This window comes from Rattus norvegicus, chromosome 4, assembly GCF_036323735.1.
Source record: "Rattus norvegicus strain BN/NHsdMcwi chromosome 4, GRCr8, whole genome shotgun sequence".
Lineage (NCBI taxonomy): Eukaryota > Metazoa > Chordata > Mammalia > Rodentia > Muridae > Rattus > Rattus norvegicus.
Genome location: NC_086022.1, coordinates 165,966,913 through 166,039,001, shown reverse-complemented (window position 1 = coordinate 166,039,001; position 72,089 = coordinate 165,966,913). Strand labels below are relative to the sequence as shown.

The following is a 72,089-nucleotide window of genomic DNA, read 5'->3' as shown; positions in this document are numbered from 1 at the left end:
GGTAGGGACACAAATGAAAACAATCATGAGCTGCATTTTTCAATGCCAATAGTTTCTAAGCATGTGCTAATGACCCATGTAACTTTTCCCTGTAGAATACTAAGTGTTGACAGTGTGAAACTTGTTCAGTTTAAGTACTGACAATTATAGGTGAATAGTGGAACTTTTTGATGGTTGATAATGACTGTCCAAGAAGCAAAAAGCCATAATAAAAAGTGCCAGAGCCAGATGTTGGTCATAAAGATCCCAGAAGTAACCAAAGCCACATGGGATATTGTTTTGGTTTTAGTTTCTCACCAGATATATTGCTTTTGCTTTTAGTTTCTCACCAGATCTATATTATAAGACTGTATTGCTGAACACTTGGTTACTACATATATAGAAATAAATTTGGTCAATTTGGAACACACCCAGAAGCTTTCTTGTTGATTGTTTTTACAGAGGGAATGAAAGTGACCCATATGATAAGAAGGAAAAAAATCTACCAACATTCTTATGGAGCTATGAGCCAAGATAGTCACCAGCCTCCCAGCCAAGATTTATTTTGGGAAAATATAAATATTTCTATCTCTTAATTTGGCTAAATTTGCCCTTTAATGTTGGGAGCGATTCCCTTGAAACCCTCCATTATTGATGTTATTATTATGTTTAGCATTAAGTATGACTGCATTCATGGAACATCCCCAGCCAGATGCAGTGGAGTAATACAAATCTGATGGTCAGGATGAATAATGATATGATAAAACTCTGACCTTGCTGAAAAATACATTTGACACAACGTGATGACCTGTAAAATTTCTGAAAAGCCAACATCCTGCTGATAATAGATATGACAAACTGTGACCTTTCTAACATCCTGTCAACATCAGCCAATTCCCTGACCACATGAATACTTTGTCCTTGGCCCATATAAATGTTTCATACTTCCCCCCTCCCTCTGTTACCCATGCTATGGTATAAATTCAGCCTTGGGAAAAAATAAAATTGATGCCATCATCAGACTCTTGTCTTGGCTTCCTTCTTCATATCTCTTGTGCCCCATTCTCTTCCAGGTACCCTCAGGACCCTCATTGACACTTTAGTATATTGTGCCTTTTCTTACATTGTTAGACTTCTGCTATTTTTTAAACATGTATCAGTTTCTTATGGTTATTCTAATGAAGAGCATGTACTTTTTCTATGAAAGAAAAACAGTCCTTATTTGCTTATTATATGGGGTTTACATTTGCTTCGTTTGTTTGCTTTTTTCTTTTGTGAGATCTTGATTCCTTAGGCCAAATCAGTTTCAAACTTACTCTATAGAAGGAGATGAATTTGACTTGCTAATACCTCTTCAATGATTTTCTGAGCGCCAAGATTGCAAATGTGCATCCATAGTCCACCTGGAAATCAGATGTGTACCTGTCAGTTATGATTTCATTTGATCATTGCCATTACTTGAAACAGTGAAACTGCTCACCCACAGAAGATTCTTATGACATGTTTCTCACTTACTTTCTTTGAGGAAAGAGAGAAGGAATGGTCCAGAACACTCATAATGAATAATGGGCCTTGAAGAAACCTATTGTAGACTACAATCCAATAATAAGAAACATCAGGGTTTAAGGAAAAAAAATTGCACCATATTTATATATACCTTGCCAGTGGCTCATCATTTTCTGGACTGGACTGGAAATAATTTTTCTAGGTCATGCATTTTCCTTCATCAATTAAGAAGATGTGTAATATACCTTTAATCAAATGGCAGCCACAAATGAGAATTTTGAATTTCTAAAGTCTAAAGAGTAATTCCCAACTTCATATGAACAAAAAAATCCATAAAGTACAGGACACCTAAAATTATTCTGTATAATAAAATAATATCTGAAGATGTCACCTACGAGAATTCAACCTTCAATATATGGCAATAGAAATAAAAATTGCATAGTATTGATATAGAAACACATAGGCTGATCAATGGAATCGTATCAAAGACACAAAAGTAAACCCATAAATTTACACACCCTTGATTTTTTCAAAAATTTTTGCTAAATAATACAAGGAAAATTGTAGAGCATTTTGAACAAATTTTGCTGATTTAGGTGGACATCTGCATATAGAAGAGAGCTAATAGAACCAGCTTTAATATCCTGCACAAACTCACATCTTAGTGGATCATATTAAAACCAGACACACAAATTATAAAAGAAAGGAAGTTGGAAATAGCCTTAAGTTAATTACTGTAATAGACAATATGATGAAGAGAACACCCATAGCTGAGGCACTCAGATCAACAATTAATAAGAAGGACCTAATGAAACTATATTCTCTTGAAGGAAAACATAGGCCAAAACATACATTACCAACTTGACAGCTCACCCAAAAGCACTATAAGAAAAAGAAGCAAACACAAAAAAGAGGAGTAGACTTTAGGAAATAATCAAACTCATGCCTGAAATCAAGCAAGTAGAAACAAAAAGAACTATACAAAGGAGCAACGAAACCAGGAGCAAATTCTTTGAGAAAATCAGCAAGATAGGTAGACCTTAGCCAGACTAACCAGAGGGCACAGAGAGTATATTCAAATGAACAACATCAGAAAGGAAAAGGGAGAGATAAAAACAGAATCTGAGGAAATTCAAAGATCATCAGATCCCACCACAAAAGTCTATATTCAACAAAAGTAGAAAATCTGGAGGATATGGAAAAATTTCAAGACAGACACCAGGTACTAAAGTTAAAAAAATCAGATAAACCATCTAATCAGTCCCATACCTCCTAAAGAAATATGTGCAATTATTAAGAATATCCAAGCATAAAAAAGCACAGGACAAGATGACATTAGTGAAGAATTCTATCAGAACTTCATAGAAGACCACATACCATCACTGTCCAAACTATTCCATGGGATAGAAACAGAAGGAGTGCTACCTAATTCCTTCAATAAAGCCACAATTATGCTCATACCTTAACCACACAAAGACCCCACAGAAAAGACAACATCAGGACAATTTCCTTATGAATATCAACACAAAATTACTCAATAAAATTCTTGCAAACAGGATCCAACAACTCATCAAAACAATCATACAATATGATCAAGGAGGATCATTCCAGGGATGCAGGCATCGATCAATATATGGAAATCCATCAACATAATCCACTATGTAAACAAATTCAAAGGAAAAAACACACATGATCATCTCATTAGATGCTGAGAAAATATTTGGCAAAATCCAACACCCCTTCATGTGCAAAATCTTGGAAACATCAGGAATTCAAGGCCCATATCTGAACATAATAAAAGCAATATATAGCAAATGGTAGGGAGCATTAAAATAAATGAAGAGAAATTTGAAGCAAACCCACTAAAATCAGGGACTAGACAAGGCTGCCCACTCTCTCCCTACTTATTCAATGCAGTACTTGAGGTCCTAGGCAGAGCAATCAGATATCAAAAGGAGGCCAAAGTGATAAAAATTGGACAGGAAGAAATCAAAATATCACTATTTGCAGATAATATCATAGTATACTTATGTGACCCCTAATATCCACCAGAAAATTACTATGCTTGACAAACAACTTCAGTGAAGTAGCTGGGTATCAAATAAACTCAAATGCATCAGTAGCCTTCCTCTACTTAAGGACAAACAGGCTGAGAAAAAATTAGGGAAATGAAACCCTTCATAATAGCAACAAATAACAGAAAACACTTTGTTCTGACTCTAACCAAGCAAGTGAAATATCTGTATGAATCTAATTTAAAGTTCCTGATGAAAAGTCTCCAATGTTCCTGGATTGGCTGGATTAATATTATAAAAATGTCCATTTGGCCAAAAAACAATCTACATATTCAATGTGATCCCCGTCAAAATTCCAACTCGTTTCTTCGTATAATTAGAAAGAGCAATTTGCAATATGATTTGGAATAACATAAAATCCAGGATTGCAAAATCTGTATTCAAGAATAAAAGAACATCTGTGTAATAGTGATAAAAACTGTATTATATTGGTACAGAGAGTGGCAAGTATATCAATAGAATAGAAAAAAAGACCCAGAAATGAACCCACACACCCTTGGTCACTTGATCTTTGACAGATGTGCTAAAACCGTACAATGGTAAAAAGATATCATTTTCAACAAGTGGTGCTGGTTCAACTGGAGGTCAGATGGTAGAATAATGCAAATATACCCATTTTTATTGCTCTATCAAAAGCTTAAGTCCAAGTGGATCAAGGATCTCCTCGCAAACCAGATACATTCAACGTAATAGGAGAAAAAGTGGGGAAGACCCTCAAACACATGGTCATTGAGGAAAATTTTCTGAACAAAACATCAATGTGTTATGCTCAAAATCAAGAATCAACAATTGGTACCTCAGAAAACTACAGGCTTCTGTAAATCAAACGAAACTGTCATTAGGACAAAATGGCAACCAACAAATTGGAAAACATTTCACCAATTCTACATCTGATAGAGGGTTAGTATCCAAAATATACAAAGAAATCAAGAAGTAAGTCTCCAGAGAGCCAAACAATCCAATTAAAAAGTGGGGTACAGAGCTAAACCAAGAATGTTCAGCTGAGAAATATCAAATAGCACAGAAGTTCCTAAAGAAATATTCTTCATCCTTAGTAAATCAGGGAAAGGCAAATCAAAACAAACTTGAGATTCCACCTGACAGCAGTCACAATGACTAAGATCAAAACTCAGGTGACAACTGATGCTGGCAAGGCTGTGGAAAAAAGGAACTGTCCTCCATTGTTTGGGAGGTTGCACGATGTTATACACACTTTGGAAATCAGTCTGGAAGTTCCCTAGAGAATTCAACACCTGAGGACCAAGCTACACAATTTCTGGGCATATACCCAAATGATGCTCCAACACAAAACAAAGACACATGTCCCACTATGTTTATAACAGCCATATTTATAATAGTCAGAAGCAGGAAAGAACCTAGTTACCCTTCAACAGAGGAGTGGATACATAGTTACCCTTCAACAGAGGAGTGGATACAGAAACTGTGGTACATCTACACATTGTATTACTACTCAGCTATCAAAAACAATATCTTCATGAAATTCATAGGCAAAAGTATGGAATTAAAAAATATCAACCTGAGTTAGGTAACCAAACTACAAAAAGAAAACCGCACATTGTATGCACTCACTGATAAGTGGATATTAGCCCAAAAGCCCAAAAGCTTGAATTACCCAAGATTCAATTCACAGACCACATGAAACTCAGGAAGATGGATGACCAAAGCCAGGATGTTTCAGGTCTTCTTAAAAAGGGGAACAAAAGGGTTGGGGATTTAGCTCAGTGGTAGAGTGCTTGCCTAGCGAGCGCAAGGCCCTGGGTTCGGTCCCCAGCTCCGAAAAAAAGAAAGAAAGAAAAAAAAGGGGAACAAAAATATTCATGGGGGGCATATGGAGACAAAGTATTGGATAGAAAGAGAAGGAATGGTAATTCAGGGCCTCTCCCACGTTCTGGGATCCAGTATATATATATATATATATATATATATATATATATATATATATATATATATATGGATAGATAGATAGATAGATAGATAGATATAGATATAGATAGATAGATAGATATAGATATAGATAGATAGATAGTTATATAGGGATATGGATATGGATATAGATATAGATATAAATATAGATACAGAGAGAGCAAATTAAACTAGACAATATTTATTAAGCCAAAATATATGCTGACAAGATCCTGATTATATGTCACCTGAGAGGTTCAGCCAGAATTTGAAAAAGGAAGAGACAAATGCTAGCAACAAACCACTGATTTGAGAATGGGGTCCCCATTGGAGGAATGAGAGAAAGTATTAAAGGAGCTGAAGGGGCTTGCAGCACCATAAGAACAACAGTACCCACCAACCAGACCTCTCAGGGACTAAACCACTACTGAAAGAGTACACATGGACAAACTCAAGACTCTAGATGCATATGTAGCCTAGGATGACCTTGTAGGGCACAACTGAGAGTCATATCCCTTAGTCCTTCCAAAACTCGAACTTCCAATGGAGTAGAATATCAGGGAGGGGAGGTAGGGAGGGGTGTGTTTTGGGAGGGTGAACAACAATTCAGAAGAAGGGGTGGGGGATAGGATAGGGGGTTTATGGACTGGAAACCAGGAAAGTGAATAATATATGTAATGTAAATAAAAATACCTAGTAAAAAGGCAAATCTTCAATATTTAGAATAAAACAGTAATAACATGAAGAAAAAAACATTAAAAACCACAGACATTATGAAATTTGAACTAGAAATTATCATCCCAAGTGAGGAAACTTAGATCTAGAAAGACACACATGCTATGTACTTAGTTATAACTGGACATTATCCGTAAAGTACAGGAGATACATTCTACAATCCACAGACTTAAAGGAACTGAGTTACAATGAGGACTCAAGTGAAGATGCCTGTATTTCACTCAGAAGGGAAAATAAAATATATATCAGAGGTGGATGAATGGAGGATACTTGATGGGAGAGTGGTTAAGGAGGCTAATGGGGATAAGATTTAGTGTGGAGTGGAAAAGTAGAAAAGGATTGTGAAAGAAAAGAGAACTCAGTTAGTAGGCATTTCTCGGAATCCTCTGAGACTTGGGTTAAGGGAAGCACCGGAATCCTTATGGAGATGACACTAGTTGAGACAACTACTAGCTGGGGATATGGAAACTAAGTGGCAACATCTAGCACAAAGAAGGGACGTCCAGTGGAAGGAAATGGACACCAACATACCCCCAAATGCTTTGACTGAACATTTGTCCAGTCTATGAAAACACTTGAATAAAGATGGAGCAGACACTGTGGGAATGGCCAACCAATGACTGCACCAACTTAGGATCCATTTCTTAGGAAAAGACCCAAACCCTGACATGATTTTGATATTTTCCAATGCATGAGATTGGTGCCTAGCATAACTGTCTCCTGAGAGTCTTCATCCATCAGTGGGTGGAAAGAGGTGTAGTGTCTCCACAGTCAAATATTAGGTAAAGCTCAGGAAGTATTGTGAAAGAGTGAGGGATAAGATAGGATAGAGGGAGTCTGAAGGTCAATGATATCACAAGAAAATGTACATAGTCAATTAACCTGGACCGATGTGGCCTCACAGAGAATGAAAAACCAACCAAAAACCAGCTTCAGCTGGAACTAGGACCCCTATATATTTTTATCCTATGTGTGACTTAGTTTTCATATGGTTCTCCTAAACATTGGTGTGGAGGCTGCTGCAATTCTGATGCTTAACTTTGGATCGAATTCCACAATAGGGACTGTCTTTTCTAGCCTTAAAGGCAGAGGATATGACTGCTGTAATTGGAGGTAAGAGGATAGGTTTTTAGCCATGGAGTGTTTCATTTTCTTTGAGGAAGTGTGGAAGTGATAATGGGGTAGGGGCATGTGAGTGTGTGTACATGAGTAGTGGAGGGAGTGGTGAGTAAGTGTACCATTGTATAAAAGAGAGGAATCAGAGCAGGAAAGGATAGGCCTGGGAAAAAAGTGGAATTGGGGGATTGAGAGGAGAGGGGACCATGATATGGCATTTGGTGGGGGAAAGAAGTGAAGCCCTGAGTGGCAGCAGAAAGAATGGAAACAGGCAAACTCGGGAGTTAGAAGTTTTGGAGGATCTTCCATAATTTATCAGCGACCTGGGAAGCAAGAGAGTCTAAAGACTCAAAGGAAGAGACTTTAGATAAAATGCCGTACAATTGGGAAAGGGAACTATGAGAACTCACCTCCAGCAGGAAGACAGGTCATCAAGTGAAGGATGAGGTTTCCATCCCACATTCAAAACTCTGACCTATAAATGTTCTTGTCTGAAAGATATGTTGTAATGGAAATGGAGAAGAGACTGAGGCAAAGGATATCCAGTGACAGGACAAAACGGGATGCAGCTCAAGAGGAGGCCCCAAGGCCTGACAGTATTACTGAATCTATGGAGCACTCACAAAACGGACCTGTCATGACTGTCCTCCGAAAGATCCCATCAAAGACCTGAAAAAGCAGATGCAGATATTTGCACCCACAAACTGACAGAAGCTGCTAACCCCTGTAATTGAAATAAGGGAAAGCTGGGAGAAGCTGAAGAAGAATGTGACTCTGTAGGACGACCAACACTCTAAATTAATCTGGACCCTGAAGAAGTCTCAGACATTGGACCACCAACAAGGCAGCATACACCAGCTCATATGAGACTGCCAACCCAACACATATACAGCAGAGAAATGCTGGGTCTGTTTTCAGACACTGAAGATGCACCTCACCTTTAATAGATTGGAAGCACCAGGGAGTTTCATGTTGTGCTGAGGTAGAGGGTTGTGGGGTAGGATAATCATCTTGGAGAAAGGAGGGTCAGGAGGAGGCATGGGATGGGAGCATTCAGAGGGTCGAATCGGGGAGCAATAAAATCTGGGATGTAAAAAAATAATTAAATAAAAATTTAACATTCAAAAATAAAAAAAAAGTGGAGAAAAGAAAAAAAAAAGAATGAAAAAAGCCAAAGTTGAGCCACGCAGCAAGTCTGAAAGAATGTAATTTCTGCTCTGAAAATTCAAGTATATGCTTTTTCCATGTTCCTTTAACATCTACCAGTAACATGTGCAATGAATTAAACCATTCCCTTCAATGTTTGTTTGTTTCAATGTCCAGGATGAGACAGAGACTGGGGATAAGAGAGAGGCACCCAAGAATCAATGGGTGTGAGTGTAGGCATACCTAAATAAGTCTATGAGTGCCGTTTTTATTCAAAATAGTGTATTTGCTGTTTGTACGTGTCATCTTGACAAAAGCTGGAGTTATCACAGAGAAGGAGCCTCAGTTGAGGAAATGCCTCCCTGAGATCCAGCGCTAAGGCATTGTCTCAGGTAATGAACAAGGGGGGAAGGCCCAGCCCATTGTGGGTGGTGCCATCCCTTTGCTGGTGGTGTTGGGTACTGTTAGAAAGCAAGCCTAGGGGTTGGGGATTTAGCTCAGTGGTAGAGCGCTTGCCTAGGAAGCGCAAGGCCCTGGGTTCGGTCCCCAGCTCCGAAAAATAGAACAACAAAAAAAAAAAAAAAAACAAACAAAAAAAAACAAAAAAAAAAAAAAAAAAGAAAGCAAGCCTAGCAAGCCAGGGGAAGCCAGCAAGTAAGTAACATCCCTGAATGTCCTCTGCATCAGCTCCTCCTTCCTGACCTGTTTGACTTCCAGCCCTGACATCCTTTGGTGATGAATAGCAACGTGGAATAAACCAAAAAAGTCTAATAAACTCTTTACTCCCCAACTTGACCTTTTTCATGATATCTGTGCAGGAATAGAAAGCATGAGTAAGAAACATTGTAATCCTAAGCTAACATGTGTAATGAATTATTAGTTCTGCACTTGCTATAAAATTAACAACATCTGTATCACAATGGAGAATGGTTATTGCACTTAATAGGTTGATCCTCCTGGTAGTTATTTTGACACTTGTAGCAGTTACACAATGTTTGCCTCTAAGTTGGGGAGCTGACAACCCAGTGGTTGTTTAGTACACAAAGCTTGGTTGCTTAGTCCCTATCTGGGCCCCTTTTTTCATTAGTACATTCCCGAATCATCTTCTTCATTTCCTCTCATTGCTTCAAACTATCTAGTACTATGTGGGTAGGCAGGGAAGGCAGAGTGTTAAAATAACTGTCATTATAAATGCATAGGGTGGGCACAAGCACAGGAAATCTCAAAATAAAGTTGTTTGTGGTTTCCTTAAAATCTGTGAATTATACCATATTTCATGGTAGTAAAGGTTCCACCTTGAGAGACAGCACCATGTGGGGAGACACTAACCAGGATAAGCCAGTTCTTCCAGTGAAGCAAGTGATCAAACCATCATTTCCTGTGTACTGTTGGCTACTTCAGGTGTCCAACACCACAGCCAGGGACAGGAAGAACAGCCCACAGCTGTGTAATGATGGCACTGTGGTCTGAGGTTCTGACTGGAACATTTGAATGTAGGATTCTGATTGTTTCAGTCTCAACATAAAGGAGTTGGCAGTTGTGGTTTAACGAATAAAGGTTTTTGAAGAAAAAACAGCCATGAATATGAATATGTGTGTGTTGTGTATTGTGTGTGTGTGTCTGTGCATGTGTGTGCGTGTACGTGTGATTTGTATGTATGTATATTGTTATTCTTTTTCACAATAAAATTTACAATACAAAACTAAAGAAAACAATAATTTCTTTATGGTTTTCATTTCTCTGTTTTATAACTTGGTCATGTGAAGTTCAGTACTTGCTGTTTTATGATGAACCTTGGTCAAAGAAACAAAATGGGAGTGTCAGTCAGTTCCATTCCTTTCGCAGTAAGTCTATCTTCAAAGCTAATTATGCTCCTATACAGTTTACCATCTTCTATAAATTCAGAGCTTAACTCTACAGAGCTTAGAAGAAACTGCTGCTCCTTGGCTGTACAGTTATGGACATCCACTTGTCTCTGACATACAAGCAAACAGAGAAAAACCAAAATCTATGCACTGTAAATTTTCTATTAACTACCTTCCTCCCTCATTAAGTGCACTTGAAGGTACTTTATGTCCTGTCCATACTGTGGTCATAGTAATGACCAAACATCTCTTGCATTTTTCCCCACACTTGTTGCATGATGTTAGAGGAGCCTCCATGGTAAGGATGAAAACCTCTCAGCAGAGATAATAATGCAGTAAAATCTCAACACAGTTACTGTTTCTGTGGATAGTAAGATGTTAACCTCCCAGATTTGAGAACAGAAATGGTTCAGCGCTGTTGATTGAAACACTCTCACTTTTGCTCATATACCCTCCTTTTCTTGACCTTCTAAACACATGCACTCTTGGAAATGATCAGGTAGAGAATCTAGAATTTTTTGTGACAAAGACTTGACACACACCATTTCACAGTTCTCTCTTCCCTGTAGTTTAAATCAGTCTTTACTAAAGGAGCTTCTTCCCAGGACTTGTCAACACAAAAACATGACCAAATCTCATAGAATAATAATTCACCTTATCTTTAAAAAATCAATTGTGAATTTGTTCATGGCAGTTGATAGAATGTAAATTAACTAGATGTCATATGATGACAGATATTAGAGTTTCTCATATGCTATCTGCTATAATTCCATGACTATATGCATAAAATGACTTTTTTCAGTATGTTCTAAAGTATATCCTATGTAGTTCTTCAATAAACAATAAGAAAATTCTATCAAACATCTAAGATATTCAGCATTAGAGGATTATTTATTTAATTTATGCAACATATAATTGATTAATAATTACATACGGCTTTAAAAATCTTGAGATCGATATTTATAAAATGCAGGCCTTTTTATTTATTAGAAAATATCTACCACAAACATGGTGTAAATTGGTGTAGGGGTATACAGCTATACTTCTAAGACAAAAAATAGCACAGAGTTCTGCAAATGTGGAGTCAGCCTGTGCTACATAGTATAAGATAAAGGACATTAAAACAGTATCAACAAAGTATCCAAAACCAAAACACCAGAACAAAATATAACTCAGGGAATGAGTATAAACTGAGCATATTTATTGTCTTAGATTTGATATCCCAGCACCATGAACAAATTAGTATTTAAGTCACTTCATGTGAAATGACAAGGTTCACATTGAATATTTATGTTTAAAAAACTAGAAGAGTGTAAAGAAAGTTTTTACCAGTGGAAGCATGAGATCTTTAATGGCATTCCTAATCCATATATTGAGCTGCAATTTGCATAAATCAAAGTCAAGGAGTAACTTTAAAATTAGTGACATAAGACAAAATTTCTGACAGCCCATTTGAAATCTAGGCACAGAACAGCTCCAGTCCCCATTTTTCCTATTCTTTTGCTAAGGACACTGGTTTTGCTTTCTCTGCAATTTACATCTTCTCAGTCTTCCAATGTTAATTATTGACATGTATTTTGCAGTAGCACAGTATGTTGCTTCTTTGCTTTGCCCTCAGAGTCAGCTTTCATTAAACAATTTCCTCTTTTTGCTTTGGTCAAGAGGAGGGGCAGAAAGTTATGAGGTTGAGTATCACTCAGAGGAAAGTTAGTTTTGTCTTTCATCTGGAAGCCTCTTCGTGGATACAGACCAGGAAAGGTCAAGGCTTTCTCTAATTGGGAGACGAGTACCTTCCAATAGAATCACTTTGGGATAGAGACACAGGTAACAATACCTGCTTTTATTGATTTCCTATCAGTGATCAAGAGAATTTCATATGGCTGACATGAAAATAGGATTGATGAAGAAACCCTGCAGGTTGTGTTAGATCAAGTTAACTCTGGCAGCATGTGAAAACTGTTACTCTGCATTGATTATTTTCTTTCACACTAAGCTGTGAATTTTTTTGTGTGTGTGCTAAGAAGTTAAGATATAGCTATCTATGGAGTTCTTTACTCTTTAACTGTGTCAAATGTTCATATTTCATTCAAATGAAAATTATCACAGTAGGACCCATGTAAGATGGATCAGTTTGTAAATGTACTTGATAAATATCCTTGATCTAATAGCTGCATTTGATCCCTGGAACTAACATGACTGTGGAGTGAGAGAACACACTTTGTAAAGTTTTCTTCTGGGCTGATAATAATTGGCTCAGCCAGCTCCACCCTAGTGGCAATAATAAAAAATAACAATTTAGAAAGAGATTTGCTTAATGGAAGGGTTCCCTTTTGGTCAAAAAATAAGGGAACAGGTAAATCACCTCAGAAAACTTCATATATTAAAAATAAGGGAAGACTGTTTTAATATATGCCGTTCGTTACCTTTATTATGTACTGGATCACATCTCGGTGATTAAAGTAAGGGTAAGGTCAGGTACCAATACTTACTATTTACTAATACACTGATATGTATTATCAGATTGTATTTTTCATGGGCATTAGTTCATATATGCTGCATAGTGATGAAATTTATTTTCCTACATGCTCTTCTTGCCACATCATGTACGAGTGTATTATATGTGAAATGGTTGTGTAAATGGAATGCTTTGAGATTAAAACTTCATATTGTATCCTCTATGATTCTCTCTGTTGCTCTCACATCCATCCAGCTATGTCCCCTTTTTACTTTTCTTATTGCTGGAGTTACTAGGGGCAACATAGGATTTCTGAAGACTTTGAGCCAGGAGACTCAGATGAGAGACAATATTTAGTTTTGTTTTTCTGGGTTTGGATTATGCCACTCAGTAGGATCTTTTCTGGTTGAATCCATTCACCAGGTTCAAGCACAGAGAGGATTATGTACATTGTGGCTAGATGGAGAAATTCTACATCTCAGCTGATTGTTGCTTCCATGAAGAGATAGTTACATGTCTTAGATCACCTGAAATATTAATTTTCAAATATCCTTTGGAAAGTAGTGTCTGGGAAACTCTGAGAGCCATGTATAAATAAAAAATACTGAAAGAATATTTAATATTTATGTTTGCAACAATGTGTAAATAATTTTAAAGCAACGTTTTTATTTATTGCTAATGCTTTTACTCATTTTTGTTTGGATAGTTTGTTTAAAAGTTTTGTTTTATTATAATGATTTTCAGTAGTCCCAATTTTACCCAACATTGTATGTGTTGAATACTTAGAACAAAGTGTCTGGGTCAATATTGACATGACTTAATACATTTTTAATTCTGTACATATTTCTTAACAAAAATTGCAGTAAACATTAGAAATATAAACAAATTTAACAGAAATATGCAAAGGATTCTCACCTGTAGTGGAAATTGGGGTAATTCCATGTCAGGGTGTTTGGATACTTAAGTAAATTATTCAGATCCTACCCTTTCTCAACCCTAAATATCATCAAATCCAGGTACCATAACAAAAATGGTCATTTCAACTTGTTTTTAGAAAACACTCAAGGCCCGATTTTAACTGAAAACAGACTTCATACATCATTCCCAAAATGAGTAAGCAGGATGTTCCTTGCTCAACTGTGAGATTTAAAAAGTCTTCAGGGTTGCGGTATCAAGTGAGGCCTGAGGATACTCAAAGGCCCAGGGAAGCTGGCTGCAGAGTTAAGTGCTTTAAGTGTCTAAAATCCCTTGCTTTTTAGGCATTTTAAACTTACAACAATTGAAAATACCTTACTGCCTTCTATCAAAAGCTATCATGTTCCATTTCAACTGGGCTTGGATATGCACAAGTGAAGAAGTGAACTTTGAATGCTAGTTGGAGGGTAATCAAGTAAAAAAGTACTTAACACTAAATTTTAAAAATAAAGCAATGAAGTTTTAAAAACCAAGAAGGAGAGAATTATAAATTATTGCTATTCTTTGGTTTTTTTAGTCAGCTACAAAATAAAACATATGAGGAATGTAGAACAATGGGAATGAGCAAGAAAAAAATCTTGACACTCAAGAAGAGAGAAGAAAGAAGAAAAAATGTGAATGTTTCAGTCCTTCTTAGAAGGGAGAACAAAATACTCACAGTAGGAAGTACAGTGATAAAAAGTGGACCAGGGAGTGAAGGAAAAATCATCCTTAGATTGCCCCAACAGGAAAACCATCCCATATGCATACACCAAACCCTGTCATTGTTGCTGATCCAAAGAAGTGCTTGCTGATAGGAGCCTGATATGGGTGTCTCTTGAGAGGGTCTGCCAGAGCCTTACTGATACAGATGAGAATGCTTTTACCTAATCATCAAACTGGGCATGGGGATGCCAATTAGGAGCTAGAGAAAGGACTTAAGGAGCTGAAGGTGTTTGCAACCCCATAGGAAAAACAACAATATCAACCAATCAAACCACTCCAGAGCTCCCAGAGTCTAAACCACCAACCAAAGAATACATATAGAGGGACACATGGCTTCAGCTGCATATGTACCAGAGAATGGCATTGTCTGGCCTCAATAGGAGGAGAAGCCCTTGGTACTGTGAAGGCACATTTCCCCAGAGTAGTTGAATGCCAGGGTGTAGAGCTAGGCATGGGTGACTGAGAGGGAGAGTATCTTCATAGAATGGGAGGGGTAACAGGAGAGGGGGAACCTGGGAATGGGATAACATTTGAAAATAAAATCCATAAAATAGCCAACAAAAATAAGAATAGGAAAAGTTGTGAGAAACCATAAAGAGATTTTTGTACTTTTTTTTAATTCAGTCTAGTCAAGAAAATTCTGAAAACTTTGAAACTAACGGACAAACTAGAGTCTGAAAAAAGACTGAGTTTTCTAGAGAAAGAAAAGACTACAGAAATGAGGCTTATGCATTGGAAACAATATTTCTGTTCTCAAGAAAGTGTCTTAATTGTCATAAATATCACCAAAATTTAATATAACAGGGACCAACAGTTGTCATCAGAAGATGAATTCTCCAAATGGTAATAATGTTGCAGATGTAGGAACAGGGAATGAGAGGATTAGTGGTTGTGGGAATGACTAAACCTTATTGTGAGTTCCTGAAATGTCACAGAATAATTTAATTTATTAGTGAAAAAGCAGAAGTATCACTTTATTTTCTTCACTATTTTTCAGTTGTACTATATGCACTGTCAGGACTGTGTTCCATGCTGAGATACTTTTCTTCTTTGATGCTGTGGTAATCAGAAGCATGAGTTTCAGATTCTAAATATCATAGATACAAAAAATATTTAGTATTCTATAGAGCAAAATCAAATATACATGAAAAAGAAATAGTTGAACTATAGGACCTTTTAAAGATGGGGATTTATACAGATCAGATCCAGACCAGCTGTTATTCCCTACCATTTCTCAAGAACATCCATCCTTCTTTCATTACTCTGTAGCCTCAATTTTCTTTCCTGGTGGACTCTATGCTCCAGTTGGTATTCTTGGATTGCATTGCAACTATTCTTCAAATGTCTTCTGTAGAATGCATTTTTGTTCCTATAGAACTGGGTGAAGACACAGGTCTGTCACCCAACTACTTTTAGTCTGATTCCAGAGGATTCACAGTACAACCAGAAATAAGTTCAGGATTTTGTGAAACTTCACACATGTAGGATTTCTTCAGTGGGTGTATTTTAGGGAGAAATCTACAATTCTGAGAGCACATTTTCATTCAGTTTGTATCATCAACTTGTGCATAATTTCCCCTTTTTTCTCTGCTAAATAGAATTTTAATTAGTATTGAGATGTGCGCTTTTAATGGTTTTGATTTTCTTGCTTTGTTTTGTTGACTTAAGTATGTTCAGTCCCCTGGCAGCTCACTGTGATTGCTATTGGAATCATTCTTTCCCTTCGACTGGTTGCTGTTGCAATATTGGTGACAAACAGTAAGTAACTGAGATAAATCTTAATTGAACTTTTGCCTAAAAATAGCTTAGGACAGGGATGATACAGTTATACACTCTATTGCCCTGCCTATAATCAGAGATGAGTGAGAATCAAGGACTTCAATAACTTTTCCTGACACTCTGCAGTGCTCTCTTCTCTTTCATAACTAATGTGTTATCTGTGGGGCAGTTAGCAGCTGCCCTGCTCTTTCTTACTCTTGGACATGCTCCCTCTGAGGTCTTGGTGCTAGTCTACATTTTTGAGCTAAAATAATTGTTAACTTTATGCAAACATTTTGTGAGTTATAGCTGTGCAAATAATTGATGACCTTCTTTTCCTTTTTCTTCAATGTATTGAGGTCATGGTTAAGTAAAAAGACTTCATCTGTACTGAGACATTAAAAGTTAAACTTTATTAGATTCCTTCATATTTACAGAGTATCACTTCAAGGCTATGCTAAAACAAAGCTATGGAGGAGGATAGTTTATACACTTTATGTTTCAATAATCATCATCCCCTTTCTTAACTTTTTTTAGTTCACTTTCCATGACATGTTAAGTATTCACGGAATATTTTAATTAGGTTTTTATTTGTCCAATCATGCTGTAAGTATTAAGTAATTGGACCTTACCTCCACCATAATTTCCTTCAGCTGTATTATTTATTTTACAGTCAGCTTAACAATAGAGAAAAATTTATGTATCTGTATCAATAGTGAGTTAATAGAAGTGCTAATTTATAAATGTTAAATACCAATGAAAATAATGATGGGTTGTCTCTCAACATGAAGTTTTTTCTCAAATCTTAAATTTTAATATATACACTTTATGAACATTTATGCTGTTATAACTGTGACTAGTTTAGTTTTTCAGTATAGTCATGAAACCCATGAACTGCAGAAAACTCGAAACTCTCACCATAACTCCAGCACCATGGTAAATGACATCAACTTAAAGGAAGAAATGCTGAGAAAAATATCTATAGAGAATACTCACTGCAGTGCTCTTCTGGACTTAATCAACAGAGAACAAGACAGATGGTACAACAAAACTAAGACTGTTTTAGCTTCCCCTCAGCACACAGGTATGTAGCAGGGAAGGACAATGAATGCAGATTTGCATTATCATCTATTGTTTCTTTTATAGAAGCTTTGAAGTCCAAAGTTCAGCTTAAGATTATGAAGATCTCTGGGTAAATCATTTGAGGGTTCCTTATTTATGTAGGGTCTTGGAAACATAGAAATGCCTGTCTGGGTTAGGAGACTATTATAGTTCCTATGTTTGGTACACTTCTAGCTCCCTGAGGATGAAATCACAAATCAGTAATCCTGATAATTTTTTGGTCCAGGGGAAAGACTGAGAGTCCCACTTTGTTGCTGATATAACACAGAAGTTCTTTTTCCCCTGTACCTGTTTCACAAACATAAGTCCCCAGTCCCATTCCCCTCCCCATCCACTCCCCCTTCCAGCACCCTGACATTCCCCTACACTGGTGATCCAGCCTTGGCAGGACCAAGGGCTTCTCCTCCCATTGGTGCTTAATAAGGCCACCTATGTTATATATGCAGCTGGAGCCATGGGCCAGTAGATATATAGTCTTTGCGTGGTGGTTTAGTCCCTGGGAGCTCTGGTTGTTTGGCATTGTTGTTCTTATGGGGTTGTAACCCTCTTAAGCTCCTTCAATCTTTTCTCTAATTCCTCCAATGGAGTTCCTGTTCTCAGTTCAATGGGCTGTTGCTATCATTTGCCTCTGTATTTTACACGATTCAGAAGTTTTTAATAGAGTATATTTTCAAGCATTCATTCTAAAATAGACTTAAAGATTTACACAGGGACAGTTATAAAAATAATTCTCTCTCTCTCTCTCTCTCTCTCTCTCTCTCTCTCTCTCTCTCTCTCTCTGTGTGTGTGTTTCATCTGACTTGTCTTCAGAATGTTGGCCTGTTCATAATAAAGGAATCCTCCCTGGAGTGTACAGGGGTGCCTAACCATGGTGTGCAGACATTGCACCTCTGTCAATGACACATGAATGAGACTGGAAAGTTGAAAATATAAAGAGTCATAAGTAACCTTTCTTAGCCCTCATTGTAACTGGTCATTCTTAACTGATACTGTTTATTGATCATAATTAAATATTTTTCAAGATTTAGAATTAATGAAGATTACTTGTTTATCATCTCATCATGCTGAGACAGTATGATGTGACAATTCTCATTATGTACACACTAAGTATATCTAAACTGCTATATTATAAAAATTATGACAGAAAAAAGAGCTCTTGATCATCATTGAAGTATTTCACACCCATGAAAAATACTTCGTGTCATTAGTTTAAAATAACTTCATTATCTGTAAAGGGCAGCATAATGATATAATCCCTAAGATTAGGATACTGAAGAAAGAAGATTATAACTCTCAAAACAATGTGGAACGTCCAGCAGATTTCAGACAGGCCTATGCTACATGATGATAACTCTTCACAGAAAAATAGAGATTGGAGATAAAGTTTGTAAACAAAGCATGGGCATTCCCAGAACCTCACTCAACAAAATATTCATATTGAGGTGATCTTGCTATACAAGCTGTACACATTTTACTGTATTTAACTTGAAACATTTGGTCATGTGGGGATAACATTTAAGGAGTCAACATAATCAGTACTACAGAGTGTCAACATCAAAACCTCCTTCATACCTTTCTTTCTTTTTTCTTAAAGTAGAGCGTTTAACACAGACAATGGTAGAGTGCTAAGTACCCAGTGTTTTATCTTCCAATGTGGCAATGCATTACTGCAGATTTGGAATTCTGTTATCAATTTAATTGCCTCTGAGTAGCAAGTGCTCATTTGATTCCTTCGAGCCCCTGGTATCTCACAAGACTCTGTTTCGTAGAACTGTGATGCTTTAGATAACTGATTTGCATGGAATCATTACATGTGATCCTAGACATGGTATATTCCACTTTGCTCACCATCCTCAAGTTCATCCATGCTTGTCACATAGGTCATCATCTCTCTCTGGGGTTTGGTGTGAGAAAAGATATCATTCTTTAGTCAATGGTGAGTTGGATAGCACAAAGGTTATCACTTATCCTGGGATGGCCTCAAATTGGTAATATTCTTCCTGTTTCTGTCTTTGGAATTCTCAGGTTATAAACATAAGTCATCGTGCATGGCTGTTTCATTTTTTTTCAAAGGGTTAGGGGGATTCTTTTGTATACACAGGCTACATTTTCTCTATTAATTTATCCATGGTTGACACATAAAATATCTCTTTATCTCTAGTGTTATTTACCGTGTTATATAGATCATGAGTGTGCAGGGCTCTCTGGGCATTATAAAATCCCTATTTCTGAGAACTGTGAGATATTACTTTTTTTTACACAGCCTTAATAAATACATTGTTCTGATAACACAATCCAAGAAAATAATGTTTAACTATTTTCATTCTTTTCTGTAGGCGGGTGTGATGAAATGCACTGGTTATGTTATGGAATAAAATGTTATTATTTCATCATGGACAAAAGAACATGGCTTGAATGTAAACAGACCTGCCAGAATTATGGCTTATCCTTTCTGAAGATAGATGATAAGGATGAACTGGTATTGTAGATATTTACTTGCCCCTTAGTCTTAAGAATACTCTATTTCTACCCCTGAATAATGAGATACTGAATCTTGGATTTTTATAAAGTATACGGTTTTTCTGTAATTTGAACAAAACTGTGGGACTCAGGTATGTTTAGAGGAGACTTGTTACTACAAAGGCACTTGTGTCTTTCAGTCCATTCCTTTTCTCAGGAGTCTACAACAGTTTGCCTCAAAAAGCATGCCTTCCCCTCATGAAGTTTAACCCTTTGGTAGAGCACATCTTCTTGCTGAAAATCATTTTTCTCATTGGAGTTCCAAATAAGCCCCTGCTGTCTCGTGTTTGCTCTTTGGAAACTTGAAATGCAGATGCCTGAGATGAGTAATCAGTTGACAACAGGGAAAGTACCTGAGCTCTGGTCCCTTTTGCAACATGAGATGCTATGAAAAATGGGGAATTATATGGTTGACTAGTTAGTCCCCTGGTGATCTTCACTGAAACTGTCCCTATCTTTCCTGTGTAGTAAAAAAAAGATATTCATGTTTAGAAATCATTATTTGAAAGAAAACAAAATTTCCAATGTTCTGACATCATTTTTAAATAATAACGAATGAAATTCTTTCAAATATGAAGACTATATTTTTCTAGAGAAATGATTGAAGCATCATCTTGAATCCTTTGTTCTTTACAGCACAGTATGATATTTATACACGAATTTAATACATATTTAAACAACAGCACAAAAGAATTTTAATGACAGACAATAGTGCAATTTTTCCATTTGATACAGCAAACATAACCAATCTTTACATTATTTATTATTATTATTGTGATTTTTATTAATTGTTGTTGTATTTTACTTATCCCTATTACATCTTGTGGACTGGCCCCTCCTCTCTCCTAGGCATCACCTCCCACAGTCAATCCTACATCCCCATCCCTTTCTCCTCTGAGAGGTGGTTAATCCCTAGTTATTAATCCATCCTTTCACATCAGGTCTCCCTGAAGCTAGGTACATCCTCTTCCACTCAGTGCAGATAAGGAAGCCCAGGTAGAAGAACATTGAATATATACATATGTAACTGCTTTTGGGATATCTCCCATTCTATTTTTTTCCCACATGATGACCAAAGTGCACATATGCAGGGAAATCTAGTTCCAGCCCTGCGTATGCTCTTTGTTTGTTGGACCCTTAGCGTCCAGATTAGTTGCTTCTCTTGGTCTACCTGTCAAATTTCTATCCCCTTTTGGTGCCTACATTCTTCCTTAATATTACTGAAACTCCATCCACTGTTTGCCTATGGGTGTCTGTATCTGTATGTGTCAGCTACTGAGTGGAGACTCCAAACTCTTGTCTGAGCACCACTAGTAGGTTCAGTGATTGTGACAGCTACTGGATAGAAACTGTAAACTCTTGTCTGCAAGGATAATCAACTATTACGAATAGGGTTAAGTATTATTGCTTTTTCCATGTGGTAGGTATCAAGTTCAGCCAATTATCAGTTGGCTGTTCCCAGCTTGGAAGTCTATGCTCCATCCCCAATCTCTGCGTGTCTTGTAGACAAAATAAGTTTTGGGATGAAAATTTGGTGGGTGGGTTGGTGTCTGTTTGGGTTCCCCAGGGTTCCTACTTGGGCAAAGTAAGCAGCCATCTCAGGCTCCATATCCCCAATAATGTGAGGCACAGCTAAAGACACCCTTATTAATTCATGTGCACCTACCATATCTCAATTCTCCAGGATATTCTGGGAATGACCCTACACTTCCCAGTTGTAGATGGCCACTAATTCTCATTGTAATCATGCCATCCCTACTACCCATTCCCACACCAAACACTGAATTTCCCACTCCCCTTCTTATATCCTTTACAACCCAGTTCCAATTCTCCATTTGTTTTCCATGGCCATCCATTTCCCATTCCAAGTGGGACTGAAGGATTCTTGCTTGTTCCCCTCTTTCTGTCCACACTACTATGGCCTGTGTAGTATAGTATGTGCACCCTGTATTTTATGGCTAATAACTGTGTAAAAGTGAATGCATACCATGCCTGTTCTTTTTGGGACTCGGTTACCTAAGGATTATAGTCTAAATTTCCATCCATTTGCCTGAAAAAATCATGATGTCTTTGTTTTTCATAGTTAATTATATTCCATTACACGGATGTGCCATATTATTTATACATACTTCAGTTGAAGGACATCTAAGCTCTCCCAACTTTCTGGCTCTTATGAATAAGTTTCTATGAACATAGTTGGGTGAGTGTCTTTTTGGTGTGGTGCAGCATATTTTGTGTATATGTCCAGCAGTGATATAGCTGGGTCTTAGGATAGAAATATTGCCATTTTTCTGAGAAAACATTAAATTGATTACCAAAGTGGTTGTACAAATGTGCACCCCCACCAGCAATGGAGAAGTTTTCACCATGCTTCACATCTTTTCCAACATGTGCTATCGCTTGAATTTTTTGATATTAGCCATTCTGCTTGGGGTAAGATGGGATCTCAGAGTTGTTTTGATTTGTATTTCCCCAATGGATAAGGAATTTCATCATTTATATAAGTGCTTCTTGACTATTTGAGATTCATTTGTTGAGAATTCTCTGTTTACCTCAGACATAGAAAATAAGATAGAAGAAAGTAATACATCAGTAAAATAAAATGTTAAATCTAAAAATTCCTTCCACAACACATCCGGGAAATCTGTGATACCATGTAAGTGAAAGGTGTTGGGTTTCCCTGGAAGAGAATGGGGGACAAGAGACACGAAGAAGGAAGCCAAGACAAGAGGCTGATCAAGGTGCCAATTTTATTTTTTCCCAAGGCTTAATTTATACCATAACATGGGTAACAGAGGGAGGTTGGAAAAGTGAAACTTTTACACAGGCCAAGGACACAGTATTCGTGTGGTCAGGTAATTGGCTGATGTTGACAGGATGTTAGAAATGTCACAGGTTCGTCATATTATTAGTCTGCAGGAGAACTTTATCATATTGTTATTTATCTTGACCACCAGATTTATATTAGTCTTCTGCAGCTGGCTGGGTACTTTCCATGAACCCAGTCATACTTAATTCTAACCATAATAATAACATCAATAACATCTCCCCCTTCCTTATATTCAAATGAAAAGGTGACCAAATGGCCGTGCTGTCCTGAAATGAGCCCCTCGGGAACTGTGTCTGTCTTAGGTTGGAGTGATATTTGTCACATGGCCAGGAGAATCTTGTGGCCAGGGTCTGCCATGGGATAAGGTCGCAGCTAATGGCGGCCCTCCTCTCTTAGGCCCTTTCTTGTGAATACATGAAGGGTCCTAACCTTAGAATATAGAAACAAATGCCAAAGAGTCCCAGTTCCAAGTCCAGAATATTTCAGTTAAATGAAAAAATAAAACTTTTCCAACATAAAGAAACAGTCGCCTATATAAAGAGAAGCCTATAAACATAGAAGATGCTTGTAGAACAGAAATTAGACTGAGATTAAAAAGAAAACACTTCCACAGCATATTGATCAAAACACCATATCTACAGAGAAAGAAAGAGTACTAAATACTGCACGCAAAAATAGGCAGGTAAGAGTCAAAGGCAGAATAATAAGAATTGCTTCTGACTTCAGACATGATATGTTGAAATCTCTAAAACATCACAGATATAAACCTAGAATACAATAAATAGCCAGTAAAATTCTGAAACAGCATAGATGGAGAAAACAAGATATTTCAAGATAAAACCGAGAAAATACTAAAAGGAAAACTCCAATCCTAGAGGGTATATACATTCAAGAAAACACAGGAAATAATTAAACCCATACCAGCAAAATCAAGGAAAGCCCAAATAACACACACACACACACACACACACACACACACACACACACACACACACACTAACTGAATCAATGTAAGTATTTTTAAACCTACTCATATTTTAAAAATAAAATCAGTTTCGTAATTAAATATTATGCCATTCCAATGTCACATGTAAGACACCCTAAATGATGCAAAGTATCTCTCGATCATCATCTCTGTCCCTTCTGCATCTGAAGTATGGAAAGGTCTTTTGTGCTGCATGGAGCTTCATGCACATTGTTTCACATAGCACTTTTTTTCTTTATGATCTTTCCTTGAAGACAGATCATTACTTTCCATATGAACACTTCCAATATGCTTCTCTACTATTCAAGAATGGAATTTGAATAATGTCATAGGTCATCAGAAATGAATTAATGATCTATGGGTTTTGGGTGGGTGAGGGTTATAAAAGGTGATGCATCCAACTTCTAAATGGACATAAGTAAAAAACTCACAAGTGATATCTTATTTACTTCAGATTCAAAGTGAATGGTTTCCCTCTAAGATTAAAAAAAAGATAGAGTGCTCATTCTGGTCATTTATATTCAGTGTTGTACTAGAGAGTTTAGCTATAACAAGTAGGCAAGAAAAAGAAATAATTATGACTATATTGGAAAATAGAAGTTAATGTATTTCTACTTACAGTTGACATTTCTTAGATTGAAAATCCAATGGAAGCCTCATTAAATTATTAGGCTAATACATGAGTTTAATTGATCATTTAGAAAAGAATAGCAGTATAAAGAGCATGTTATAATCTATATGGACAATCAGGCAATTAAATTAGGAAATTATTAAGAAAACAAGTATATTCATAATATCCTCAAAAATCAGAAAACACCAATAAATTTAGCAAAAGACATGCTGGATTTATAAAAATGTAAAATGTAGATAATTGGAAGAAAATTCCTATGCCTACACTTTAAGTCTTTATATTAGTAATAGGTGATTCTCTCTAAATTAATACAGAGAAATAATATAATCCATAAGTATATGTTTTGCATAAATTGACAAAAAATGATCAACTGATGTTATGTGTTAGGTTCTTGCATCTTCTGTGTTCTGTTTTTGAATGGTTAGGGAAAAGAGTGGAAAGTCGAGCATGGGAATATTATTATAGTGGCCTAGAGTTAACTCACCGTATTTTCAGTCACATTCCTTTGGATAGAAGTTAGTCATTCAGCCACATCCAGCTAGCTTCAAGGTAGAAGAAGAAAACAAGTTTTCTGAACAAGTAGCCAGTCTCTGTTATGCAGGACCAGCATAAGAGAAGAGTTGGAGAATACAAGCACAGATTAAGGGAGCATGTAATTTGCGGTCAGTCCGAGAGAGGATTTGATTCTTTTCTTCCATTGTTCATGGTAAAGTATTACCAGACTGGATGCACTGTAAGCAGCACATTCCTGCTGGTGAATGAGTTGAGTCTCCATCAGTAACTGCTATGGGATAGAAAAAAAGGTGAGGGTAAAGTGTAGCACATTAGTTTCTTCCCTATAGAAATGCAGGCCTCCTGCCCATATTGCCATTCAAAGTGTTTGGGACATGCATGTGGGAAAGAAACTGCTATTTTTCCACTATTCTTTTTCCTTTTAGTTACCTTTATTTATTTATTTTTTACAGTCCATTAGTCATTACACACTCAAGGTCCTCCCTCCCACAGTTTCTCACCCCATTCCTCCTCCCCTTGTCTCCAAAAAAAGTACTTCTCCTGCCAGGCCAGCCCTACTCCTTGGGTCTCAAGTCTCTTGATGGGTGGGTGCATCTTCCCCCACTGAGGCCAGTCCAGGCAGTCCTCTGCTGTATAGGTGTCTGGGGCTTGTACGAGATCCTGTATGCTGTGGGGGTGATAGATCTGTATGTTGCAGATATCAGGGGTTCTGGTTAATTGAGACCCTGGACTGCTATGGTGTTTCTTTCCTCCTCAGCTTGTTCCAGACAATTCCTAATTCAACCACAGGGGTCCCAAAATTCTGTTAAATTATTGGGGTAAGTGTCTGCATCTGTCTCTGCCAGCTTATATGTGGGCCTATTTGAGGACAGCCATGCTAGACGATTGTCTGTACGCAAACTACAGCATCCGTGATGTGTCAGGCCTTGGAGCCTCTCCAAGAGGTGGATCCATATTTGGGCCTATCACTGCACTGCCTTTCTCTCAGTCTCTTCTTCATTTTTGTTTCTTAACTTCATATAGAGAGAAAAATTCTGGGTCAGTGTTTAGGATTTTTGGATGTCAACCCCATCCCTCTATTGATGTACTCTTGTATTTATACTGAAGATGGACTCTATGAGTTCTCTTTCCCCACTGTTGGTCATTTTATCTAAGGTCCATCCCTTTGAGACCTCAGAGTCTCCAACCTTTCAGGTCTATAGTAGTTTAAAGCGGGATTTCACTAGAGTTTGTACACTCCCATTCATTCTGCTACCCCTGAGGGTTTTTCGCCCATTCCCCCCATACCTTACCATATTTCTGTATCCTCTCCCCCTCCCTAGTCTGACAGAGGTCACTTCCTACTTCTCCCTGCAGAGATTACTTTCCTAACCCTCCCAAGTGGAACTGAACCAACTTCACTTGGGTCCCTATGTTTGTCAACCTTCTGGAAGACTGTGGATTGTATCTTGTGTATTCTGTACTTTTTTTAAATCAAACATGCACTTATTATTGAGTACATACCATGTGATCTATGTTTTTTAATGGGTCTTAGGCAGGAAGATTGTGAGTTCAAGCACAGGCTTGTATACATAGTGAGACTTGGTCTACGAATCACAGTCACAAATCTTGTCATGAACCCAGTATCAGAGAACAACTGAAGTTTCTATTTTTAATAACATATTGAAATGACATAGTTTTGATATGAATGCACTACTAGTTAGAAGTCCATTTAGAAAATTATCATGGTGTGACAAAGCAGTGGGAGGAAAGGACAGCAGAGGATGACAAAGGAATGCTGGGAAATTTTTGATTGTTCTTCTCTCATCAAACAGACAGAAATTTCACCATGAGGTGTGTTGTTTCCTTTACAGAAGTTTCTTCAGGACCACATTATTCGAGAAAGTTACTGGATTGGATTGTCATATAATAATAAAAAATAAGAATGGTCACGGATTGACAACAGCCTATTTAATTGGTGAGTTTCTGAACCCTTCAGACTCTAACAGTGATATGCGAATTGGGAGATTGTTTATAAATGCTTTTCTCCAATTTCACTTGACTTTCATCATTTTCTATGGAGCTCATGGGAAAGGCAAGCTGTATAAGGAAGTGTCTGAGTCAGTGTTTGACAGGTAAGTTTGTGTTCAAGGTACTGACCAATGATGCTTAATATATCTCAGGATTATGTCTTCTAAGATGCACAAGGCAATAGCAAGTCAATAACTTGAGATGCTATGAAGTGACTGAATGATCATGAGAGATACATTGAATGTGAGTCTCTCATACATTTTTTGACATTTTTACTGTTGTTTGCTTATATAATTTTTGGTTCCTTATAAATATAAGAACATGTTCATATATGTTACATATGGATGCCTACCTCCCATTTGAAGGTGTTGTTTCACATTTTCAATGTATAATCTGGTAGAAAACAGTTTTCTGCTTAATTTATTAATATTATATATTTTTCTTGAGTATTTTTCATACAACAAATAGTATATCAACATATCAACGTCTGTTCAAACTAAAAACTCTAACACGTGTCTCACTATCTCACGCCTTCATTATTAATCATAAGTGCAAGATTGTAGCTCAGCTACTAAATCCATGAAAGACATCAGGGCTACAAGCTTAATAAATAATTGAATCTCCTTTTCTGAAACTGTCAACTAAGAATAGTAATTTAATAAGAAGAAATAATCTTTGCAGAAATTTTGTTTTGTCCAGAAGGCTGCATTTCAGAGAGCTTTCTTCCTTCTATGGTTCTTACTTTCTATGTCTCCTTCCCTGCTATCCCCTTATTCTTGGTGGTGGTGTGGAGGGAAAGAAGTTGATGTAGATGTCTCTTTAATGGATGATCACTTAAGAACTTCTTCCAAGAACTTTGACCAATTCTGCCTCTCTGCATGCATTATGGCCCAGACAGTCAGGTAAATCATTGAGAATTGAAAACTCAGCAATGAACACACATATATGGTCACTTGATCCTTAACAAAGGAGTTAAAACCATCCAGCATTTACATCAAATGGTTCTGGCTCAATGGGAGGTCAGCATGTAGAAGAATGCAAAACAATTCCTTCTTACCTCCTCCTACAGAGCTCAAGTAGAAGTCGAATTTGGACTTCCACATAAAACCAGACCCAGTAAAACATAAAGAAGAGTAAGTGGAAAGGAGATTCAAACACATGGGCACAGTGGAAATTTTCCTTAACAGAACACAAATGTCTCTCAAAGATCAACAATCAACAAATAGGACTTCATAAACCTGCGAAGCTTCTCTAAAGCAAAGGCATCACCAATAGGAAAAAACAGCAACCAACATATTGGGAAAAATCTTTACCAGTCCTACAGTTGATACAAGCTAATATACAATATATACAAAGAACTCAAGAAGGTAGGCATCAGAGAATGTAGAGCACCAAAAAATGTTCAACATCTTTAGTCATCAGGAAAATACAAATCAAAACAACCTTGGGATTCCACCTACACCACTCAGAATGACTAAGATCAAGGACTCAGGTTACAGCATTTGATGGTGAAGATGTGGAGAAAGAGGAAAACTCCTCCATTGTTGTTGGGTTTGCAAGCTGGTACAATCACTAAGGAGATTAGTCTGGTGGTTCCTCATAAAATTGGACATAAAAATGAGGACCAAGCCTATATAAATCCTATACATATTCCCAAAAGGTTCACCAACATATAACTAGGACACATGCTCCACTATGTTCATAGCAACCTTATTTAAAATAGCCAGAAGCTGGGAAGAACCCAGATGACTCATAAAAGAGAAATTGACACAAAAAATGTAGTATATCTACACAATGCAGTACTAATTAGCTATTAAAAACAACGACTTCATTAAATTGTTCTGCAAATGTATGAAGTTTGAAAATATCATACTGAGTAATACAACCCTGTCACAGAGGAAAAATGTTATTGTAGGCAATCACTGATATGTTGAATAGTAGCATAAAATCTCAGGATGCCCAAGATACATATTCACAGATCATATGAAGCTCAAGAAGTAGGAAGAGCAAAATGTAGAGTCTTCAGTCCTATTTAGAGAGGAGGAAATATGCATAGTAGGTAGAGGGTTTGGAGGGCTTGGGAGGAAGAGTGGAAGGGAAGGGGAAATGGGAACTTGACCAGTTATGGGATGTGACAGGACTGGGAATTTAAACAGTGGTTTATAGTAGTGGGGGATGGGACACTGGGGGTAGCCAACAGCAAGTCCTAGATGTCAGAAAAGCAAGAAGCTCCCAGGACCTAACTGGGATGAACTTAGCTGTAAAGCCTCTAAAATGGGAGGAAGAACCTGTAAGACCATATCATATCAAGATGTTAGGCAAGGCCCCAAGTATGATGACACCTACTCATCTTCAAAATTTTCAACCCAGATTGACTGCTGTCAAAAGGAAATACAGGGACAAAATGTGGAGCAGAAACTGAAGGAAAGGCCATCTGGACACTGATCCACCTGAAGATACATCACACATACAGACATCAAGCCAGAAACTCTTTATTGTGGAAGCAAGGAAATGCTTGCAGATAGGAGCCTATATGGATGTGTCCTGAGAGGCTCTGCCAGAGCCCTTCTGATAAGAAGAGGACAATTGAAGCGAACCATCTTATTGTGTATAGGGATCCCACTGGAGAAGTTATACAAAGGAATCAAGGAGACAAAGGGTATTGCAACTCCAGAGGAAGAACAAGATTATCAAACAACCAGAACCCCCAAGCTCCCAAGGTCTAAACCACCAACCAATGAGTATACATGGAGGGACCGATGGTCCAACAGTATATGTAGCAAAGGATGGCATTGTCCTGTATCAATGGGAAGAGAGGCCCTTGGTCCTGTGAATATTAGATTCCCCAGTAGAGGGGATTCCATGGATGTTGAGGTGGAGCAGGAGTGTATGCGATAGGGGATTTCTGAGGTGAAAACAGAAAATGGGACAACATTTGAAGTGTGACTACATAAAATATCCAATAAAAAAAAGGTTATCATGGAGGTTGAGAGCAGGACAGGCCTAGGCTATAACTATAAATATTTTTATTTATGATTGAACATATTTCTTTAATATACATGTAAAATATACAAATATACATGTATACACACATTTTATATTTAACTGTACATCATAATATTAAGTATATATCCTTAAATTTTTAAAATTATTTTTTTATTTTCATTACATTCATTGTCTCCCTCAATACTCCCTCTCCTAGTTCTCTGTCCCTTCCTTCCTATTGCCTATGAGAGGGTGGTCCTCCCTCACCAGGTCTCCTCATTCACTGGGGCCTCAAGGCTCTAAAGTATTAAGTGCACATTTCCTGCTGAGGTCAGACAAGGCAGACTTATGCTAAGTAGGTGCCAGGGCCTCAGATCAGCCTGTGTATGCACCTCTTTTGTGGGTCAGTCTCTGAAATCCTCCCTGGAGTGTGAGTTAGTTCAGATTGCTGGTCTTCTCATGTGATCCTTCTCCCTTTCAGTTTCTTCAATCCTGTCCCTATTCCAACTACAGGGGTTCCTAACTTCAGTCCAATGTTTGGGAATTACTATCTGCTTCTGTCTCAGTCAGCTGCTGGTTGGTATTCTCAGAAGACAGAGAAGCCTGACTCCTGTCTGTAACCACATCATAGCATACTAGAGTCAAACCTTACTTTCGTCCTATGGGATGGACCCAAAGTTGGCCTGGTCATTCGACTACCTTTCCTTCAGTATTGTCTCCATTTTTGTCTTAGATTTCTTTTAGACAGGAACAATTATGGGTTAAGAATGTTGTCTTTGCATCATCACTCTTGTCCCTGTACTTGAGGCCCTGTTGATTTACTGGAGATAGACTCTTAAGTTCTCTTTCCAAAATGTTGGACATTTTGGATAAGGAACCCCCAATGAGTCATGAGAGTGTCTCACCTCCAATGTGTCTGTACTTTCCAGTGGGTCCCTCTTCCTCCCACTATTTGAGACTGCCCATTTCTGTTCATTAATTTGGCCTTCTGAATATCTCTCCAATCCCTTCTCACCATATCTGGTCCTGTTCGTATTTTTCCCTCACTGTCCACTCTCCTATCAAGGTTTCTCCTTCTGTCTACCTCCTGTGATTATTTCCTTTCCCCTTCTAATTGGGATTCAAGCATCCTCACTTGAGTCTTCCTGCTTGTCAAACTTCTTAAACTCTGTGGGTTGTATTGTAGACATTGTGTACTTTTTGGTTAATTCCTACTTATCAGTGAGAATATACCATGCATGCCATTTTATCACATAGAATGATAATTTCTACGTCCATTTGCTTGCAAAATTCATGATGTCACATTTTTAATTGCTGAATTACATTCCATTTTGTTAAAATGCACCACATTTTCTGTATCCATTCCTTGACTGAGGGACATGTGGGTTTTTCCCAGCTTCTGAATATAACAAATAAGGATTCTGTGAACAAGTGGAACACATATTCTTGTGGTATAGTCGGGCATCATTTGTTTATATGCCCAAGACTGGTATAACTGATATAGATGTGTCTTCAGGTAGAATTCTTTCCAATTTTCTGAGGAACTGCCAAATTAATTTCCAGAGTGGTTTTAGCAGTTTGCAATCCCACCACCAATGGAGTAGTGTTCCTCTTTCTACACACGTCCCAAGCATGTATTGTCACGTGACTTTTGATCGTAGACATTCTGATTGTTGTGACATAGAATATCATTGTCTTTTTGAACTGCATTTCTCTGATGACTTTGAACATTTCTTTCTTTTTTAATGGATATTTTATTTAAATTTCAAATGTTATCCAATTTTCCAGAATTCTCTCCAGAAACCCTTTAGTCTATCATTCCCCCGCCCCTGCTTCTATGAGGGTGCTCCCTCATCCATCCACCCACTCCCTTCTATCTCCCTGCCCTGGCATTGCCCTTTACTGTGACATTGAGCCTTCACAAGAACAATGGCTTCTCCTCTCACTGATTCCCGAAGATGCCATCCTCCACTACATATGCAGCTGGAGCCATGTGTGGCTCCATTTATACACTTTGGTTGGTGGTTTAGTCCCTGGGAGCTCTGGGGGGTCTATCTGGCCACTGACCATTTGTCAGAACAGTTATAGCAAGCTCCAATATAAAATCTGTGACTTCACCAAACTTGGACTCTTGATTTACATTACAACACCAAACATTATTTCCTCATATAGTAAAAGTCTTAGTTCTAATAAGAAAGGGTCTATTTATGCTAAAACATATATTGCCTAATAGATTCGTATTGTAGCATGAAGGTTCAAATGCAAGATAGGACTATTCATATCCTTTCTCTCATGAAAACTGCAAAAACAGTTATTAAACTGTTGAAAGCCAGCCCAGGGGAACATATTTCCGTATTGATTTGACATTGACTTCTCTATGTGTTGATTTCTTTTTATTATTTCTTGCCTTCTATTCCTCTTTGTTTTGTTTGCTTCTTTTTTTCCCCAAACATTCCAGGTGCACTTAAACTGATGGTATGCAAAATTTAGTTTCTTTATGGAGGGACTTAGTGCTATGAACTTCCTCTAACACTTTTATTCCAGATTTTGAGGAGCTGTGGAAAGCTTAGTCTCCAATGCGGTGGTACAAGTCTTTAATCCCAGGAGATAAAGGCAAGCAGATTTTGGAGTTCAAGGCCAGCCTGGGACAGAGGAATTTCTAGGTATAGAAAAGCTTAAATCCGGGCATGGGTATACATATTTTTAATCCCAGCATTCAGTAGGAAGAGTCATGCAGATCTCTGAATTCTTGTCAATCTACAGAACAAGTTTCAGGAGAACCAATATTAGGCACTGAGGGAGTTAGGAAACAGAAATCTGATAAGTAAAGTGGTGGGACATCCTCCAGCCCTAGCAAGTAGTAGAACTAGCCAGCTTCAGCATAGGAATCTTGCTCTATAGTAAAAAATAAAAGGAACACTGAATCAATTAATGCTTTTTAGCTCAACCTCAGAAATTAGGGATGGTTAAGAAAAGATCAGCATTATTTTGGTGAAAAGTTCTGAGTGGTGTTTTCTGAGAGCACAAAGAGATAAGAAGAGATAAGCCTGTACATCATGCTGCCAATGGCCTTGATAAGGTTTAAGAATCACAAAAGTCACAGTGGTTTTGAAGATATTAAGGGGTCAAGGAAAACAAAAGAGGCTCAGCCCTGTGAGAGGCAAGGGGAGATCATTGGTAGAGGGGCAGCTCAATTGAAGTTGATGTCCGAGTACAAAGGGGGTCATACAAATAAATTGAGGAATGGCACCATAAAGAGTGCCTATGAGAGGCTATCGGTGTGGCCTAGTTGCAGCAGAAGACCCCAGCATATTGGATATTTCAGTATCATACTACGACAACTAAAAACAGAGGGAGCAGTGGAGTGGAGTCAATCACATTCTAGAATGCTACACAGGGCAGAGCTGGAGAAGTAATCCAAGCCCATTGATGGAACTCAGAAGATCATGAGTGCATACCAGATATAGGAACAAGGAGCTGTGAGCTGAAGAAAGGTATTAACAGGGAGAAAGGAGTTTGTTGTTGAGGTCCGAATTGAATCTTTTCCAGGACCTCTTGAAAGAGACACATGGAGACAGTGATTGATTCAATAGCAAGTGGAGTTTAATTTTGGCCTTTCCTGGTCCTCGCTTTTAAAGAGAGATGACCTGGAGCAGACTGTCAGAGAGCTATATACCTTGCAATCCATTGTGGCAGAATTCAAAAATTGGTAATTAGGCAGGGTATTAATGATAGTGCAAAGTAACCTCCAAGCTAACTTGCGATCAGTGGACCATTCTGGAAATTCCAAGGGGGACAATTGGACGTCTGGGGGTCTGTTGGGAGTCACAGGTAGCCTTGTTTGACAGTTTGGTTTGCAGTTGCTCTGGGAACTAACTACGCCCTGGAAGGGAAAGGTCTTTTTGCTTGGAGGTTTGTGGTGGACCTTTCCCACTGGCCTTAGATTAACCCCCAAGTCAGGCTCTTTCATTCACAGTCAACGAAGATGGAAAAAGGGTCAGAGATCTGAAGAGTTCTTTGATATGAGACCTGTAGTTGTAGAGATTTGAGTTGCCTAGCTGATTTCCTGTCTTGGTTTAGTCTATTATTTCCTCCATAAGGAATTTTGAAATGTTGTTATATATCCTGGGATGTTGGAGCTATTTCTTCAGCCATTTGTTTTTGATTTTATAGGAGAATACAGTTAAAAAATTGAATCTCAGAAAGAGACTTTGAACTTTGGACATTTAACATTGTTGAGATTGCTATATACAGTAGGAACTATTGATGTTTTAATAATGCATTTGGCATTATGTTTAGATTTGTCATATTTAGATTCCATTGAAGTTGTGGAATGAAATATGTTGGTTTGACTATGCTTGTCCCAGTTAGTGGTAGTGTAAGAATTATGGCTGTGTTGATGTTTTAGTGCCTGTGCTGGAGAAAGCATGTCCCTGTTGGCAGATGTTGAGACCCTTCTCCTAGTCATGTGGAAGCCAATCTTCTCCTGTCTCTCTAGGGATATAGATGTAAAATCCCATTTCCTCTCTAATCCTCCATCTGTGTGGATGCTGCTATGCTACTGCCTTGGTAATTGACTGAAACCCTGAACCTTTAACAATTCCCAATAAAGTATCCCTTATAGGAGGTTCCTTGATCATGGTGTATCCTCACACCAATGAAATGCCAATTATGACACCCAGTCTAGGCAATAATTAATAACATAATTGTGCCACATGACTGTGTATCTGAAGTATTATAGAAGATTCTGGCATAGGATCCACGATCTCTGCAATCATGGGTTTTTGATTTGAGTAGAATTTAAAACATGTCATTCCTCAATTAAATGTTTTAAATCCAGTAGAGAAGCAATTACCTATCCACTTACAATGATACCACTGGGCATATCTTGCCTAGCATGTATGTAGCTTGTTGTGGTAGTAGTAAAGCCATTGATATCTTTTGTCCTCCAATCAGACTGCAATGGACATTTGACCCTTTGATATGTAGCCAAAGGAAAATGTTTCTTGATTGATTTGACATTAAATCTCTGTCTTTATGTCACAGTGTGTTATATCTTCAGCAATAAGGTGTTACCATGTAGTTGTGGTAAAAAAACAAGTGGAGAGGCAATAGCTTGTGTGTTGGAGATCTCTTTGTCTTCATGACCAATAATTTCCTAGATGTATCCCTGATGTGCACTTCAATATTCATTTAGTATCTTATAATTCTGTCGTTTAATTCTTCATTCACATTAGGGTTTTGAATACAGAGTTTCTCTGTATAGTTCAGACTCTGCTGGACCTTCCTCAGAATACAAGGCTAACCTCACATTCAGAGATTTACCTGCCTTTGCCAACAAGTGTTAGGGTTAAAGATGTGCATCACCACCACACACAGCTCAACTTTGATCATTAAGTTACATTTTCTCATAGAATATATTTTGTTCAGGTCCTCCAACTTCACAATTAAGAGATCCTCACCAACATTTTTATTAGATATTTTATTTATTTACTTTTGAAATGTTATCCCTTTTCCTGGTTTCTTCTCTTGAAATCCCCTAATCCATCCTCCCTTTCCCTGCTTTGATTGACAGCCACACTCTCTAATCCTTTGGAAATCTCACCTTTACTGAACCCTAGCCTATATCGAAACCTGCTTCATTATCTGTCACAAATGTATTCATTAAACTTTAAATAATTAGTGAATATTTGATGAGGTTCTTGTTCCAAAGCCAATTTTGAACTGGTTTATAATCCTAGTCATTCAGAGTTCCAAAATCTTTTCACCTGTTATTTTCGTCACACATGCTGAGATTCTATGTATGTATCACCTTTTCTTTGTTCTATTTACTATTAAACTTTTAAAATTGTTTTACAGTAAGATAGCTGTGGTACAAAATATATCAAACAGCAGAGATTTCTGTTGAGTTGAAGGCAGGGAAGTCATTCAGTCACCACGTTTCAAAGAAGACCTGTTAGTTCTGATTTGGGGAAGTCAAAAAGAAAACAACAAAATTGTATTCACAAACCATTGTTTGTAATTGAATTAAACACCCCCTTTTTCTCTTTAAAAACAAGGAAAATAAGTCTGTACTAGATGTCCCATACACCTATTTCTTCTCTTCAATCTGTCATCATAGCAAAAAATATCATAGAAAAATAACCAGAGTATTATATTACCCCTTATTATTTCTGAAATGCTGAAAAATAATCTTCCTTCTTGCACAAAATTAGTGGTATGAAAAGGATAGTTCATTGAGTCATGGTCAGAGACAGTTTCTATGTGTACTTTTACTGTTTATGTCTTTTTGTGTGGATTTATGTGCATGTGCATGCACAGATCACAACACCTGAGTAATTCATTGACAGTTGAAAGGACCTAGGCCTCTTCTTTATTGTGCAGCATCTGAGGGCTAAAAACAGATGGTCTGGTTTGGTGTCAACAGTCCTAACACATTCAAGTTGCTGGCCCAAGGCCATATTTTAGGAGTTTAGGGAAAATAAAAACATTTTAGTCTTACACATGTGATTCATTCCATATTCTGTATATTTTCGTCAATAAAACTTGTTACAAAAATCATGGCCTTCAACAATATAAACTTGAAATTTTAATAACTGACAACTATTTTCTTTGTCTTATAGTGATTTGGTGGCAATGAAATCACTACAAAAAACAGGAAATTGTAAATATTTCAGTATGACAGGTCTAAATGATGATGACTGTGGTAAAAGACATCTCTGTATCTGTGAAAAGGGAATCGAAAAACATCCTACCCCATTGTGCAGTGTTAACGAAAGGTCACGGTCTGCTCTGTGAATAAACAGATGAGTTGCAAAGCAAAGAAGTCTTCTGAAATTTGTCTTAAGAGCAGACACAGTATTTCCTTCTGGCACATGGAGCAGCTTGCATGTAGAGAATGGACATCCTTTGTTCCAAGACCCAAACGATTTTCCTCACATTGTCTACTGAATGACACACAGAACCACATGGAGAACTCAATAAATAATGCACACATCACATATTCTTTAGGATATTTCTACAGCCCATGGCTTGTTAGCACAATTAATACCAAATCTGCAGTTGTGGGTTTTCATGTAGTGGTTAGTTACTATTTGTTTTTTTTTTTTTGATGTAGAAAAAGTTAGCATTTTTAAAAACCTTTTGAGATGAGGAACTGTGGAGGGGAGGACAGATTGGGGTAATGTCTTGACTGTTAATAAATAAAATAATTTTGAAAACCTTATGTTTGCTGTAAAATATAATTCCAGACTTCATGACTCGTTGCCATGACTAGTTCAAGACACTCAGAGGACCTTCTGAAGTTCACATTTGTTCTTAGTTTCTCTTTCTCCTTCTGCTCCATTTGTTGGGAAGTTGTAACCCCATAGAAACAGTAAAATTTATTGAAGCCAGTTAGGTATGGTAGCTCAGACTTATAAACATGCTATATACATGAATGTGAGGGCAGCCTAGGCGACATGTAAATTCTAATATCATTTGCTCTAGAATGAGACTTTGTCTCATGAAGCCTAAGGATGACAGTAATAATAATATAAATTGTTTAAAATCATTTTTCTAGGGCTAAGTATTTTTCCACCGTATAGAACTATAATGATGATAACATATCTATTATTGATCTATTAGTATATTTTAATCCATGATTTACATTCATATCTGTCCATTTTCTGGATGATGTCCGTATGTCCTAAGGGTCAGTATCGTGCTATACATTTACCTGTAATTTGCTTCAGTTTCATGACCTTCAGTTTCAAAATGGTTATTGTTTTGCAATATCTTTGTGGTTTTTGTCATGAGACTTAAAAATATCAGGTGTTGAACTTGGAGTATCATTAGAAATAGTAGTTGTGTCAAATAATCACGTATCTTTAATCACAGTTGTACTAAGTAGTTTTTTGTCCATTTGACACAAAATAGAATCATATCCCAGGAGGGAACCTCAATTCTGAAGTGATTAATAAGATTTGGCTGTGGGTAGGCCTTCAGGTATTTTCTTAATTATCTATTTGTGTCTAAAGGCCAGTCAGATTGTGGGTGCCACCTATGTGTTTGTGGTCTAGGAGATTCTAATAAATATGGCTGATCCCACATCAGCTTCTGCTTAATGCTTCCTGTCAGGTTTGATTTTCTGTCCAGATTTCCTTCAATGGCAGACTATAATGTGGAAATGTAAACAAAATTATCCCTCTCCCCTCCAAATTACATTCACCATGGTGTTACTTCAAAAGAGAAAACAGACTAAGAGAGCCATCATTTTCTACAACAGAAAATTTATTTCCCAAAGACTTTTTGATCCAATAAACTCCCTGCCAGTCCCCAGGGAGGTAGGCATATGCTGTCTTGTAATATAAATTAGTATGGCCTAGTTCAGAGTTTAATGTGTGCTACAAAGATGTGTATTTGACACTACTTTCTCTGAATATTTTTATTTTAATGATTTTCAGCTAACATATACATTTTTCAAAAAGCAGTGGTTCAATCTTTTTATTAATCAGCACGTTATGTTACACAAAGAACCATGATATTCCTCCATTCACATGTGAACATATCATATGTTTCTAAGTTTTAACACATTTCAATAAAGTTGTCAAATTAATTTATGTGTTGCACTGTGTGAAATACATTTTATACTTTTATTTTTATCTATCTATAATCTATCCATCTATATCTATTTTTTAAACATTCAAAGCTATGATATTTGTTTTCCAGTGTTAAGTGAAGATTTGTTTTATAAGGAACTTATACCACATTATCCCTCATTTTCACCAATATTTGATGATATCAATGCTTTGAATTTATACCATCTGGATAAATTGACAAGTTATTATTCTCTGAGATCTAATGACACTAACCATCTTTTCTTGTACTTATAGGTCACTCAGGTAGGCGGTTTCCTTTCTCAAATATCTATTCATACAAGCTAATTTCTTCTTAGATTTTCTGTATTCAAAGTGTATGAAAAAAATATATATAGGTATATACATAATTTATACATACATACATACATACATTCATACATAATACATACACATAGAGAGACACACACTCAAATAATTTGGATTCAACAACTATTGATAATATGCCAGAACAAGTTCCTGATTTCTCGTTCAGCATTTTCTGGAATACATCACTTAAGAACAGATAATTTAACATTTCATTGAACATTGACTTAGCAGGTTTTGATTTCAACATGTGTTTGATTACATTCAAGTGCAGAGGATTTATCTGATAATTTTTCCAGAAATTATATAGTTTTAAAATACACATTTAAATCAGATAATATTTTATTCTAATTTTTTATTTATAAATTTGTTGATATTTGTCTGAGCAATGCATTGTGTGTATGAGTACCAGCAGAGGCCAAAATAGGTCACTGGATCAAGGAAAATTGTAGTTTTATGAGGTTATGAACAAACTGAGTGCTGGGAAATAAACTCAATTCCTCTGTAAGATCAGCATAGAACTTCTTTCCTTTTAAATATTATAGAAGAAATTTATTCAACAGGTTCTGTGTGTTGCTCACTGTAGAGGACGCTTAAATTTGACTTTCCTTTTCAAAGAAGTTTTATTTTAAATATATGTGTATTGAAATCAAATTTTGTAATAGTATACATCCATATTATGTTTTTCCATCCACACTTCTCAGTTCCTTCTTACTTTTCTCACTCTCAAAGTAATATATTTCCTCTCTCTCTCTTTTGCATACAAATTCTTATACCCAACTCTAACAATAATATAACATTAGTGATACCTTGACTTCTTCTTTGACAGTTCGTATTCCCTTGATCTCCTTTTGTTGTCCTATTGCTCTAGCTTGAACCAGTACTGAAGAACTATGTTGAATAGATATGGAGAGAATGGGCATCCTTTATGTTCTGATTTTAGTGGGATTGCTTCAAGTTTTTCTCCATTTAATTTTAAATTGGCTGTTGGTTTGTTGTATATTGCTTTTATTAGGTGTAGGTATGTTTCTTGAATTTCTGTTCTTTCCAATACTTTCAACCGGAAAGAGTGTTATCTTTTGTCAAAGAATTTTTGAGGATTTATTGAGATCATCATGTAATTTTTTTCTTTGAGTTTTCTTATATAGTGGATAACATTAATGGATTTTCATATATTGTACTAACCTTGCATTCCTGGGGTGAAGCCATTTTGATCATGCTGAATAATGGTTTTGATGTGTTCTTTGATTTCTTTTCAGAATTTATTTAGTATTTTTGCAGATATTTATAAGTGAAATTGTGTGAAGTTCTATTTCTTTGTTGGGTCTTTGTGTTTTTAGGTATCAGAGTAATTGTGGCTTCATAGAATGAATTAAGTACATTTCCTTTTATTATTTTTATGGAATAGTTTGAGGAGTGTTATTTAAATTAGTTGTTCTTGGAAGGTCGCTTAGAATTCTGCACTAAAGTCATCTGACCCAGGGTATTTTTGGGGGGGTGAGGGGTGTTTGGGAGTGTTTTAATAATGTCTTTTATTTCCTAAGGGGATATTGAGCTGTTTAGATATATTCCCTGCACTTGATTTAACTTTGATATGTGGTAACTCTTTAGAATTTCATTCATTTCACCTAGATTTTCCAGTTTTGTTCACTATAGGCATTGTAGTAGGATCCGATGATGTTTATTGAATTTCTTCCATTTCAGTTGTTATGTCTCTCTTTACATTTCTGAAATTTTTTGTCTATTTTCTGCTTATTTTCCATGTAAAACATCCTGAACATTAGTATTTTACCAATCTTATTCCCAAATGGAGACTCACATTTTTATATAATAAAAAACGTAAGCCACCTTTGTAACAAGTAACTTACAGTAATTGCTAACTAAATCAACATTTTTCTCCATGTTCTTGTTTTCATTTTTCTTTTTTGTTAATCATATTTGTTTAATTCTCAAATGAAATTCCCCTTCTCAGTTATCCCCCCATAACCACTCCCCTTACCATATTCACCCTCCCCTTCCTCCTCTTTGACTCAATGAGGGTACTTTCCTGCCCACCCAACATCTTCTGCCCCACTGTTCCAGCATACCTCTACACTGGAGCATCAAAACTCTACAGAAATAAGGACTCCCCCCTCCACTGTTGTCAGGTAAGGTCATCCTCTGCTACATATGAATCCAGAGTCCTGGATCCCTCCCTCCCTCCATGGTTGTTGGTCTAGTCTCTGGGAGTACTGAGTCATGCTGCCAACTGATGTTGTTGATGTTTCCCCTATAGGATTGCAATTTCCCTTTGCTCCTCCATTCCTTCTATCAGCTCTTCCACCAGTGTCCCTTAGCTCAGTCAGATGGTTAGCTCCACACATCCACACCTTCCTTGGTCAGTTGCTGGTCAGACCTCCCAAGAAGCAGCCACAATAGTTTCCTGTCATTAAGTGCCTCATGACCACACCAAGGGTTGGTGTCTGCAGACAGGATGGATACCCAGATGGGGCAGTCCTTGGATGGCCCTGCCATCAAGCTCTGCTCCATATTTTGTCCGTGGTCTTCCTTTCGACATGTATATTTCGGGGTTAAAAATTTTGAGAGGGCTGTGTTGGCCCATCCCTCAACAGGGGACTGTGCTTATCTGTTGGAGGAGGTCTCTATAGGTTCTACCTTCTGTGCCTCTGAGCATTTTGGCTATAGTCATTCCAGTTTGATCCTGGGAGACTTTGTTTGCCTGTTGTCTGGAAATCATACAATGGCTATCACCAGTTCCTTGTCTCCCCCTATACTCTAGCAACATATTTTTATTTGATTTCTTGACCATCTGTACCTCTCTCCCATGCCCTACAGTACCTATTGCAGCACCCTTATTTTTCTCATCTTCTGTCTCCCTCTCAGGTCCCCCTCTCCCTCCACCTCCCTCAATTATCCTATTTTCCCTTCAAGCAAGACAGAAGCATCTATACCTTGTTTTTCCTTCATCCTATGTTCCATATTGCATGTGAGTTGAAAATTGGCATTATAAGACTTTGAGCTAATTTCGACAGAGCAGTGGGTCCGTACCATGTATGTTCTTTTCTCTGTGCTATCTCACTCAGAATTACATTTTTAGCTCCATCTATGTGCCTTGGAATTTCATGAAATCATTGTTTTTAAGCTCTGAGTAGTAATCCATTGTACAAATGTACCATATTTTCTGTATCAATTTTTCTGTTGAGGAATTTTTGGGTTGTTTCCAGCTTCGGGGTATTATAAATAGGGATTACAAGGATAGAGTGGAGCATGTATCCTTGTGATATATTTGGACATATTTTGGGTATATGCCAAGTAATGGTATTGTTGGATCTTCAGGTAGAGCTATTTCCAATTTTTCAAGGAAACAACAGATTGATTTCAAAAAATTGTTTTATAAGCTTGCAAATCCCACCAGCAATGGAGAAATGTTCCCCTTTCTCCACTTTCTTGCCAACATTTGCTGTCACCTGCATTTTTGATCTTATCCATTATGATTTCTGTGGGGTGGAAATTTAGTATCAATTTGGTATACATTTCTCTGATGAGTAAGGTTGTGGAACTTTTCTTTAACTGCTTCTCAGCCATTTGAGAGTCCTCAATTGATAATTCTGTTTATCTCTGTACTTTACATTTTAATAAAGTTATTTAGTTTTCTGGGGTTTTATTGTCTGAGTTATTTGTATATTTCGGGTGTTAGCCCTATATTAGATGTAGGGTTGGTAAAGATATTTTTCCAATCTGCTAGTTTCTATTTTGTCCTCTCGATAGTGTTCTTTGCCTTAAAATATTTTCAATTTTATCAGGCCCCATTTGTCAATTGTTGACTTTAAAGCATAAGTCATTGGAGCCCAGTTCAGGAAGTTTTTCCCTGTTTCCAAGTATTTGAGCCACTTCACCACTTTCTCTTCTACTAGATTCACCATATCTGGCTTTATATGGAGGTCTGAGATCAACTTGGACTTGAGATTTTTAGAAAGAGATAAGTGTGATAAGAATGGATCAATTTAAATTCTTCCTCATACAGATGGCCAGGTGTACCAGCACCATTGGATGAAAATGCTGTCTTTTTTCCAACTGTATGATTTAGGCTTCTTTATCAAAGATGAAGTGACCATAGTGTTGTGGGTTCATTTCTGGGACTTCAATTCTATTCCACTGATAAATCTTCCTATTTTTGTAACAAAAACATGTGGTTTGTATCACTGCTGCTCTATGATATAACTTGAGGTCAGTGATGGTCATTCCCCCCAAGAAGTGCTTTTATTGTTAAAAATTGTTTCCCTATCCTTGACCTTTTTTGTTATTCCGAATGAATTTGAGAACTGCTGTTTCTAACTCTGTGAAAAATTGGGTTTGTATTTTGATGGGGATTTCACTGAACCTGTACATTGCTTTCGGTAAGATGGCCATTTTTACTACATCAATTCTGCCAATCCATGAGTATGGGAGATCTTTCCAACTTCTGAGGTCTTCCTCAATTTCTTTCTTCAGTGATTTGAAGATCTTTTCATGCATATCACTCACTTGCTTGGCTAGAGTCACACCAAGATATATTATTTGTCACTATTATGAGAGTGTTGTTTTCCTAGTTTTTTTTACTCTGCCAATTTATACTTAAGGTATATTAAGGCTACTAATTTTGAAAAGTTCATTTAACTCCAGCCACTTTGCTGAAGTTGTTTTTCAAGTATAGGAGCTCTCTGGTAGAATTTTGGGGGGTAATGTATATTGTCATATCATCTGCAAAAAGTGATATCCGGACTTTCTTCTTCCCAACATTTAACCTCTTGATCTCTTGTTTCTTAATAGTACTGGCCAACACTAAGGATACTATATTGAATAGGCAGGGAGCACGTGGGCAGTCTCATCTTCTTCCTGACTTTAATGGGATTGCTTACTTTGGATACTATTTCTGTGCCCTTTATTTAGTTTCTTTATGGGCTTATCTATTTTGTTGATTTTCTCAAAGTACCAGCTTTTGATTTTGTACAATCTTTTATAGTTCACATTACTTCCCTTTGTTTAATTTCAGTCATGAGTTTTGCTCTTTCCTACCGTCTATTCTTCAAGGGGATCAAGAATCTCCACATAAACCTATATACACTAAATATAAAATAAGAGAAATTGGTAAAAAGTCTTGAACTCATTGGCACGTGTGTGTTTCTGTGAGTGTGTGTGTGTGTGTGTGTGTGTGAGTGTGCGAGTGTGTGTTTCTAAACAAATCTTCAATGGCTAAGGCTCTAAGATCAACATTAATTAATAAATAGAACCTCATGAAACTAGAAAGATTCTTTAAGGCAAAGGTTATGTAGTCAATAGGACTGATCAGCAACCTACAGATTGTTAAAAAATTTCCACTAACCCCACATCAGATAGAGGGTTAATATTCAAAATATATGAAGAACTTAAGAAGCTAACCACAAAAAAAGAAGAAGCAAAACAATGAAAAAATAGGATATAGACATAAAAAGAGAATTCATAGCAGATATAACTGTAATGGCAGAGAAGCACTTGGAGAAATGTTCGAAATTCTTAGTAATCAAGGAAATGCAAATCAAAACAACCCTGAATCTCCACCTTATACCAATCAGAATGGCTAAGACCAAAACCTCAAGTGATAGCACATGTCAATATGAAGATGTGGAGAAAGAGGAACACTTGTTCATTGCTGGTGGGATTGCAAACTGTTACAATCACTCTGAAAATGAATATGGAGGTTCCTCAGATAATTGGAAATAGATCTACCTGAAGCCACAGCTGTACCACTCTCGGGCATATACCCAAAAGATGTCCCACCACACCACAAGGGCACATGATCCCACTATGTTCATAGAAGTTTTATTTGTGATAGCCAGAAGCTGGAAACAACCCAGACATTCCACAACATAGAAAAGAATTGCAGAAAAATGTGGTTAATTTACTGAATGGAATACTACTAATCCATTAAGGAATTTTGCAGTCACATAGTTGGATCTAGAAAATAGCATCCTGAATAAGGTAATTCAGACTCAAAGGACATACATTGCATGTACTCACTAATCAGGGGATATGAGCAAATAAAGAGTCTAGAATACCCAGGATACAATCCATAGAACTCAAGAACCTTAAGAAGCTGAAGGTCTCAAAGGAAGATGACTCAATCAAACTTGGGAGGGTGAAGAAAGCAATCATGGCTGTTGGGTGGCAAAAGGAGGGTTGACCTGAGTAGGAGAGAGTAGGAGAGGATGGGAAATGGGAATATGAAAAGTTATTAGGGAGTATAGGACTGAAGTCCAAATGGCCAGCAGGAGGCATGGAAATGATCAACCTTGAGAAGTAGAGGTGGGGGCAGGGGCTGTAGAATGTGTCAGAGACCTTGGAGGTAAGAGACTATCTGGACTCAAGGGAGTGACCATAGATAAAATATCTAACAGTGAGTAGGGGGAACTTTTAGGTTCCACTACCAATAGAAAGACAGGGAATCAAGTGGAGGGGGTGAAGTTGCCATCCCACAGTCAATAACACTGACTCAGAATTTTTCTTTTCTAGAAGAACTGCTGGAAAAAAAATGGAAAAGAGCCCAAGGGAAAGGCTATCCAGTTACAGGCCCAAATTGAGACCAAACACAAATGGAGCACCCAAGGCCTGACACTATTATTGATGCTATGGTATGTTTAAAACAGGAGCCCAGGCATGGCTGCCCCTTGAGAGGTTCAAGAAGCAGCTGAATGTGTCAGATGCACATACCAATGTAAAGTGGTCAGGGACCACTGTGGCTGAATTAGGAAGAAGGTGGAAGAAGTTGAGAAGTAGGGCTACCCTATATGAAGACTCAGCAGTGTGAAATATATTAGACTCCCAAGATCTCTCAGACAATGAACCACCAACCAGGCAGTATACAAGAGCTGATATAAGGTCCCTGACACAGATATAGCATAAGACTGCCTGAACTTACCTCAGTGAGAGAAGATGCACCTAATGCTCAATAGAATTTAGACCCCAGGGATTAGGGAGGTCTAGTCGTGTGGAGGGTGGTGGATGGGGACATCTGCTTGAAGAACGGGTGTGGGGGAGGTATAGGAATGGGACCATCTAGAGTGCTAGGAGGTGTATAAAAACAGAAGACAAAAGATTAGGGAATAATAATAATAATAATAATAATAATAATAATAATAATAATCCCAAATGGTTCCAGTTTCAGTAAGGCAAAGGACACTGTTGTTAGGACAAAATGGCAACCAACAGATTGGGAAAAGATCTTTACCAATCCTAAAACTGATAGAGGGCTTATATCCAAAATATACAAAGAACTCAAGACTGCAGGGAGACAGATATCCCTATTAAAAATGGGGTTCAGAGCTAAACAATGAATTCACAGCTGAGGAATGCCAAATAGCTCAGAAACACCTAAAGAAATATTCAACATCTTTAGTCATATGGTAAATGGAAATCAAAACTACCATGAGATTCCACCTCACAAAGTCAAAATGGCTAAGATCAAAAACTCAGGTGACAGCAGATGCTGGCGAGGATGTGGAGAAAGAGGATCACTTCCACATTGTTGGTGGATTGCGGACTGGTACAAGCTTTCTGGAAATCACTCTGGAGTTTCTTCAGAAAATTGGACATTGAACTACCTGAGGACCCAAGAGAGCTATACCTCTCTTGGGCATATACTCAAAAGATTTCCCAACATATAATAAAGACACCTGCTCCACTATGTTCATAGCAGCCTTATTTATAATAGCCAGAAGCTGGAAAGAACCCAGATGCCCTTCAACAGAGGAATGGATACAGAAAATGTGGTTCATCTACACAATGGAATATTATTCAGCTACCAAAAACAATGACTTTATGAAATTCATAGGCAAATGGATGGAACTGGAAAATATAATCCTGAGTGAGGTAACCCAATCACAGAAAAACACTCATGGTATGCACTCATTGATAAGTGGCTATTAGCCCAAATGCTTGAATTACTCTAGATGAACAAAACACATGAAATTTTGGTCCAGAAGGATGACCAAAATGTGAATGCTTCAGTTCTTCTTTAAATGGGGAACAAAAACACCCTTTGCAGGGAATAGGGAGGCATAGTTTAGAACAGAGGCAGAAGGAACACCCATTCACAGCCTGCCCCACATGTGGCCCATACATATGCAGCCACCAAACTAGATAAGATGGATGAAGTAAAGAAGCACAGACTGACAGGAACCAGATGTATATCTCTTCTGAGAGACTCACCCAGAATACAACAAATACATAAGCAAATGCCATCATTTAACCACTGAACTGAGAATGGGATCCCCGTTGAAGAAATCAGAGAAAGGACTTGAAGAGCCCGAAAGGGGATCAAGACCCCATATGAACAACAATGCCAACCAACCAGAGCTTCCAGGGACTAAGCTACTACGCAAAGACTATACATGGACTGACCCTGGGCTCCAACCGCATATGTAGCAATGAATAGCCTAGTAAGAGCACCAGTGGAAGGGGAAGCTCTTGGTCCTGCCAAGACTGAACCCCCAGTGAACGTGATTGTTGGGGGGATGGTGGTAATTGGGGGAGGATGGGGAGGGGAAGCCCATATAGAAGTGGATGGGGAAAGGTTAGGGGGATGTTGGCCCGGAAACCGTGAAGGGTAATAACAATCGAAATGTAAATAAGAAATATTCAAGTTAATAAAGATTAAAAAAAAAGGACTGAAGAAAAAAATTAGGGAATAATAATAATAATAATAATAATAATAATAATATTATTATTATTATTATCACAAATGTTTCCTGTTTGAGAAACACCAAACCATCTAATTGTAGTAGTTTGTATGTATCCATCCATGTATCTGTCTTCATTTGCTCACTGCCCCAGGTAGGTCAACACTGCCTTTATGTAGAGTATAAGTGGAGAATTATTATCAATTGAGTATGCTGTGGTTACTGGTAGGGACACAAATGAAAACAATAATGCTGCATTTATCAATGTCAATAGTTTCCAAGCAGGGGCTAACGTTTGCATGAAACTTTTCCCTATAGAAGACTAAGTGTTGACAGAATGAAACTTGTGCAGTCTAAGCACTGATAGTTACTGGTGACTAGAGGTACCTTTTGATGGTTGATAATGAGTGTTCGAGAAGCCACATACCATCAATAAAAAAGTACCACAGCCAGGTGTTTGTCAGAAACATCCCAGAGATTCCCAAAGCAACATGAAATATTGCTTTTGGTTTTGGTTTGTCAGCAAATCAATTTTATAAGTGTCTATTGATGAACACCTTAGTTACTGCATATAGAGAAATCAGTTTGGTCAATTTTGATCATACTTAGAAGTGCTCTTGCTGCAGGTTTGTATACAGAGAAATAGAAAGTGACATATAGTCTAAGGAGGAAAAAAAATCCACTAACTTTCTTATGCAACTATGAGCTACGTGGGCTAGAATACCAGACTCCCAGTCAAACTGGATTTGTGAAAGTTATAAATATTTCTTTCTGTTCATTTGGCTAAATTTGTCTTTTATTATATTTGTGTCTTTTCTTAAATTGTTAGATCCCTGCTATTTTTAAATGTCTGTTAGTTACTTACAGTTATTCAAATGAAAAGCATGCACATTGTGGATGAAAAAAAAAAAACAGTGCTTATTTGCTTACTGTATGGAGCTCACATTTGCTTTGTTTGTATATTTTGTATTTTTTGCTTTTGTGAGATCAGGATTCCATAGGCCAACCTAGTTTCAAACTCAGTCTACAGAAGAGGATGTTTTAGACTTGCTGGTACCCCTTAAATGATTTTCTGAGTGCCAAGATTGCAAATGTATATCTATGCTCCAACTGAAAATCAGAAGTGTACCTGTTATTTCTGATTTGGACATGACCATTACCATTACTTGAACCAGAGAACGTATGCTAACACACAGAAGATTCTCGTGATATCTTTCACACTTACTTTCCTTGAGTAGAGAGAGTAGGAATGCTTAAGAACACTCAGAGAAACGATGGGCCTTGAAGAAATCTTTTGTAGACTACAATCCAATAATAAGTAACATCAGGGTTTTAAGAAAAAATTTGAGCAATACTTATCAATATGTTGCCAGTGGTGCAGCATTTTCTAGCCTGTCTTGGAAATAATTTTCCTAGGTCATGCATTGTACTTCATCAATTAAGAAGGTCTGTAACAAACATTTAATGAGATAGCAGCCACCAAACAAGAACTTTGCATTTCTAAACGCTAAAGAGTAATTCTCAATTTCATATAGACAAGCAAAATATCCATAATGAACAGAATAGCTAAAATTATCCTGTATAATAAAATAATATTTGAAGGTATCACCTACCTGAATTCAAGCTTCCATATAGAGCAATAGAAATAAAAACTGCATAGTATTTGTATAGAAACACATAGACTGATCAATGGATTCTAATCAAAGATACAGAAGTAAACCCATAAAATTGCAGACCCTTGATATTTTGACAAAGAGGGCTAAATAAGACAATGAAAATGGAAGAACACCTTCAACAAATTGTGCTGGTTTAATTGGATGTCTGCATGTAAAAGAAAGCAAACAGATCCATGTTTATCACCCTGCACAAAACTCAAGTCTAAGTGGATCATCATAAAACCAGATACACAAATTTTAAAAAAAGAGAAATATGGCAATAACCTTGAATTAAATAGTACAAGAGACAACATGCTGAATAGAACAACCATCCCTCAGGCACTAAGATCAACAAGGGGACCTCATAAAACTATAAGGCAAATGTTTTGTCTATAGGACAAAACATACATTACCAACTTGACAGCACACCTAAAAGCTCTAAATCAAAAATGAAGTAAGTGCACACAGGAGGAACAGGCTTCAGGAAATAATGAAACTCTTGCCTGAAATCAAGCAAGAAGAGACAAAAAGTACATTACGAAGAATCAAAAGAGCAGGAGATAGTTCTTTGAGAAAATCAACAGGGCAATCAGACTAACCAGAGGGCACAAAGTGTGTATTCAAAAGAACAAAATTAGAAATAAAAAGGGAGACATAACAACAGAATCTGAGGAAATTAAAAAAAATCATCAGATCCCACCACAAAAGTCTATACTCACCAAAACTCGAAAATCTGGATAAAATGGACAATTTTCTAGATAGATACCAGGAGCTAAAGTTAAAAAACGATCAAATAAACCATCTAAAGAGTCCCATAACTCCCAAAGAAATACAAGCAGTTATTAAGAGTTTTGCAACATAAAAAAAGCCCAGGACAAGATGGGATTAGTGAAGAATTCTATCTGACCTTCATAAAAGACTTCATACCCACACTGTCCACACTATTCCACAAAATAGAAACAGAAAGAGCACTACAATATTCCTTCTATGAAGCCACAATTATGCTCATACCTAAGCAACACAAAGATGCCACAAGGAAAGAAAATGTCAGACCAAATTTCCTTATGAATATCGAAGCAAAAATACTCAATAAAATTCTCACAGACAGAAGCCAGGAACACATCAAAATGATCATACAGCATGATCTAAGAGGCTTCATTCCAGGGATGCAGGGATGGTTCAATATATGGAAATCCATCAATAAAACCCACAATGTAAACAAACTAAAAGGAAAGAGACCACCTCATCATTTCATTAGATGCTGATGAATCATTTAGCATAATTCTACAACCAATCACGTTCAAAGTGTTGGATCCATCAGGAATTCAAGGCCCATACCTGAATATAGTAAGAGCAATGTGCAGCAAACCAGTAGCCAATATTCAATTAAATGAAGAGAAACTTGAAGCAAACACACTAAAATCAGAGATTAGAGAAGGCTGCCCACTTTCTCCCACTTCTTACTCAATATAGTACTTGAAGTCCAAGCCAGAGCTATCATACAACAAGTGGAGATCAAAGGTATACAAATTGGACAAGAAGAAGTCATATTATCCCTATTTGCAGATGATATGATAGTATACTTATGTGACCCCTAAAGACTCAGCAGAGAATTACTATGCTTGATAAAATACTTCAGCAAAGTGGCTGGTTATAAAGTTAATGCAAATAAACCAATAGCTTTCATATACTTAAGGAAAAAAGTTGAGAAATTTTTTAAGGAAATGACACCATTCATGACAGTTACAAATAACTTAACACACCTCAGTTTCACTCTAACCAAGCAAGTGAATGATCTCCATGAATAGAACTTCAAGTTTCTGAAGAAAGAAACTGAAGAACATCTCAGAAGTTGGAATGACCTCCAGTGTTCATTGATTGGCAGGATTAATATGATAAAAATGTCCATTTTTCCAAAAGCAATCTTCAGATTCAATGCAATTCCCATCAAGTTTCCAACTCAATTCTTCATATATTTAAAAGGAACTATTTGAAATTTCATTAGTAATAACATAAAACCCAGTACTGCAAAATTATCTTCAACATAAATGAACATCTGGGTGAATCACCATCTCTGATGTCAAGCTGTATTACAGAGTAATAGTGATAAAAACTGTATGATATTTATACTGAGACAGGCAAGTAGATCAGTGTAATAGAAGCAAAGACCCAGGAATGAAGCCACACACCCCTCGTCACTTGATCTTTGACAGAGGAGCTAAAACCATACAGTGGTAAAAAGATACTATTTTTAACAAATGGTGCTGGTTCAACTGGAGGTCAGCATTTAGAATAATGCAATTTGAACCATTTTATTGCTCCACTGCTAAGCTTAAGTCCAAGTGGATCAAGAACTACCACATAAAACCAGGTATACTCAAAGTAATAGGAGAAAAAGTGGGGAAGAGCCTTGAACACAGGGGCATTTGAAATTTCCTGAACAAAACATCACTGTCTTATGCTCTAAGATCAAGAATCAACAAATGGGACCTCAGTAAACTGCAGAGCTTCTGTAAGGCAAAGTAAACTGGCATTAGGACAAAATGGCAACCAACAGATTTGGAAAAGATATTGACCAATTCTATGTCTGATAGAGGGGTAATATCTAAAATATCCAAAGAACTCAAGAAGTTAAACCTTAGAGAGCCAAATAACCCAAATAAAAATGGGGTACAGAGGTAAACAAAGAATGCTCAGCTGAGGGATATCAAATGGTTGAGAAATTCCTAAAGAAATGTTCAACATCTTTAGTCATCAGAGAAATGCAAATCAAAACCTCCTTGGTATTCCACCTCACAGTTGTCAGAATGGCTAAGAACAAAAAGCCTAGGTGAAAACAGAAGCTTGTGAGGCTGTAGATCAAAAGGAAGATTCCTCTATTGTTAGTGAGATTGCAAGATGTTTCACTCACTCTGGAAATCTGTCTGGTGGTTCCTCAGAAAATTTGACATGGTACTATCTGAGAACCCAGCTACACCATTCCTGTGCATATACCCAAATGATTCTCCAGCATAAAACAAAGACACATGCTCCATTATGTTCATAGTAACCATATTTATAATAGCCAGAAGCTGGAGTAACTTAGTTACCCTTCAACAGAGGAATGAATACAGAAAATGGATACCTACACATTGGAATATTTCCCAGCTTTCAAAAAGAATGACTTTGTGAAATTCATAGGTAAAAGAATGGAGTTAGAAATATCAACCTGAGTTTGGTATCCAAATCACAAAAAGAAAACCTAATATGGTATGCACTCACTGATAAGTGGATATTAGCCCCAAAGCTTGAATTACACAAGATTAAATTTGCAGACCACATGAAGCTCAAGAAGATGGATGAACAAAGTGAGGATGCTTCAGGCCTTCTTAAAAAGGGGAACAAAAATATTCCTAGGAGGGGATTTGGAGAAAGTTTGGAGTATAACCTGAAAGAATGGTTATTCAGGGCCTGCCCCATCTCAGATCCAATACATATATATATAAAGCCAAGAAGTGCATGCTGACAGGAGCCTGATATAATTGCCATCTGAGTGTCTCAGCCAGAGCATGACAAATACAGAGGCAAATGCTAGCAGTAAACCATTGAACTGAGAACAGGGTCCCCATTGGAGGAATTAGAGAATGTATTGTAGGAGCTGAAAGGGCTTGCATCCCTAGTGGAACAACAGTAGCCACCAACCAGAGCTCACAGTAACTAGACCACTACCCAAAACTACACATGGACAGACCCATAGCTCCTGCTGCTTACGTAGCAGAGGATGGCGTTGTTGGGCTCCAATAAGAGTCTTATCACTTGGTCCTGCCAAGGCTGGACCTCCCAGTGTAGTGGAATACCAGGGTGGGGAGGCGGGAATGGGGAGTGTTTGGGGAGAGGGAACACCCTTACAGAAAAAGGGGAGGGAGATAGAAGAGGGTGCTTATAGACTCAAAACCTTGAAAAAAGAATAACATTTGAAATGCAAATAAAAATGTCCATTAAATATGTATTTCTTCAATTTTTAGAAAAAAACAGTAATATCACGAAGAAACAAACAACAACAGCAAAAAGCAAAGATCATGAAATTTGCAGTAAATTAACTGAACTAAAAATTATTGTCCCAAGTGAGGTAACTCAGATCTAGAAAGACACATATACTATGTACTCAGTTATAAAAGGACATTATCCTTAAAGTACAGTAGATACATGCTACACCTCACAGTTTTAAAGGATCTAAGTCACAAGGAGGACTCAAGTGAAGATGTTTATATTTCATTCAGAAGGGCAAAAATATATATCAGTGGTGGATGAATGGAGGAGAGTAGGTGAGGAAGCTAATGGGGATAAGGTCTAATGTGGTACAGGAAAGTAAAAAAAAAATTGTGATAGAAAAGGGGACCTAGTTAGGGGACATTTCTGGGAATGCGCTGAGACCTGGGATAGGGGAAGCATCTGAGTCTTTATGGGAAAGACCCTAGTTGAGACACCTATTAGCTGGGGATAGAGAGACTGAAGTGGCAACATCTGGCAGACAAATGGGATTTCCAGGAAAGGAATGGACACCAACCTACATCTAACACCTTTGACTGAACATTTTTCCAGCCTATGAGATAGACTGGAACAGAGATGGTGGGAATGGCCAATGAATGCCTTCACCAACTTGAGATCCATTCCTTGGGAAAGAGCCAAACGCTGACATGATTAATGATATTTTATAATGCTTTCGTATTGGGACCTAGCATTACTATCTCCTGAGAGTCTTCACCCATCAGTTATGGATACGGGTGTAGTGTCTCCACAGTCAAATATTAGGCTCAGTAACTATTGTGAAAGAGTGAGGGATAGGATAGAGGGAGTTGGAAGGACAATGATACCACAAGAATACCTACATAGTCAAATAACTCAGACCCATGTGGCCACACAGAGCTGGAAAAACCAACCAAAATCTATGCTTCAGCTAAAACTAGGACTCCTACATACTTTTATCAGTTGTATGACTTAGTTTTCATGTGGGTCCCCTAAGGATCAGAGTGGAGGATGCTGCCTTTCTGTTGCTTAACTTTGGATCATCTTCCCAAATAAGGATGGTCTTGTCTAGCTTTAGAGGCAGAGGATATGCCTGCTCTAATTGCAGATGCCAGGGCAGTTTCTTAGCCATGTAGTGTTTCTTTTTCTTTGAGGAAAAGGGGAAGGGTTAATCATGTTAGGGGCATGTGTGTATGGGTGTATGAAGAGTCGAGAGAATGGTGAATAAATAAGCCACTGAATAAAAGAAATCAATCACAAGCTGGAATGGTGGGCTCTGGAAGGGAAAGGGAATTGGTGGTTGAAGAGGAGAGAGAACATGATGTTTTTGGATCGGGGAAAGGACTGAAGTCCTGAGGGTCACACAAGCAACCTCATGAGGTAGGTGTTTGGGAGGATCCTTCAGAATGTACCAGTAACCTGAAAATCAAGAGACTCTTAAGATTCAAAGGACAAGACCTTAGATGAAATGACCTACAGTTGGGAGAGTGAACTTTTAGAGCTTGCCTCCAGCAGAAAGACAGGGCCTCAAGTGAGGGATGGACTTGCCATTCCACAGTCAAAATACTGACCCATAAATGTTCTTGTCTGAAAGATATGAAGGAATGGAAATGAAGAAGAGACTGAGGCAAAGGAGTTCCAGGGACAGGCACCAAGTAGGATCCAACTCAACGGGAGGCCCCAAGGCCTAACACTATTACTGAGGCTAAGGAGCACTCACAAAATGGACCTATAATGACTGCCCTCTGAAAGAGCCATCAAAATCCTGAAAGAGTCAGATGCAAATATTTGCATGCAACCAATTGACATAAGCTGCGGACCTCTGTGGTTGAATTAGGGGAAAGCTGCGAGAAGTTGAGGAGGCAGGAGACCCTATAGGAAGACCAGCAATCTCAATTAACCTAGAACCTGAAAATCGCTCAAATACTGGACCACCAATCAGGCAGCATATACCAGCTGATTTGAGGCCCCCAACACATATTCAGCAGAGAATAGCTGGTCTGGGTTCAGTCACAGAAGATGCAAATAAACTTCACCTAACCTTCAAGAGAATAGAGCAACCAGTGAGTTTCATGCTGTGGTGGAGTACGGGGTTTATGTGTAGGGAAATCATATTGGAGACAGGAGGGTGAGGAGGAGGAGGTAAAGGATGGGGGAAAGTCAGAGGGTAGACTGGGAGAGGAATAAGATCTGAAGTGTAAAAATTAAATAAAAATTTCAAATAATCAAATAATAATGATAATAATAATGATAATAATAATAATAATGGAGGAGGAAAGAAGAAGGAGGAGGATGGAGAAGAGGAGGAGGAGAAGAAGGAGAAGGAGAAGGAGAAGAAGAAGAAGGAGGAGGAGAAGGAGAAGGAGAAGGAGGAGAAGGAGAAGGAGAAGGAGAAGGAAAGGAGAAGGAGAAGGAGAAGGAGAAGGAGAAGGAGAAGGAGAGAGGAGAAGGAGAAGGAGAAGGAGGAGAAGGAGAAGGAGAAGGAGAAGGAGAAGGAGGAGAAGGAGAAGGAGAAGGAGAAGGAGGAGAAGGAGAAGGAGAAGGAGAAGGAGAAGGAGAAGAAGAAGAGAAAAAGAAAAAGAGCTAAACTTGAGCCATGGAGCAAGCCTGAGTTTCTCTGTAAATTCTGCTTTGAGCTTTCATGTATATGATTGTTCCTTATTCCTTTAACATCTAGTAGTAACATGTGCAATGAATTAAACCATTCTCTTCAAAGTTTGTTTGGTTAGTGTCCAGGATGTGACTGACTGGGGATAAGAGAGAGGCACCAGAGAATCAATGGATGTTCTTAGGGATACATAAATAAGCCTATGAGTGCAATTTGTATTTAACATAGTGTACTGGCTGGTTTTGTGTGTCACAAGCTGGAGTTATCACAGAGAAGGAGCCTCAGTTGAGGAAATGCCTCCATGAGATCCAACTCTAAGGCACACTCTCAAGTAGTGAACGAGGGGGGAAGGCCCAGCCCTTTGTGGGTGGTACGATCCCTTGGCTGATGGTCTTGGGTACTATTCAAAAGTAAGCCTAGCAAGCCAGGGAAAGCAAGCCAGTAAGTAACATCCCTCTATGGCCTCTTCATCAGCTCCTCCTTCCTGACCTGTTTGACTTCTAGCCCTGAACTCCTTTGTTGAAGAACAGCAATGTGGAATAAACTGATTAATCCGAATAAAAACTCTCCTCTCCAACGTGCTTTTTGTTCATGATGTATCTGCAGGAATAGATAGCATGACTAAGACACATAGTAACCCTGAGCTAACATATGTAATGACTTATTTATTTCACACTTGCTATACAGTTAACAACAGCTGAATCACAATGGAGAGTGGTAAATGCAGTTAATTTCTTGGTCCTCCTGGCAGTTGTCTTGACACTTGGAGTAGTTGCACAATATTTGCCTCTCATTTGGGAAGATGACAACCCAGTATTTGTTTTGTACACAAAGCTCATTCCTTAGTCCCACTGTGGCAGGAAAATCCTTTAATATTCTGGAGACCTGCTGTTTCTTAGTTCCAGATGGAAGTCTGAAAAACCGGCTCCAACATCAGCTGATTCTATTTTTTTTTTTTTTTTGGTGAGTTGAAACAGACCATAAAAATGTCTTTTGTCCAACTAATCCTCTGAAATGTTAAATGTGGATTCTGGGAATAAACACTGGTTTCTCTGGAAGAGTAACCATTATCAATATGGCTACTCCACATTGTTGTCAGTACTATTAATGATAGCTGAGGTTACTTTGAATTTTTCTATTGCACTCCTATATATAGTTACTTAAAATGAGAGAGAACTGTTTCTTACAAAGGGCTAAGCTATAAGTTGAACTCCAAATAGTTTTTGCTGTTTCAATAGTTGGATCCCTGGGCTAATTGGATAATACTTCTTATCAAAATAAAAAAATAATTACACAAAAAAGTTAATGAATGATACAAATGGTGGTTATGATAGATCACTTTGAAAATCCAGATCACGTAAGTTTGAAGGAGTTTCAGGGCTGTGTCACATACACAGTAATTCTGGGGCATCCTGAACTATGGTAGACAAAACACCTTAAAAAAGAAATAAATTTAAAAGAATGAGTGCTTTATGGAGGATGAGCTGAGCCTGCAGACTCCACAGAGGATGCAGAGGAACCAGATTACAGTGTCTGCTCTGAAGTATTGCACAATGAGAAAAAGCACAGGTCTCATGGATTGTTGCCTAATTGACTTTTCCAAGAGTGACTTGTATCCCTGGGTATTGAAGAGCCCAGTTATCTGTAATAAACCCTATCTTGTCCCCTTTTATCATTCTTAGTACATTCCTGACATCTTCTTCATTTCCTCTCAGTGATTCAGCCATTCTAGGACTATGTGGGTAGGCAGGGAAGGCAGAGTGTTAAAATAACTGTCAATATAAGTGCACAGGGTGGACATAAGCACTGGCAATCTCAAAATAGAGGTTTTGGGGGTTTCCTGAAGACCTGTGAAGATTACCATATTTCATGGTAGTAAACGTTCCTCCTTAAAAGACAGCACCAAGTGGTGAGACACTGACCTGGATAACCCAGCTCTCCCAGTGAAGCAAGCAATTAGAAAATCATTTCCTGTGGACTGGTGGGTACTTCAGGTGTCGCTCACCTCAGCCAGGGACAGAATAAACAGCTTATAGCTGTGCAAAGATGGCACTGAGGTCTGAGTGTCTGACTGGAATATTTGAAAGTAGGATTCTGATTGTGTCTGTCTCAACATAAAGGAGTGGGAGTTGTGGTTTCACAAATAAATGATTTTACACTAAAGCAGCCATGAATGTGTGTGTGTGTGTCTGTGTGTGTTTCTCTGTATGTGTATCTGTGTAATGTATATATGTGTGTGTATGTAGTGTGTAAGTATGTATACTGTTATTGTTTGTTTTTTCACAAAAATTTTAGAAGACATACTAAAAAAAACAATTTCGTCACTTTTTTCATTTCTCTGTTTTATTACTTGGTCATATGTAGTTCAGTACTTCCTGTTTTATGGTGAACCTTGGTCAAAGAAACAAAATGGTGGTGTCAGTCAGTTCCATTCCTTCTACAGTCACTATAACTTCCATGCTAATTGTGCCTGTTAACAGTTTAAAGTCTTCTATAAATTCAGAGCTCCATAGAGCTTAGAAGAAGCTGTTGCTCTTTACATTTACAGTTATGGGCATCCTCCTGTCTCTGACATACAAAGAAACAAAATCCAAAAATATTTCATTCTATGTTCAGCTTCTGTTAACTACACCCTTCCTTCATGATCTGCACTGGTAGGTACCCTGTCCTGGTCATACTTTGGTCACACTAATAAATAAAAAGCTCTTGGGTTCTTTCCCACAGTTGTTGTATGTTGTTAGAGGAGGCAAATGAAACACAGAGAACAGAAAGATGTGTGCCCTTTGCATGCGATCAGCCTCTGTGGTAAGGATGACAGCCTCTCAGTAGAGATAAGAATGCAAGAAGGTCTCAGCACTACCAATATTTCTGTAGGTCATATGACATAAACCTCCCAGATTTGAGGGAGTGATTTCCCTTTTCTAGAGCAGCAATAGATGTGCTGTAAATGTGACAGCCTCACTCATTTGCGCAAATACCCGTTTTCTTGACCTTCCAAACACCTGCACTCTTGGAAATGATCAAATAGAGGATCTAGGCCAATTTTTTTGTTGTATACTAGACACAAAAACTTTACACAGTCCCCTCTTCTCTGTAGTTTAATGCAGTCTTTATTGAAGGAGCTTCTTTCCAGGACTTCTCATCACAATTCTTAGAAAATCTCATAGAATAAAAATCCATTTCATCTTTAAAAAATCAACTGTGAATTTGTTAAAGCCAATTGAAAGACTATAAATTAGCTAGATGTCAGGTGATGATGTATGTTAGAGTTTGTTATATGTGATTCTGCCCTAATTCTTTGACTTCGTGCATAAAATAAGTATGTTTTTAAGTATGTTCTAAAGTATATTCTATGCAGTTCTTCAATTAACAGTAAGAAAATTCTATAAAATAGCTAGGATTTTCAGCATTGGAGGAGTACCTACTTAATTTATGAAATATATAATTGAATAGTAATTGCATATGGCTTTAAAAATCTTGATATCAATATTTATAAAATGCAAAATATCTTTCTATTTATTAGAAAATATCTATCACAAATGGCATAAATTTGTGTACTGGTATACAGGTATAATTCTAAGAGAACAAATAGTACAGAGGTCTGTGAATGTGGTGTCAGCCTGTGCTACATAGTAAGAAACAACAAGTATATTAAAATAGCATCATCAAGCATACCAAAACCAAAACACCAGAATAAAATATAACTCAGCAAATGCGTATATACTGAACATGCTCTTTTTCTTAGATTTGATTTCCCAGCACAATGAACATATCAGTATTTAAGTCATTCCATGTTAAATGACAATGTACACATTAAATATCTATGTTTAAAAAGTGAGAAGAGTGTAAAAACATCATTACCAGTGGAATCATGAGAGCGTTCATGGCACTCCTTATCCACACTTTAAGCTGCTATTAGCATAATACAAAATCAAGAAGTAACTTTAAAAGTAATAACATAAGACAAAATTTCCGAGAGCGCATTTGAAATCTAAGGATGGTGCAGCTTCAGTCCATCTTTTTCCTACTGTTTTGCTAAGGACACTGGTTTTGCTCTCTCTGCAGTTTACATCTTCCCAGTCTTCAAGCCTTAAATATTGACATGTATTTTGCAACATCTAGCACAGTATTTTGCTTCTTTCATTTACTCTCAGAATCAGCTTTCATTAAACAATTTCCTCTTTTCGCTTTGGTCAAGAGGAGGGGCAAAATGTCATGAAGTTCAGTATCACTCAGAGGAAAGTTAGTTTTGCCTTTCGTCTTGGAGTCTCTTTGTGGATACAGACCAGGAAACGTCAACTCTGCATCCAACTGGGAGACCAATACCTTCCAAAAGGATCACTTCGGTGTAGAGAGACAGGTAACAATTCCTGCTTTTATTGTTTTATATCAATGAACAAATATTTTCTAGAGAACTTCACATGGCCTGACATGAAAATAGGATTGAGGATGAAACCCTGATGGTTCTGTTAGATCATTTTAATTCTGGAAGCATGTGAAACTGTTATAAAGAGAAAAACCCTGGTTATTCTCTTTCACGGTATGCTGTGAATTTAGTTGTGTGCTAAGAAGTTAAGATCGAGGTATCTATGGGTTTTTCCTCTTTTACTGTGTCAAATGTGTATATATTATCCATCTGGCAAATGTCACAATAGGACCCAAGTGAGATGGATCGGTTTGTAAAGGTACTTGACAAACAATCTTAATCAAATACTTGAACTTAATCTCTGGAACTGACATGAAGTTGGAGTGAAAGAACTCACTTTGGAAAGTTGTCTCTGGGCAGATGAACCTTGGCTCAGCAAGCTCCACCCTAGGGGCCATAATAAAAAATAACAATTTGGAAAGAGAGTTGTTTAATGGACGGGTTCTTTTTCATCCAAAAAATAATGGAGCCGAAAAATCACCTCAGAAAACTTCATAAATTAAAAACAAGGTTAATATGTTGTATTACGTGCACTGTGTTATCTTTATTATCTGCCTGCTCACATCTCAGTTATTAATGTAAGGGTAATGTCATTTACTATTACTTACTATTTACTATTACATTGATATCAACTATCAGATCATATTTTTCATTGGCATTAGCTCATATATGCTGCATAGTTACAAAATTTATTTTCATATATCCTCCTCTTGCCACATCATGAATGAGTATATTATATGTGAAATGGTTGTGTACATGGAATGCTTTGAGATTAAACTTCATATTGTATCCTCTATGCTTCTCTCTATTGCTCTCACAGCCACCCAGATATGTCCCATTTTTACTTTTCTTGTTGCTGCAGTTACTAGAGGTAACATAGAATTTCTGAAGACTTTGAGCCAGGAGCCTCAGATGAGAGACAATATTTAGTTTTGTCTTTCTAGGTATGGATTATCCCACTTACCAGGTTCTTTTCTGGTTGAATCCATTGAACAGGTTCAAGCATAGACAGTCATATGTAGATTGTAGCTAGATGGAGAAGTTGTACCTCTCAGCTCTTTGGGGATTCAGTCCATGAGATATTTATATGCTTTGCATCACCTCAAGTATTTTCTTTCAAATATTCCTTTGAAGGTAGTGCCTGGGAAACTCTGAGAGTCATGAATAAATAAAAAGACTGAAAGAACATTTAATATTCATGTGTTTATAACATTTGTAAATAATTTTAAAGCAACATTTTTATTTATTCATAATGCTTTGACATTTTTATTTGGATAGTTTGTTTAAAAGGTTTTTTTTAAAATGATTTTCAGTGGAACCAATTTTACCCAAAATTTTATGTGCTGAATATTAAAAACAAAGGGGCTTTGTCAATATTACAAAAACTAAGTAAATTTTAAATTCTTTACATATTTCCTAACAAAATTTCCTGTGAATATTAGAAATATAAACAAATTTAACAGAAATCTGTAAAAGTTTCTCACCTGTAATGGAAATCGTGGTCATTCCATGTCAGGGTGTTTGAATCATTTAGTAAATTAGTCAGATCTGACCTTTTCCCAGCCATTTTTATTATCAGATCTAGGTACCATACCAAAAATGGACATTTCAAATTTTTTTTAGAAATCACTCAAGTCCTGATTATAGCTGATAACTGACTTCATACATTACTACCAAAATGAGTGAGCAGGAGGTCCCTTGCTCAACTGTGAGATTCCAAAAGTCTTCAAGGTTGCAGAACCAAGAGCCTTACTGATAGAGATGAGGATGCTTATACCTAGCCATCAGACTGAGCATGGGGATGACAATGTAGGAGATAGAGAAAGGACTGAAGGAGAAGGGTTTGCAACCCCATAGGAAAACAGCATCAACCAATCAGACCATGCCAGAGCTCCCAGAGTCTAAACCACCAACCAAATTCTACACATAGAGGGACACATGATTTCAGCTGCATATGAAGCAGAGAGTGGCATTGTCTGGAATCAATAGGAGGAGAAGCCCTTGGTACTATGAAGGCACATTTCCCCCAGAGTAGTTGAATGCTGGCATGTTGACATAGGAGTGGGTGACTGGGAGGGAGAGCATACTCATACAATGGATAGGGGTAATGGGAGAGGGGGGACCTGGATGTGGAATAACATTTTAAATGAAAGTGCATAAAGTAGCCAATAAAAATAAAAGTAGGAAAAGTTGTGAGAAACCATAAGGAGATGTTTGTTTTTGTTTTTGTTTTTTTTAATGCAATCTAGTCAAGAAAAATTCTGAAAACTTTGAAACTAACCGACAAACTAGAGTCTGAAAAAAGACTAAGTTTTCTACAGAAAGAAAATTCTACAGAAATGAGGCTTATGCATTAGAAACAATATTTTCATTCCAAAGCAAAGTGTTTCAATTGTCATAAATATCCCCAACATCTAATATAACAGGCACCAAGAGTTGTCCATCCAAAGAAGAATTTTACAAATGGTAATAATATTGCAGATAAAGGAAGAGAGAATGAGAGGATTAGTGAGTGTGGGAATGACCTAAACCACATTGTGAGTTCCTGAAATGTCAAAGAATAATTTAATTTATTAAGGAAAAACAGAAGTATCACTTTTTCTTTTCTTCTCTATTTCTTCACTTCTTCTATATGCACTGTCATGGTTCTGTACCTTGCTGAGATAATTTTCTTCATTGATGTAGTGGTAATCAGAATCATGAGTGTTAGATTCTAAATACCTTAGATACAACAAAATATTTAGTATTATATAGAGCAATCGATTTTCAGGAAAAAGGAATAGTTGAAATATAGGCCTTTTCAAGGATGGGGATTTATTTATAAAAATCAAGTCCAGACCAGCTGTGGTTCCCTATCAGTTCTCAAGAACATCCATCCATCCTTAATTCCTCTCTTTCTTGAGTTATCTTTTTTTCCCCAGAGCCGAGGACCAAACCCAGGGCCTTGTGTATGCTAGGCAAATGCTCTACCACTGAGCTAAATCCCAACCCCCCTCAGTTATCCTTCTTGATGCACTCTATGCTCCAGTTTGTTATCTTGTATTGCCTTGGAACTATGCCTCAATTGCCTTCTCTAGAAGGCACTTTTGTTCCTATAGAACTGGGTGGGGACATATGACACTCACCCACATACTTCTATTCTGAGAGTGGAGGATTCACAATACAAGGCAAAAGCAGAAATAAGATCAGAATTTTGTGAAACTTCAAACATGTAGAATTTCTACAGCTGTATTTTAGGTAGAAATCTACAACTTTGAGAGCACATTTTCAGTCTGTTTGTATCATCAACTTGTGTATAATTTCCCCTTTTTGTCTGCTAAACAAAATTGTAATTAATATTGAGATGTGCACTTTTAATGGTATTTATTTTCTTGCTTTGTTTTGTTGATTTAAGAGAGTTCAGTCCCCTTGCAGCTCACTGTGATAGCTCTTGGAATCCTCTATTCCCTTTGGCTTGTAGGTGTTGCAATGTTGGTGACAAACAGTAAGTAATTGAGATACATCTTAATTGAACTTCTTCCTAAAAAAATAGCTTTGGACAGGGATGATGCAGTTATACACTCTGTTCGTTGTCCTGCCTATAATGAGGAGATGAGTCATAATCAATGGACTTAATAACTTTTCCTGACTCACTGCAGTGTTATGTTTGCTTTCGTACCTAATCTGTTAGCTCAGGGGCTGTTTGGATCTGTCCTGCTCTTTCTCATTCTTGGTCATGTTCCTTCTGAGGACTTATGTACATTTTTGAGGTAAGGTGATTGTTAACTTTATGCAAATATTTTGTGAGTTACAGCTGTGCAAAGAATAGATGACCTCTTCCTTTTTCTTCAATGTATATTGAGGTCATGGTTAAGTAAAATGACTTCATCTGTACGGAAACATTAAAAGTTAAACTTTATTGGTTACCTTCACATTTACACAATATTGCTTCTAGTGTATGCTAAATCATAGCTATGGAATTGGACAATCTATACTCCTTACATTTCAATAATAATTGTCCCATTTCTTAACATTTTTTGTTTCCAATTCCCATGACATATTAATTATTCACTGAATATTTTACTTCTGTATTTATTGTCTCATCATACTCTAAAATATTAAGTAACTGCAAGTCATTCCCACCATAGATTTTTTCAGCTCTGTTATTGATTTTACAGTCAATCTAACTTTAGAGAAAAATTGATGTATCTGTTTCAAAAGTGAGTTAGTAGAAGTGTTGATTTATAAATATTAAGTACCAATGGAAGTAATGATATGTGTTGTCAGTCAACATGAAGATTTTTCTCTAATCTTAAAGTACAATATATATTCTTTATGAACAGTTTTGCTGTTATGCCTGTGACTACTTTAGTTTTTCAGTATAGCCATGAAGAGAATGAACTGCAGAAAACTCAGAACTTCCACCATAACTGCAGCACCATGGAAAATGACATCAATTTAAAGGAAGAAATATTGAGAAATATGTCTGTAGAGTGTATTCCCGGCAATGCTCTTCTGGACTTACTCAACAGAGAACAGAAGAGATTGTACAGCAAAACTAAGACTGTTTTAGCTTCCTCTCAGCACACAGGTATGTAGCAGGAGAGCACGATGAATACAGATTTGCATTATCATCTACTGTTCCTTTTATGGAAGCTTTGAAGGCCAAACTTTAGCTTACAATTCTGTTGATCTCTGTGTTAATTATTTGAAGGTTCTTTATTTCATGTAATGTCTTCGAAACCCAGAAATCCCTGTCTCGGATAGAAGAATCTTATAATTTCTAGAAATCAGCATATGTTTGGTACACTTCCAGCTCCCTGGGGATGGCATTACAAATCAGTAATCCTGAGAATTTAGATTTTTTTTGTCCAGGGGAAAGTCTGAGTCTCCCACTTGGTTGCTGATATAACATGGATGATTTTTTTCTTTTATTGGATTTTTTAAATTTACATTTCATATGTTATTCCCTTTCCCAGCTTGCCAGACATAAGCCCCCTGTCCTCTCCCACTCCCCTTCTTCTATGAAGTTGTTCTCCCTACCCACTCACCCATGCCACCCCTAAGACATACCCCTACACTGGGGATCCAGCCTTGGCAGGACGAAGGGCTTCTCTTCCCATTGTTGCTCAACAAGGCCATCCTATGTTACATATGCAGCTGGAGTCATGGGTCAGTCCATATATATACTCTTTGGGTAGTAGTTTAGTCCTTGGGAGCTCCGGTTGGCTGGCATTATTATGTTTAAGGGGTTGCAAGCCCCTTCAGTTCTTTCAAGCCTTTCTCTAGTTCCACTGATGGTGACCCTATTCTCAGTCCAATGGTTTGCTGTTAGCATTAGCCTCTGTATTTTACATGCTCATGGAAGTTTTTAATAGAATACATTCATCAAGTATTTGTGCTAAAACAGACTTGAGATTTACATGGTTGCAATTATAAAAATAACAGTGTGTGTGTGTGTGTGTGTGTGTGTGTGTGTGTGTGTGTGTGTGTGTGTGTTCCATATGACTTGTCTTTAGAAATTTGTCCAGTTTGTAATAAAGAGATCCTCCTGGAATAGACAGGGGTGCTGAATCATAGTGTGCACTTATAGCATCTCTATCAGTGACACCTGAATGAGACTGGGAAGATGAAAATATCAAGTGTCAGAAGAAATCTTTCTTACCCTTCAGTGTTACTGGTAATTTTTAACTGATACTGTTTAACAATAATCATTAAATATTTTTTCAAGATTTAGAGCTTATGAAGAGTTCTTGTTTATAACTTACCATGCTGAGTTAGTAGGATATGACTATTCTCATTATGTAAAGACTAAATATATCTAAAACTGCTATACTATAAAAATTGTGACAGGAAATGAAAAAGCTCTAGATCATTGTTAAAGTATTTCAGACCCATGAAAAATACTTTGTGTCACTAGTTTAAAATAACTTCATTATTTTAAAGGATAGCATAGTGATGTAATCCCTTAGATTAGGATATTGAAGAAAGAACAAAATACCTTTCAGGACAATGTGGAAAGTCCAGCAGATTCCAGGCAATCCTGTGCTACATGATGAAACCTCTTCATGGAATAATAGAGATTGGAGATAAACTTTGTTAACAAAGCACGGATATTCCTAGGACCTCACTAAACAAAATATTCATATTGAGGTGACCTTGCTACACAATCTGTACAGATTTTAATGTATTTAACTTGAAACATTTGGGCATGTGGGGACACCATTTAAGGGGTTTACATAATCATGACTACAGAATGTCAACATCAAAACCTCCTTTGTATCTCTCTTTTTCTCTTAAAGTAGAGCATTTAACACAGACCATGGCACAGTGTTAAGTACCGAGTGGTGTGCATGGCAATGCATTACTGCAGATCTAGAATTCTATTATTAATTTGACTGCCTCTCAGTAGCAAGTTTCCTTCCTTATGATATCTCATAAACTTCTTTTTTTCATAGAATTGAGATGTTTTAGATAACCAATTTGCATGGAATCATAAAGTGTGATCCTACACCTGGTGTGTTCCACTTTGCTCACCACCCTCAAGTTCCATGCCTTTCTCATAGGTCATCATCTCTCTTTTGGTTTTGCTGTGAGAAATGATTTCATTCTTTAGCCCATGGTATGTTGGACTGCACAGTATAGAAAGTATTGGCATGAAAGCTATCACTTAGCCTAGGATAGTCTCAAATTGGTAGTGTTCGTCCTGTCTATGTTTTTGGAGCTCTCATGTTATAGGCATAAGTCATCATGCCCAACTGTTTCATTTTTCTTTAAATAATAAGTAGGAATCTTTTTTATGTACAGGCTGCATTTTCTCTGCTCATTCATCCATGATTGACACACAAAATGTTGCTTTATTTCTAGTGTTAATACAATGTTATGTAGATCATAAGTGTACACAGGGGTCTCTGGGCATTTATAAAATTACTATTTCTGACTACTGTGAGATTTTACTTTTTTTCTACACAGAATTAATTAATACATTGTTCTGACAAAAGAATCCCAGAAAATAACGTTTAACAATTTGTGTTCTTTTCTGTAGGTGAGTGTTTGGAATACACTGGTTCTGCTATGGTATAAAATGTTATTATTTCATAATGGACACAAGAACATGGCATGAATGTAAGCAGACATGCCAGCAGTACAGATTATCCTTTCTCAATATATATGATATGAATGAGCTGGCACTGTAGATATTTACTTGCCCCTCATTCTCTTATACTCTATTCTTAGGTCTAAATAATGAGATACTGAATCTTGGATTTATTTTTAAAGTATATGGTTTTCCTGTAATTTGAACAAAACTGTGGGACTCAGGTATGTTAAGAGGAGACTTGTTACTACAATGACACTTGTGTCTTTCAGTGTTCTCCTTTTCTCAGGAGTTTGAATGTCTTCCCCTCATGAAGTTTAACCCTTTGGTGTAGCACATCCTCTTGTTGAAAGTCATTTTTATCCTTGGAGTTCCAAATAAGCTCCTACTGTCTAATGTTTTTTCTTTGGAACCTTGAAATGAGACTGCCTGTGATGAGTAAGCAGATCACACCAGGAAAGGTTGTTGAGGTATGGGCCTCTTTGTACAATGAGATACAATGAAAAATGGGGAATTACTTGGTTTGCTAGTTAGCCCCATGGTAATTTTCACTGATAATGTCCCTAACTTTACTGTGTAGTATTCTTACATTTGTAAAAAAGATATCCATATTTGGAAATCATTATTCGAAAGAAAACAAATTTTCCAATATTCTGGCATTCTTTTTTAAATAATTATTAATGAAATCTTTTCAAATATGAAGAGTACATTCTTAGAGAAATGATTGAAGGGTCATCTTTAATCCTTTGCAAATTATAACACAGTATGATATTTATATACAAATTTAATACATGTTTAAACAACAACATAAAGATTTTTAATGTCAGAAAATAGTTTGATATAATAAACCTAATCAATTTTTAAAATAATAATAATAATAATAATAATAATAATATATTCTTCTTCTTATTATTTTTATTAGGTATTGTTGTGTATTTTCATTATTCATATTACACCTTGTGCATTGCCCCTCTCCTGGGCATCCCCTCCCACAATCCATCCTGCATCCTCCATCCCCTTTTTGGATGAAAATTTTGTGGGTGGATTTGTATCCCTATTGCTTCCCCAGGGTTCCTCCCTAGCCAGAGGAGGTAGTCATGTCAGGATCCATTTCCCCAGTAGCTAAGGACCCCCTTATTGATTCTTGTGCCCCTACTATACCCCATTTTCTGGGAAATGTCCCCTACCCTTCCCATCAGTCTTAGATGGCCACTCGTTCTCATGGCAATAATGCCATCCCTACTAACCATTTCCACACCCAACCCTGAATTACCCACTACCCTTCTTAAATACTTTCCCACCCAGTTCCATTTCTCCTTCCGTGACCATCTATTTCCCCTTCCATGTGGGACTGAAGAATCCTTCTTTGTTCCCTTCTTTCTGTCTATCCTACTAGGGTTGTAGTGTAGTAAGGGCATCCTGTAGTTTATGGCTATTAACTAGTTAGAATTGAATTCATACCATGCATATCCTTTTGGAACTGTTTTACCTCAGTCAGCATTATATACTATAGTTCCATCCATTTTCCTGAAAAATTCATGACGTCTTTGTTTTTCATAGCCAAATAGTGTTCCATTGCATAGGTGCACTACACTCTTTATCCATTCTTCTGTTAAAGGATATCTAAGCTCTCTAATTTTTGGTTATTATGAATAACTTTTCTATGAACATAGTTGAGTAAATGTCTTTTTGAGATGGTGCAGCATATTTTGGATATATGCCCAATATATAGCTGGGTTTTAGGAAAGAGCTATGCCAGTTTTCTGAGAAACTATTAATTTGATTTCCAAAGTGGTTGTAAAAATGTGTACCCCCACCAGCAGTGGAAGATTGTTCACTTTGTTCTACATCTTTGACAGCATGTGGTATCACTTGATTTTTTGATATTAGACATTCTTCTTGGTATAAGATGGGATCTCAGAGTTGTTTTGATTTGCACTTCCCCAATAGGTGAGGACTTTCAATATTTATTTAAGTGCTTCTTCGCTATTTGATATTCATTTGTTGAAGATTCTCTGTTTACCTCAGATATAGAAGATACAAATAAAATGTTAAATCTAAAGAACTTCCTTAGACAAAACATCCAGGAAATCTGTGATAGCGTGAAGAGTCCTAATCTCAGAGTAATAGAAACTAAAGCAAAGAGTCCCAGCTCCAAGCCCAAATATTTCAACAAAATCATAAAATAAAACTTTTCCAAAGTAAGGAAACAGTACCCTATATAAAGAAAGAGAATCCTATAAACATAGAAGATGCTTTTAGAACAGTAATTAGACTGGCTTGAAAAGAAAACACTCCCACTGCATAATGATCAAAACACAAAATCTACAGAGAGGGAAAGAATATTAAATGCTCTAGGTGAAAATAGGCAGCTAACAGTCAAAGGCAGAAAAACAAGAAATGCACCTGATGTCAGATATGATATTTTGAAATCTCTAAATCACTACAGATGAGAACCTAGATTATAAAACCTAGTAAAATTCTCGATAAACATAGATGGAGAAAACAAGATATTTCAAGACAAAACCAAGAAAACACTAAGAGGAAAATTTCAATCCAAGTGGATATCTACATTCAATAAAACACATGGAACACACACACACACACACACACACACACACACACACACACACACTAACTCCACCAATATAACTGCATTTAAACATACCCATATTTTAAAAATATAATCGGTTACTTAATTAAATATCATGCCACTCCAGTGTCACATGTAACATACTCTAAATGCTACCAAATATATCTCCATCTTCTCCAAAGTCTGTCACTTCTGAATCTGAAGTATGGAAAGTTCCTTTGTGTAGCATGGAGCTCCATGCACATTGTTTCAGACAGCACTTTTCATCTTTATGAAATTTCTTTGAGGACAGGTAATTACTTCCCATATGAATACTACCGATATGCTTCTGTACTATTGATGAATGGAATTTGAATAATGTCATACAGCATCAGAAATCATTTAATGATCTATGGATTTTTGGGAGGGTTATATAAGATAATTCATCCCACTTGAAAATGGATATCAGTGAAAAACTCACAGATTATAACCTACTTCAGAGTAAAAGAATGAATGGTTTCCCTCCAAAGTAAAAAACAAAATAAACTGCTCATTCTGGTCATTTATATTCAGTGTTGTACTAGAGAGTTTAGCTATAATGATTAAGCAAGAAAAATAAATAATTATGTCTGAAGTGGAAAATAGAATTTAATGTACTTCTATTTACAGTTGACATTTCTTAGATTGAAAATGCAAAGGAAGACTCAATTAAATTCTAAAGCTAACACATGAGTTTAGTTGAGCATTAAGAAAAGAAGGTCAGTATAAAGAGCACGAGTTATAATCTACATGGACAAACAGGCAATGAAATTAGGAAATTATTAAGAAAACAAGTCCATTTAAAATATTGTCAAAAGCAGAAGACAAAATAAATTCTACAACAGACATGAAAGATTTATACAAAAATTTATAAATGCAGATAATTGGAAGGAAATAACCATGCCCATATTGGAAAACTTTGTATTAGTAATAGGTGATATTCACTAAATTTATACAGAGTATTAATATAATCCATAACCATACGCTTTGAATAAACTGACAAAAAATTGAAAAACTGATGTTATGTGTTAGGTCCTTGCATCTTCTGCATTTTTTTCTGAATGGTTAGGGAAAGGAGTAGAAGTTTGAGCTTGGCAGTTTTATTATATTGCCCTAGAGGTAACTCATTGTATATTCAGTCACATTCCTTTGGCCAGAATACAGTCATTCAGCCACATCCAGCTATCTTCCAGGTAGAAAAAGAAAACAAGTTTTCTGAACAAGTAGCCAGTCTCTGTTACCCAGGGTAACCAAGCATAAGGAGGAGAGTTGGAGACTACAAGCACAGATTAAAGGAACATGTAATTTGCTATCAGTCTGAGAGAGGACTTGGTTCTTTTCTTAAACTGTTCATACTGAAGCATTACCAGATTTCAAGCACTGCTGGTGAATGAGCCGGGTCTCCATCAGTAACTCCTGGGGTATTGAAATAAAGATCAGACTAAAGTGTAACACATTAGCTTCTTGCTTATAGAAATGCAGTACTCCTACCCATATTGACATTCAAAGGGGTTTAGGAGATGCATGTGGGAAATAAAATGCTATCCCACCCTTCTTCCCTTTTAGTTACCTTTATTTATTTTACAGCCCATTAGTCATTATGCCCTCCCTGTCCACCCTCCCACAGTTTCTCATCCCATTCCTCATCCCCGTGATTCCTAAAAGATCCCCCACCCCCTCTCCTGCTAGGCCATCCCCACTCCTTGGGGCCTCAAATCTCTTGAGGGTTTGGTGCATCTTCCTCAACTGAGGCCAGGTCAGGCAGTCATCTGCTGTATATGTGTCTGGGGCCTTGAATGAGCACCTGTATGCTGTTTGGTTGTTAGATGTGTGTCTGGGAGAGCTAAGGATTTCTACTTAATGAGACTCCTATTCTGATATGTGGTCTACCTCCTCCACAGCCTCTTCTAGACATTCCCTAATTCAACCACAGGGGTCCCAGTGTTCAGTTAAATGATTGGGTGAAAGTGTATGCAACTGACTTAGCCACCTACATTTGGGCCTCACTGAGAACAGACATGCTAGACTTTTGCCTGTAAGCACACTATAGCATCATTAGTAGTGTCAGACTTGGAACCTCTCCAAGAAGTGGATCATAATTTGGGCCAGTTACTGCAGTGCCTTCCTCTCAGTCTCTTCTTTTATGTTTCTGCAGTTCTTTTAGAGAGGAAAAATTCTGGGTCAGAATTTTTGACTGTGGGATTGCAACCCCATCCCTTCACTTGATGTCTTGTATTTCT

The 72,089-nt window shown here is 37.3% G+C and overlaps 1 pseudogene; it reads left to right on the top strand.

Moving 5' to 3' along the window:
• Nucleotides 1–12,179: 12,179 nt before the first annotated feature.
• Klra5-ps2 (killer cell lectin-like receptor, subfamily A, member 5, pseudogene 2) lies at nucleotides 12,180–37,352 on the top strand (annotated as a pseudogene).
• The last annotated feature ends 34,737 nt before the right edge of the window (nucleotides 37,353–72,089 follow it).